At 38.3% G+C, this 72,089-nt stretch overlaps 3 protein-coding genes across 9 annotated transcripts; 1 reads left to right on the top strand and 2 right to left on the bottom strand.

Moving 5' to 3' along the window:
• Positions 1 to 15,098: 15,098 nt before the first annotated feature.
• LOC103409480 (uncharacterized) lies at positions 15,099 to 26,570 on the bottom strand. 3 transcript variants are annotated; one of them, XM_070823980.1, is made up of 8 exons: positions 26,091 to 26,495; positions 25,960 to 26,028; positions 17,981 to 18,069; positions 17,766 to 17,841; positions 16,826 to 16,875; positions 16,439 to 16,750; positions 15,855 to 15,893; positions 15,099 to 15,769 (listed from the first exon to the last, which is right to left on the bottom strand). In XM_070823980.1, the coding sequence occupies exons 3-8, from the start codon at positions 18,041 to 18,043 to the stop codon at positions 15,593 to 15,595; spliced, it is 717 nt and encodes a 238-aa protein (XP_070680081.1). In that variant the 5' UTR covers positions 18,044 to 18,069; positions 25,960 to 26,028; positions 26,091 to 26,495; the 3' UTR covers positions 15,099 to 15,592. The 3 variants fall into 3 exon arrangements, with proteins under 3 accessions (XP_070680081.1, XP_028954518.2, XP_070680082.1); XM_029098685.2 differs by lacking the exon at positions 25,960 to 26,028 and having other exon boundaries at positions 26,091 to 26,570; XM_070823981.1 differs by lacking the exon at positions 26,091 to 26,495 and having other exon boundaries at positions 17,981 to 18,302; positions 24,814 to 26,028.
• Positions 26,571 to 41,180: 14,610 nt separating this feature from the next.
• Positions 41,181 to 43,292, bottom strand: LOC103436977 (2-oxoglutarate-dependent dioxygenase 21, chloroplastic-like). Of its 3 annotated transcripts, XM_070823420.1 has the most exons (4): positions 43,213 to 43,292; positions 42,844 to 43,042; positions 42,540 to 42,757; positions 41,181 to 41,927 (listed from the first exon to the last, which is right to left on the bottom strand). In XM_070823420.1, exons 2-4 carry the CDS (start codon positions 42,991 to 42,993, stop codon positions 41,363 to 41,365), a joined length of 933 nt encoding a protein of 310 aa, XP_070679521.1. In that variant the 5' UTR covers positions 42,994 to 43,042; positions 43,213 to 43,292; the 3' UTR covers positions 41,181 to 41,362. The 3 variants fall into 3 exon arrangements, with proteins under 3 accessions (XP_070679521.1, XP_008373664.1, XP_008373663.1); XM_008375442.4 differs by lacking the exon at positions 43,213 to 43,292 and having other exon boundaries at positions 42,540 to 42,673; positions 42,844 to 43,093; XM_008375441.4 differs by lacking the exon at positions 43,213 to 43,292 and having other exon boundaries at positions 42,844 to 43,086.
• Positions 43,293 to 44,726: 1,434 nt separating this feature from the next.
• Positions 44,727 to 47,414, top strand: LOC103436975 (monooxygenase 2). Of its 3 annotated transcripts, XM_070823983.1 has the most exons (7): positions 44,780 to 45,107; positions 45,280 to 45,426; positions 45,540 to 45,738; positions 45,824 to 45,897; positions 45,998 to 46,160; positions 46,380 to 46,608; positions 46,701 to 47,414. In XM_070823983.1, the coding sequence occupies exons 4-7, from the start codon at positions 45,833 to 45,835 to the stop codon at positions 47,219 to 47,221; spliced, it is 978 nt and encodes a 325-aa protein (XP_070680084.1). In that variant the 5' UTR covers positions 44,780 to 45,107; positions 45,280 to 45,426; positions 45,540 to 45,738; positions 45,824 to 45,832; the 3' UTR covers positions 47,222 to 47,414. The 3 variants fall into 3 exon arrangements, with proteins under 3 accessions (XP_008373658.3, XP_070680083.1, XP_070680084.1); XM_008375436.4 differs by lacking the exon at positions 45,540 to 45,738 and having other exon boundaries at positions 44,727 to 45,107; positions 45,832 to 45,897; XM_070823982.1 differs by lacking the exon at positions 45,540 to 45,738 and having other exon boundaries at positions 44,750 to 45,107.
• The last annotated feature ends 24,675 nt before the right edge of the window (positions 47,415 to 72,089 follow it).

Genomic DNA, 72,089 nt, shown 5'->3' on the forward strand with positions numbered 1-72,089 from the left:
TGTTTTTGTAAAAGAAACAAATTCAACTCGAACAAAATTTTAGACTCGTCAAAGAAATAAGCTATCTCGGATTTAAGTATCATATTCTAGTAAGTAAACTTGTGGGCAACTCATTTTTTACTATGAGATAATCTGGACATGGATTCAAGCTTAGTTTTTTCTTCATACTTCAGTCATAAACTTTTGAACGTTAGAGACCAAGGAATTTAAGGATTTTTGGCTATGTGTCTATGTTCTCGAGGCGGCGATATTAAAGTTACAACCATAAAGACATCTTACTATTACTAAATTCTATGCTCAAGACATGACGGGTATAAATTTGCTTGCACTATTTTTTTCTCACTCACACTAAGAATTTGAAGACTTGAGGTGGTTACATCTGGAGTGGAATACTATTACCTAGCAGTGTTTACATAACTAAAACACAAAATTTGTACTTACATGATTGATTGACATCTTCTTGATTTCTATGAATGGGGAAGCATTATATTTATAGCATATAGAACCAATACAATCCTAATAGCACCCCCCCGCCCCCCCGGCGGCGCCCCCCGAGCGCGCGCGCACACATATATATTACGTAATGAGTCCATATAAGTCCACAAGGGATGCTTATACATCAATATTACCTTGATTAGCTAAGCCCAAAAACATCGGGAAATCACTTTAGCCCAGATTTCCTGTTTTCAGTAAACCTTAGACACTACTACAATATTAGTTTTAAGTGACGGATATTAGAAACTCCTGTCGGATAAATATATCCGACACATCATTTAATTACTGGCAGATATTAGAAAAATCATGTCGGTTATATCCGACATCAATTCCTGTCGGATATTACTGGCGGATAGAAAGAAAATACTGTTGGATATAACCGACAGTATTTTTGAATCTTTTTTTTTAAATATTTTTACATATTCTGACAGTTTTTAAGTTAATGATGGCGGTTATAACCGACAAAAATTGACTATTTTATTATTTTACTTTATGGCGGTTATTATTTTAGTATTTTAGTGGAAAAATGCTTTGTTATTGTTGTTGTCGTTGTAATATTTAACCCCAATTATTATTTATTTCATGAATAATAAAATTTGTTTCTTGAATTTTAGTTTAGTTTATAAAATGGTGGGAGTTCAAGTGCAAGACACCAAGTGACCCACTGAAGTTCTGAACAGTGAATGTCAACTGCCAAGCCACTCGGGCACTTGCGTACATAGGCTTGGTTTAGTGGAAAACGAGCAAAGTTTAGAACTCAAACTTTGAGTTTGAGCTCTTAGAATGTATTTTTTGTCATCATTGGTTCTAATTTAACATACAATTTAACTCAGAAATCGAAAATACACAACTGCACTCGCATTATGTGGTACAGAGATTGTATGAAAGGGGAGATTAGTTGGCCGTCCATAGATATATGAATTGTCACATTCATTTACCTCTATTTGGAGTTTGTTATTTTTCCCCTACAATTATCTTTTATCATCCATGCGTGATAAATATGATGTAGTATTTTCATCTGTTAGTGTAGTTTGGACACATGCACTCAATAATATGGTTTGTACCTTCATTTTTGAGTGTTTTTAGTCGAGATGGTGAGAGGTTGACAATACATGATTGGAAAAAAAAAATATTAAATAGTGTTATTGACACTTTAAAAAAGTTATTTGACACTCTTTTCAAGTGTGTTTGTATTTTTTCTCTTGTATTTCTATATGGTTAGAGTGCACAATAATTATTTTGAATTGTCAATAATGGCTCCTTAATGTTATTCCATTTTAATGTCTTAAATTTTAGAGATCTATCATCGGAGAAAATCTTATAGGTTTCCAAATTCTCTTGTATCTAGATATCATTCTTTATCAAATGTTTATGATTTAAACTTGTTTGGTAACAATTTTTTTTTAGCTTTCATTTTTCTTAAAATAGTGAAAACAATTACCAAATAAGTTTTTCAGTTTGCAAGTAGGTGAACTAATATGGTGTTGAATTTGCACCCATCCGTTATGAGTTCGAAACTTCATTCCTTAAATTATTGTAATAGTTTCAAACACTTTCCCTTCCTTTAATAATAATTTTAAAAAAGTTCTTCAATTTTCAAAAAATTGAAAGAAAACAAATGAAGGCTTCATTTCTTTCAAGAGACATGACTTTGAAGCTTCATTGGGCAGTAAGGGGAAAAAAGTTTTATCGATGTGACCTAGATTAATTATCTTTGACACCTTCCTATATAACTCAACCGGTGGCGAAGCCATAAATTGGGGGGGAGGGGGTGGGTATGAAAACTCGTCAACCACTTCCATAGTCTCGTCCATTTCTTTGCATTTGGAATACAATTCAATCAATGCATAACTAACAAACATATTCAATCCAACCTTGTCATGTTTCTTCACAACCCCATGTATTTTTTTCTCATATGTGAGTGCCTTAACCTCTCACATGCCTTCTGAGCGATAGGAATGGTGAAATTATCGAGTTTTTCATCATTGCCTCTTAACTCAAATATCATGTTATGGAAGAGATACAAGGTGTCTTCCCATCGATTCTCTTTACAATAACTCATGAGTGTGGCATTCAAGAGAGAGACAGTTAAGTGGGGGTGTTTCATTAAACACCTTGTAGCATGACTGAGTGACTCATATAAACATAAGTATGCCTATGGGGCTCTATTCACTCACTCAACTTTGCATTAAAATGTGCATTGAAAAAAGTTTCATAGAATGTGTATCGCATCAAAACGGAAGATTAAATAAACACTTAAAAGTTAATGTTATACTTCCATTAAGTATAAAATAAGATATCCACTAGTGTAAATATTTTAAATTGAAGATCAAATTCATTCATTGCATTCTTATAGGGTCGAGGAGCGTAGTTGTAAAAAATCATTAAAATCGAAGCTAAAATAACCGTTAAATTGTGATTTTTCATTTATAACCGTCGAAAACTTTTGTTCCGTTACGTAATATGTGAATGTTTGTTTTTTACAATTTTTTACGTATGCAATCTTGGAGTGTGTACAAATAAGTTTGACGGTTCGATCGTTGAAAACACTTCGTAGAATGCGTATCGCATGAAAACGGTAGATTAAACAAACACTTAAAGTTAATGTTATATTTCCATTAAGTATAAAATAAGATTTATCCATTAGTGTAAATATTTTAAATTGAAGATCGAATTCGTTCAATGCATTCTTATAGGGTCGAGGAGTGTAGCTATAAAAAATCATCAAAATCAGAGCTAAAGTAACCGTTAAATTGTGATTTTTCATTTATAACCGTTGAAAACTTTTGTTTTGTTACCTAATCTCCTAATGTTTGTTTTTTGTGATTTTTTACGTATGCGATCTCAGAGTGTGTACAAACAAGTTTGACGGTTGGATTGTTGAAAAACGCTTCGTAGAATACGTATCGCATCAAAACGGTAGATTAAACAAACACTTAGTGTAACATCCCACATCGCTTAGGGGAGCGATCCTTAAATGTATATTCCCATCCCTACTTAGCACGAGGCTTTTTGGGAGCTCACTGGCTTCGGGTTCCGTCGGAACTCCGAAGTTAAGCGAGAAAGGGGCTAGAGCACTCCCATGATGGGTGACCCATTGGGAAGTTGCTCGTGAGTTCCCAGAAACAAAACCGTGAGGGCATGGTCGGGGCCCAAAGCGGACAATATCGTGTTACGGTGGTGGAGCGGGCCTGGGAAGTGGTTCGCCCCGGGCCGGGATGTGACACTTAGAGTTAATGTTATACTTCCATTAAGTATAAGTGTAAATATTTTAAATTGAATATCAAATTTATTCATTAGACAATATTTATTTATGTTTTTCAAGTATTGATTAGACAATATTTAGTTTGTGTGATGACATTTTCATGGTACAATTCTTCTTTTGTTTCTTTATCGCATATTTTACATGGATTATTCTCTATTAAACCAAAAGTGTAAAAATTATATATATAGATAATAATTTAAATAATTTATTTATTTATTAATTTTTAAAAACATATTCTATTTAAATACATATTATTTATTTATTTTAAAAATTATTCTCTATTAATTCTTTTTTTGTTTCTTTATCGCATATTTTACATGTAAAAAGATATTATTTAAATACATATTCTATTTAAATACTATTTGGATCCAAATTTACACCATTGGCCTGTGAAATCAAGGCCGTTAAGTGAACATAGTTCCCGACTGTTGGATCAAGAAATAAAGGTCATTATTAAAAGATAATGATTTTTAAAGTTATGATTTTTATCATAATTATCTTTTAATAATGATTTATTATGAGATATATGTCTTGAAGTATAACAGCACGGCATCAGATAAATGAGGTCACTTGGAAACTACTGAGGGGATTGGATTCTGGTCAGATTATTATCCATTTAAATATGGTGATAATTAAAAGTGAATTTAATATTCATAGGGTCAAGTTGCATGCGACAATGGGGTAAGGAAATAGCTACTTTGGGTGATGATGATGCGACAAGACCTAGAAAAGCTAGTTTTTTTTTTTTTAATTTTTATTTTTTATAATGGTGTTATGATGACATAGGAAAGCCTAGCTAGCCTAGGTTTCTAGTCATGATAAAATAAGTCAGAATGGTTTTTTTTTATTTTAAAAAGTCAGCCATATGAAGATAGGCTTTAGCGCCTATGCCGTGGATCAGTCACTTTACGAGTTTGAGTTTCAGTCATTTTCTGCAACATTATCTGACTGTGGAGAGCAAATACTTCAGTTCTATAAATACAGAGGCGATGTGCAACGTGAAGAGGACCTCCAATTCAACACATAACTGCCCTGCGCAAACTCTCTCAACAACTTTGAGATTTTTTATTTTCTCTTTTCGCTGACACATCTTCCGTTGGCATCAACAGCACTGTGAAAGCAACCAGTGATATCTTCAGTCGGCATAGATAGCTCTGTCACCTTAGAATCAGCCGATCTCGCAGCATCTTCCGTTGGCATCAACAACACTGCGGCGAGGACGATTGGTTATCTATCCAAGTCTCGGTCGAAAAGGATTTCCGAGTCCTTATTGGTCGAGGTCATCTCATTAGCCTTTTCGGCAAAGTGAGGTGTTACAAGTTACTACATTTGGCACATTGAAAGCCAAATTTGATATTGAACTTTGCTAAGTTAGCAACCTTGTCTTCAGGCTCTAGAACCTGAAGGCCGAGATAAGTTCTTTCCTCGGCCGCAGTCGCGAGATTCAGAAGTCAGCAGCGCACCCAATGCAATATCAACAAATTTTACTCCTCGACCGAGCTCGGCCGACGAGTTGGCATGCCCCGCATACAACCGAATGACGTAGTTAACTTACTAATTACTCGGCCTGCGCGCCACGTAGGCTTGGTAGTTTTTAGGGTCAACATTTTGGCACGCCCAGTGGGACCTAGTGCTAAAACTACGAAGTTCACATGATCTATCTCGATTAGGCTTCAAGGGATGAGTGTCATCGCCTATTAAAGAAGCAAAAAAAACTTCTCGAGAGATTGGGAAGAATTTCTGAAAGGCAAGAGGCCGGGGGGCAAATTTCCACTCTGGCCACAACCAATATTCGGCATAAGAAAATTGCTAATTTGGCCGAAGAACAAAGGCCACCTATTTTTCGGGTCGAGACTAGAAGTGTGGTAGGCCTAGAAGAAAAAATTCAAGTTTCTGAGCCACAACTCAACTTAGAAAATGATTCGTCAGAAAAGTGCTCCAATGACGAACAAGGCCGAGACATAGGCCTAATCGAAAAAATCACGCCAATCGACATGATTATTGGTGATAAGGCCGATATGGAGAAGTCCCGTTCGGCTAAGTTGTTTGAATTAAAAGCCGAAATTATGCCTGGGGGGAATAATAATTGTTCAACACATTCGGTGGCCGAAAATGAAAAATATTTCACTGAGTCAAAATTATTTGGAGGAAATTCTTTATTCGGCCTAAGATCTCAGCTTGGAGTAAAGCATCGTTGGCCTCCTCCTCTTTATTAGTTCAGCCACTTTCGTTTTATTTTTAAGAATAAATTATTTTATTAAACCATTCGGTTGCTTAGCCAATGATTAAGAAAATGAAGGGGGCACGGGTGCACGGGTGATATAATCGGCAGATCAGACTTAATCTTGCCGAGGATGAGTATATATAAAAGAGCTGTTTTTCGAGATTTGATACTCGGTGCAGAAGAGAGACAAAGGATGAATCATGGTTTGCTTCTCGATGATCATGGTCTTTGATGCACTAACTCCGAGCTGTCAAGAATGGTCTGTTTCACCTCGGCCTAATTTTTTCATGGCCTCGGCAGTTGAGAGTTGCGGCAGCTTTTAGGTGGAGTCCTCCAGAGGGTGACATGAGGGCTCAAGAAGTACATGACAGAAGATAACAATGCCGAGTACAAGAAATTTGGCCGAGTGTGGTGTCAAAGTCAGACTACTTTTCAGGCTACTTTTATGTAGATATGTGCGGCATATGGCTTTGGTGTTGAAGTCACCTTACATTAGTACTTATATATATATATATGACACCCTTTCTTCTCGATACATATATATGTTTATTATATGTCAATTGCATGGCTGACAGATCACATCAAGCAATCAGGTTTATATATATAGGCAGGTCGAGCTCCATGAGCAGTTTTTATCGACCTCGACCCCAGTTCTTCTCAATCTCGGCCCCATTTACCCTCGACCCCAGTATTTTCGACCGATACTAGTGTTTTCTCGACCCCGGCAGTCCAGAGTTGGAGTAGTTTACGACACTGACAGAGGAAGATCATGACATTGGCAGAACATAGGTGACTTTAATGCCGAGGAACAAAATTTGTTTCGGCAATACGACGAGATGTTGTTGGCTATGAACTAGTTAATTTCCTTAACCATTCGGCTTACGAGCCGAAGCTCAAGGAAACTTGGGGGCAATGTTTGGACCCAAGTTTACACCATCAACCTGTGAAATCAAGGCCGTTGAGTGAACATAGCTCCTGACTGTTGGATCAAGAAATAAAGGTCATTATTAAAAGATAATGATTTTTAAAGTTATGATTTTTATTATAATTATCTTTTAATAATGATTTATTATGAGATATATATCTTGAAGTATAACAGCACGGCATCAGATAAATGAGATCACTTGGAAACTACTGAGGGGATTGGATTCTGGTCAGATTATTATCCATTTAAATATGGTGATAATTAAAAGTGAATTTAATATTCATAGGGTCAAGTTGCATGCGACAATGGGGTAAGGAAATAGCTACTTTGGGTGATGATGATGCGACAAGACCTAGAAAAGCTAGTTTTTTTTTTTTTTTATTTTTTTTTATGGTGGTGTTATGATGACATAGGAAAGCCTAGCTAGCCTAGGTTTCTAGTCATGATAAGATAAGTCAGAATGGTTTTTATTATTTTAAAAAGTCAGCCATATGAAGATAGGCTTTAGCGCTTATGCCATGGATCAGTCACTTTACGAGTTTGAGTTTCAGTCGTTTTCTGCAACATTATCTGATCGTGGAGAGCAAGTACTTCAGTTCTATAAATACAGAGGCGATGTGCAACGTAAGGAGGACCTCCAATTCAACACACAACTGCCCTGCGCAAACTCTCTCAACAACTTTGAGATTTTTTATTTTCTCTTTTCGCTGACACATCTTCCGTTGGCATCAACAGCACTGTGAAAGCAACCGGTGATATCTTCAGTCGGCATAGATAGCTTTGTCACCGTAGAATCAGCTGATCTCGCAGCATCTTCCGTTGGCATCAACAGCATTGCGGCAAGGACGATTGGTTATCTATCCAAGTCTCGATCGAAAAGGATTTCCGAATCCTTATTGGTCGAGGTCATCTCATTAGCCTTTTCGGCGAAGTGAGGTGTTACAAGTTACTACATTCGGCACATTGAAAGCCGAATTTGATATTGAACTTCACTAAGTTAGCAGCCTTGTCTTCAGGCTCTAGAACCCGAAGGCCGAGACAAGTTCCTTCCTCGGCCGAAGTCGCGAGATTCAGAAGTCAGCAGCGCACCCAATGCAATATCAACAAATTTTACTCCTCGGCCGAGCTCGGCCGATGAGTTGGCATGCCCCGCATGCAACCGAAGGACGTAGTTAACTTACTAATTACTCGGCCTGCGCGCCATATAGACTTGATAGTTTTTAGGGTCAACAAATACACATTATTTAAATACAAATTCTATTATTCTCTATTTATTCTCTATTAAATAAAATAAATAATTTAAATAGAATATGTATTTAAATAATATGTGTAAAAAGAATTAATAGAGAATAATCCATGTAATAAAATATGCGATAAAGAAACAAATAAATTATTTATGTAATTTTTAAAAACATATTCTATTTAAATACATATTATTTATTTATTTATTAAACCAAACAATTATTATTTTATTTTTTTTAAATCGTAACAAAATTTTGGGGGGAATTTAAAATTTTGAGGGAAATTTTAAAATTTTTAGAGGGAATTTTGCCTCCATTTTTTTTTCTGTCGATTATAATCGACTGTAATGAAATTTTTCTGTCGGTTTTTATTAAAAAAAAAAAAAAAATTTGTCGGTTTTAACCGACAGTAATTAAAATAACCTAAATTTTTAAAACTACTCCATCTTCCTTGAGCCGGTGCTTCTCCCTTCCCTCTATTCTCCTGTCCTCATTTCCTTCTACTTCTCCTCTTTTCTTTTCTATTCTGTTCGAACGCTTGCAACCAATTCCAACCAACAATTCCACACACATTGCATACAGACTCTCTCGCTCTCTCGTTGGTGTCTGTCTCACACTCACAGCATAGTAGTACTTGATTCTAGCTACCAAGCTTAGCTAGCTAACAGAAAGTTATTAGTCGTCTCGTTAAAGTGAATAGAGATTGTAGGCTATTGTGCTCATCTTGTTATGGTTAATTCGTCCTGGACTCAGTCCCATATCGAAAAGCTCTGGAACATTCCCACACGGACTAAGCGGGTCTACCCTCCTTGTGACACTTCTGGACTTCAGGTTTGTTATCAGTAATATCTTAACATATTACTTTGAAACGTGGTTTTCAACGATTTGACTAGTCTTTGTGTGAGATGAGCTGCAAATGTGCAATTGTCTTTAGGTGTGGTTGTTAACAAGTTGCTGTCTGTGTAGGCGCTTTCGTTGGAAAGGCCAGTTGAACCGGAAAAATTTATATCTGTTGCTCAGTTTCGACCAGAGAAGGTGGGAATATAAACCTTATGAGCACAAGGTACTAAGATTTTTGCGGCTCTTTTATGGGGCCCTTATTATTTGTGGATATTGCAAGTCCTTTCTAATTTCGTTGTTCCATTCTCAGGCACATGGTCTCCAACTTGAGGCCTTTGCAGTTGCCATAGGAAAATTAGATGCACACTTGCCCAAACCTAAGCTTCAGTTTGTGGGTAGCTGTCGGAATAAGGCAGATGAGGAAAGATTGCAACATATATTCTTTCAGTACGTACCTTCCTCGCAAGTCAACAATATTCTTTCAGCTCAATTGTTTACTTGCGGTACATACCTTCCTTTTGATCATTATAATTCTTAGTTACCATTCATTGGAATAGTTTTGGCCGTGTACGTATAGAGTAGCTAAAATTTGTATGTATAGAGTAGATAAATGGTTAATGATTAATGATTTCAATAAAGAACTGTTCATTGGACTTTGGTTTCGATGGAGGGTGATTGATTTTCATGGTTGATATGAGCTTTGCTTTTACTTCGTTGTAGAACTTTAATCCACACCTAACTTTGAACTAGGGTTGGATGAAGTGATGGAGGGAGGCAGACAATGGTGACATACGGTGGTGATGGGCGGAGGGGTCGGATGACCGGTCGTGGACTAAGAAAACGGTGCCCATTATTGCTCCCTTGCCTAAGACTTTAAGGGCCTTGACAGTCACCGGCGAGATCGAGCTCCGGCGAGGTTGGATGGTGAATGCGGGGATATGGAAAATGCAGAAAGTGATTTATATTTTTTTATATTTTTAATATCATTCCTGTTGGTTTTATCCGACAGAAAATGTTTTTATTTATTCATTATTAATTTCTTCCTGTCGGTTAAAACTGACAGGAAATGGTTTTATTTATTCATTATTAATTCATTTCTGTCGAATGGTTTAAGCATTTTGTGTCGGTTTTAGCCGACAGAAATACTTTATGTCGGTTATATCCGGCACAATTTATGTCGGTTATATCTGACACAATTTCTGTCGGTTTTAGAGTATTTTCTGTCGGAAAATTAATTTCCTAACAGAGGCAATTCTGTCGCTTATTATATCCACCACTGGATCCATTTTCTGTCGGATTTTGCTTAAAATTCGACAGTAATATATGTTTTTTGTCGGTTTTCAAAACGCCACTAATAACTGGTTTCCTAGTAAGCATCTTGAAATGTTGGTTAATATTCTTGATCTCGATAACGTTTGCAACTATTCACAAAGTGACTAGGACATCAGACATTTGGCAGCTGACTTCTCCCAATACCTCAGGAGATTTTTTCCCAATATTCTTTCACTTGACCTAACTAATCAATTTGCTCAAGAATTAGGATTGGGGAACACCCATTTTTTGTTATTCATTTTATAGAGCCCACTCTGTAACTTTTTCAATGATTCAAACCGTCTATCTTTTAAACATTTTCTAAAAATCATTTCTACTAAAAATCACTTATATATATATATAGAGAGAGAGAGAGAGAGAGAGAGAGAGAGAGAGTTCCCTTCCGCTGAGAGATTCCTTAATAATTGTATTTGAGGGACATTTTGTGTTGCTCATTCCATAACTTTTTTTTAACAATCCAAACGTTTATATTTTAGCGCATCATTTATAGAGTATTCTTACAAAAATTATACAAATCCAAAACCATTAAGACATCCAATTGGAGTAAAGAAAATAGACGAATATTGTAGCCAGAAATAATCCAAAAAATCCAGAAGACGATATGTGAACTGTTCTCAAGAATACAAGATTGCCCTAATTAAATGGTTAGGATCCTCAACTGTTCTCACCCGCAGCTTAGCATTCCTGAAGGTCTAAGCAGCTAACTACGACTGCTCAATTGCGTCGTGGAAAAGTCAAAGGTATTAAAAATAGGGTTAATTACTAAATCCTTTTTTTTTTTTTTTAAGTTCAACTTAACCAAGTAAGGATCCCTCTCACAATCAATTAGGGATACTTCCACCATTATTCAAGATATTTCCTCCTAATTAATATTGTAGGAATATTCTTTCCTCATTCATCCAACAGATGACACCTTGACCAATAAGATGCCTCCATGTATAGGGCAAAACCCACCCCATGCCTGGCGACCTCCTCCTACAAATGCCTCCATCTCCAAAAAAATTGGTGAGTTTTTTGCTATGCATACAACTCTTTTAAGAGAAACTAACTTCAAGACTGAAGATTGAGGATTTTGCTACCACAAATACGGTTTTTCAAAGAAGCTAATATGTTACCCTCTGTTCTTAAAAACCCCACCCAGGCGTTAGGCGGCTAGTCATCGCCTCGATAATCCCTAGGCGTTTGAAAATTAAGAAAGGGCGCCTAGCGCTAGACCTACTGAGGCGTCCGCCTAGACCGCCTAGGCATCCTCTAGCCCACCAAGACCCACCTAGTTTGCGACTCACTTAGACAAAAAATAGATAACTTTCATTTTGCATTTTATTTTTTTCAATAAATTGTAAGGGACTTGTTGAATACTTAAATGAACACACATTATGTGCTTGTTTCCCATGTTTTCATTATGTTCCAATAGCTCATAATATATATGTCATTCTATTTTGTAGTTTATGATGAAATTATATATATTTGAAGTATAAATAGACATTTATTTACCCGAAATATAATAGATTTAATTAAATCCGCTTAGGCACCCACCTAGGCGCTAGGCCCCCCAGCCCGCCGCCCGACTAGCGCCTAAAGTCTTTTAGAAGCTTGATGTTACCATTTAATCCAACGGTCAAATTGTTTTGGGTTTTGGGTGATTTTTGATAGAGATGATCTTTGAAAAAAGACCTAGATAATAGACTGTTGGCTCGTTGAAATACGACATGGGGTCGTTGGTCTCACAAAAAATCTCTCAAATAAACTTATTTGAAGGATCCCTCAACAAAAGGGAATTATATATAGAGATGACCAATTCACACGTTTCATATTTAGAATACTTTGATCACTATAATATGCAATCTTACGTTGAAACTTAACAGTCATGTTGTAACACCGATAAATTTGAAGAAGGATACTGTTACAGAGATAGATGCAAGGGGTGGGGGCATCTCTCTAAATCCTTCAGAGGTTGCAGCGGTGGAAGCAGTCTCAACAGGGAGAGAAGCCCGAGGAGTAGAGGCAACATCAGTCTTGGCTTTCTTCTTTGGTAGAGGGATAGGGATCCCCATGACCCCAGAAGCTAGGGGAGGCCTACGAAGATTTCTTCTGGTCCCAAATATGAATAACGATCACTGGTCATTCATGATGTTCACTAATAATATCTTATGTCTATATTGTAACAAGACGTTAGCATTATAACAATTAAAGTTGATCCATTACCATTGTTATTAGTAATACAATCTTAGTGTTCTTCTTCATTTGTAAGTGAGAGTTCTAAAATTTGACTCTCGTGGATAGTGAGTTCAAGTAAGCCCAATATGTGACATAGCCTATATACTCCACCCAATGTAAAATATCGTTGAAAAAAAATTCAAGATAATTCATTGAATTTACTCTATAGTCTAAATTAATTCTTTAATTGTATTAAAACAACATGCACTGGTACCTTTCTTTTATTTTAATTTTGTTGGGTAAAGGGTACCGTATAACTTTCGATTACGAAATATACATATAGGTGCAAACATAATTCCTCATTTATGTGAAAAATGTTCAGTTTAAAATTTTCAGTGAGGAAAAGTAGATTTTCTTATGGAGGAGGCCCCAACTTTTTTTTTTTGAACAAATGATATTATTTACATTAAGAGTGTGAGAGAATAGGCAAAGCCTTACAATGGGCTAATAATAATGTGGTTCAAATTCACCTTTAGCGAGAATCGAACGTAAGATCTCATACTTATAAGTGAAGAGAAATACTACTGGACCGTAATACTAAGTGGCATGAGGCCCCTATTGTTAAGATACAAGTCTCTTCTTCGCTAATCTGTAACACTAAACACTAAAGTTTATTGTTCATGATGAGAATCTTTGAAAGAAAATTTAGGGCATGTTTGGTATCCACTTTGGATACCATTTTATTTAAAAAAAGAAAAGAAAAAGGAATGTAGTTAAATTACTTATTACCGATTAAATTTCAAAACAAAAAAAAAAGAAAAAAAAAAAACAGAAAAAAAGGGAAAGATCTAAGGTGATAGCAAACAGGCCTAAATTTCTTGATCACTTTGGGAACCAACCTTGACTATCTTTTAGCTCGCTGAAAGTCAATTTTTTTTTAATATTTTTTTTTATCGAACGATAAATTTTGTTAGATTAGTTAGTGACGGAATTCGAACTCATGCAGTCATGCAAGCGATATTTCTAATCTATATTACTCTACGGGAAGAGAGAGAGTTTGAACTCGGAACACAGTGGATTAAAGAGAAAAATTCTAAACACTAAGACAATCCATCACTTATGATGAAGGTTACTTCTAGCTAAACAATGGTCTTTGTCACAGGATTTCATCTTTAACATAGAGAGAGAGAGAGTTGTTTAAATTTATTTATGGAATTTGTGACACATTCAACTTATACATATGTTGAGATGGAATACGTTTTTGAATGAAGAGCTACTAATTCTATCAACTTAATTAGCAGAAGAAGGTGCATAAACACATATTGTACTCCTCGACAAAGGGAACACAAAATCGGTTTCGACAGCCGTTCAATCCTCGACGGTCGTTCGATCGGTTTCAACGGTTGTTCGTTCGGTTTCGACGGTCGTTCACCATTTGATTGTTGTTGTTGTTCGCATATGTAATGGCATTTGCACGTTGGTGGATTAGACGACGTATTCCAAACCCAGTTGCCGGAAGGATAGAGAGATTCACAATTTGATTTGCAGTAAGGATTTTCACATTCACAACCGCCCAAATCATTAGTGCAATAGGATTCTCCCTTTACCAAGTCACCATTAAATGCTACAAAACCCATAAAAAAGGATTAATCATTTTGTCTTTTAAGTGGAAATGAGGAAATGAGAAAGACTAAAGAACCAAATTGCTCATTTGGTACACATGATTGAATTGAAATGGATAACCGACCAGTGATAAATTATAAAATTATAGTCAGCTAGAGGATTAAGCTTATCCATTCCAATCCTTCTTAAAATTAAAAGCCATTCACTTCCATTGTCATTAACGCTTGGAATTTGAGAGGTCTCCAATTCAATCTAATCATGTGTACCAAACAAGCTCAAAGTGTTTACATGTCGTCGATAATGTGAGGAGAATGAAACAAGTAGCTGGGGAGAGCATGGCCATCTTGAAAGAAAAATAAAGTCTCTTCCTTTGCTTGTATTTTTTGTTATATGTTTTTAAAGAACAAAAGGAGCAAAAATAGCATGGTGACAGATTACGAAATCAAATCAAACAGGATACCTACAACCTTAAAAATAGATTTATAATTTATTTAATTCAATAACCTTTATATTTGTTTGATTGCTTAGAATGGGATTAAACCACCCAAAATAGGTCTTTCTTGCTTAACCTAGAAAACCTTTTTTTTAATTTTTTTAATTTTTAATTTTTAAATACAATGATATATTTTACACTAAGAGGATATGAGAGTTTAGCTAAGCCATACAATGAGTAATCTAATTTGGTATCGAATTCGTCAACCACGAGATTCGAACCAAAGACCTCTGACTTACAAGTAAAGATGAATATTATCAAACCGTAGTATTGTTGACACCCGATATCTTCTTGATAGGCCATCAAATAGGAAACACCAGAGAACCTGGACCAATGGCCCACATCTCGGGACAGTACGCCTGCACACTTAAAGCCCATGGGCCTTGCTACCGCGTGGCCCATTTATGATGGGCATCTACGTCTAATAGTGAAAACAAGTAATGCTAGAGAGAACACATTATTGGACCGCGTAATGACCGCATTGTGTGATACATGAAGTCTACTTTATAATAATCAAAACAATTTATTGCAATGGTCAATTAATGTAGTTACTAAATTCATCCCTCTCGTATTAAACAGCATGAAAAAAAAGGGTACTTTCTTGCGGTGCAAAACATGACCATAACGCAGAAAGTATGCCACAATCCAAAGAAAACGAAAGCTGCAGCCAATTTAAAAGAAATGCAATCGTCTGTGCCTAACAAATGTGTTCAATGAACGTAAAGGACGATGTTAAGCACAAAGGTACCCAGAAACAAGGAGGCAAATTTTAACCGGTGCACCTCACCTCAACTGGTTTGTATATGTAATGCTTACCTCTGTAAGGTAACTTGGATTAGCTTGTAACCCAGTGAACCCAGATAATGCTCCTTGGTGTTTGTTCGGACGGGTAGCAAATCCATCAAGGTCCAAACTCTATGTTAAAAGGGGCGTTGGTTAATAATTTTCGTTGTTTTCATTGAACTTGAAAGCCATCTAACAGAACTTTATACTTCATCTATTTTCTCCTTTGTTTTCTTCGACACTCAAAACAATCTGTACATGGAGATCTGTTTTTACTTGAATAACTTGCTTGCAGCTTGCTAGGTGAGACTTTCAGGTCTTCCACCAGTATGTGGCGAAGTTTATCGTTCTCCTCCATCAGCTCTTCAATGATTTGCTGATGATTCAATATCTGATGCGTAGGCAATTTCAGTTTGCCAATTTTAATTTATATTAACAACAAAGCAATGCTAACAAACGGAAATATTAAACATTACCATTTGAAGGATTTTGTTCTCCGACCTCAGGCGTCCAGCCTACATAAGCAAAATCAAGAATTAGATAATCACTTAACATATTAGCATATTAGGGATCAGATCAGTATGAAAAGTAAGAAATCATGGACGCATACGTCAGTGGAGAGTTCATTTGAATTGTCCATCAAATGCATATACGCAATCGTATACTTTTTGAACTTCTTTTAGGCAGATAAGTAATTTCAATAGCACTTAAATCGTCATTAACTAAAAACTTCACAATAACCACATCTGCAAGAATTATTGTTGAACTAATCCCAACAACTGACTGTTATAACTGCAGGCACCCCCACCAAAGAAAATAAGAAGAGAAAGTGCCCCTGGCCCCATCTGTAAAGTTGCAAGAACTGTAAGGTTGCACGAAAGAAGTTACTTTAGATAATGTTCTTTCTTTTCTCCAAACTTTCTACTAACGGAGTCAAACCAAAGGGTATGCAGTAAAAGTCAAGAGAAACGTATCATTAATGCTCTCTGATGATTGGAAATTATAAAGAATCCTCTAAGCAAGCAAAATGACAAATAAACATGTTTTATTTGTTACATACCCCTTCATTTGGTTCACTGTCCTCCTCTCCTTTCAGAAGTGGACTCTGAAGAAAACTGCTGAGAACTTTTTCTGTTCGACTACCAAAAGGTGTATCAACTGGGGAACCAGTACCATTATTTCCATATCCAGGCAAACTTTGAGATGTATGGTCTGGTGGTTTTGTTGACAACGGCATGCTACTTCCCATTGAATTTTGGCTCTGGTCATTTACATTTCCAATGGCACTTTGCAAAGAACTTGGGAGGGTACCTTGACCAATGGCTAAATTGGGAGAAATTCCAAACTTCGTCATTATCTTTGTCATTCCTTGCTAAAGAATACAGAGTTATTTATATTAGTAGTCTGTAAACGGCAACAGCACCTGACCAGAGAAACTAATACTTACTACAAAATGAAACTGAATTTGTTGCAACACCCCTGGCTTCAGAGCAAGGCCTGCAATCAGCAGTCAATAATTCAGCTACTGAAAACAAATATTATTAAAATGTACAACTGACAGAGCACTGACATACAAGGTCAAAGGATTTGCTGCCAATTGAATTTTTAAAGAAGCCTATATGCATATTTAAGCCCAATGTCATTAAGCCACTACATTATACAAACACTTGCAATCATTAAAAATTTGAACAGAAGAATTTGTTCTTGTTAACACGTAAAATACTCGTATGAAAAGATCCCCTATGTAACCCCCTTCACTGGGACATGTAGTCATATTGGTATTTTTCGTACAGACGCCAATTTGCAGATGCAACTCAATGAAAAGATAAAGCCAAATTGTATAAACTATAAAGTTATTAACATTTAATCACTGACAACATCTCCAGTAGTAGTCTAGAAAAAGATCATTCCATGCCATAATGTTCTTTCACTCTGTTTCTTTTTCCAATTTCACCAAATGCCAATCCAATATCTAAATTCGAAATAAATAATAATGATTTTTAAATTAACAAACGCTCAATAGGTATGGTACACACAAAAAAGAATAAGTAGAGTTGAAGGGCTGCTGTGAAAGCCTTCAAACCAAAACATGCATGAAAGTGTACTACTAAACTAGAACATGAAGCCATCAATGTCAAATTTGTTTACATTGCAGCGAAATTTTCAAATACAAATTAGGTGACATATATCCTGCAAAATTTTCTGATAGAAATTCGGTGACACGAAGACCAGCGATCAGAATACATTACATGAACTCAAATTGCTTGACAACCATAGATTTCACCAGGAATTTGTAAACATTAGTCTCCATAATAGTGCATCAGAAATGGAAAAACATGAAACAGAACATATTACTGAATATCATTGAAACGCATGAAATGACATACCAACTCCAAAACCATGACCAATACCAACTCCACATCCAATGCCCGCTTCAATGTTCTTGGCTCCCACCTTCCTCAACTGGAAAATGAGAAACCGGGATAGAGATTGGGGAGGTTTGTAAGTATATGACTCATTTGATCATTTTCTTTTCATGGCAATGACGGGGATACTCAGAAAACAAAAAAATAAAAATAAAAGAGGAAGATATTTGACTTACAGCGTTGTTTACATGTCTGCTAGCACCAGATAATGCATCAGTGGCACCTCTTGTAGCACCCATGACTTGATTCAGTACTGGTATTGCACCTGGTACATAGTTTAAATCAATAGGCGTAAGCTAATATCTACAAGCATAACAACCATACAAGAGAAAGTTGATTGTACTATTGTCAATAGTGTCTCTACATCAAAAGATGCATAACTACTTGCGTGACTTAAACACTCATCTAATATCAAACAGTTAAGTGCTGAATTACATGGATTAAGACATGCTTGCAACCTACAAGAGTGGGTCGTCAAAAACACAAATAGATTTTCTTCTAATGAGGAAAGGGGATCGTATAACTTGTAAGGATTGCAAAGTTATACCGGGGGAGAGCTTGGCTAATCAACATCGCTTGTTGGTGATGGATGTACATATCAAAAGAGTGAGAAAAAAGAACAAAACTTGGAAGTGCCCAAAGACTAGATGGTGGAATCTAAAAGGAGAAAAACAAGTCATTTTCAAAGAGCAAGTAATCACCCAGTGTGTGTGGGATAGAGAGGGGGAAGCTAGCCAAATGTGGGATTCCATGGCTAGCTGTATCCGAAAAGTAGCAAAAGAGGTATTAGGAGAGTCCAAGGGCTTTGCTCCACACCAAAATGAATCTTGGTGGTGGAATGAGGAGGTACAAACAAAGGTAAAGGCTAAGAAGGAATGTTGTAAAGCCTTATACAAGGATAGGACCGATGAAAATGGTGAAAGGTATAGAAGAGCGAAGCAAGAGGCGAAGAAAGCTGTGAGAGAAGCTAAGTTAGCGGCTTATGACGATATGTATAAGCGACTAGATACCAAAGAAGGAGAGTTGGATATCTATAAACTAGCTAGAGCAAGGGAAAAGAAGACAAGGGACCTAAACCAAGTGAGGTGCATCAAGGATGAGGATGGAAAGGTTCTTGCTACAGAGAACGCGGTCAAAGACAGATGGAGAGGTTATTTTCATAATCTTTTCAATGAAGGACATGAAAGGAGTACTCTTTTAGGGGAGTTGAGTAACTCAGAAGAGAGTAGAAACTACTCCTTTTATCGTCGAATCAGGAAGGAAGAAGTGGTTGTAGCTTTGAAGAAGATGAAGCATAGAAAAGCAGTGGGCCCAGACGATATACCGATTGAAGTGTGGAAAGCCTTGGGAGAGACAGGTATAGCATGGCTCACTGACCTTTTCAATAGGATTTTGAAAACGAAGAAGATGCCAAACGAGTGGCGAAAGAGCACCTTGGTGCCTATTTACAAGAATAAGGGCGACGTACAAAATTGCATGAACTATAGGGGTATTAAGCTAATGAGTCATACAATGAAGCTCTGGGAGAGAGTCATTGAGCATAGATTGAGGCAAGAGACACGGGTTTCGGACAACCAATTCGGGTTCATGCCAGGGCGCTCAACCATGGAGGCAATCTATCTCTTACGAAGATTGATGGAAAGATATAGAGATGGGAAAAAGGATTTACACATGGTCTTTATAGATTTGGAAAAAGCGTATGATAGGGTCCCAAGAGACATTCTTTGGAGGATTTTAGAGAAGAAAGGAGTACGAGTAGCATATATCCAAGCTATAAGGGATATGTATGAAGGAGCAAAGACTGCCGTAAGAACTCATGAAGGACAAACCGAAAGCTTCCCCATAACTGTAGGATTACATCAAGGCTCATCCTTAAGTCCTTACCTTTTTGCGTTGGTAATGGATGAGTTAACAGGACATATTCAAGATGATATTCCTTGGTGTATGCTTTTCGCAGACGATATAGTGTTGATAGATGAAACTCAGGAAGGTGTAAATGCGAAGCTTAACCTTTGGAGAGAAGTGTTGGAATCTAAAGGTCTTCGCCTAAGCTGATCAAAGACAGAATATATGGAGTGCAAGTTCAGTGCAAATGGAGGCCAAAATGAGTTAGGGGTGAGGATCGGAGATCAGGAAATACCAAAGAGCGACCGTTTTCGCTACCTAGGATCTATCTTACAAAAGAACGGAGAATTAGATGGAGATCTCAACCATAGAATACAAGCTGGATGGATGAAGTGGAAGAGTGCATCCGGCGTGTTGTGTGATCGTCGTATGCCACTGAAGCTTAAGGGAAAATTTTATAGGACGGCAATAAGGCCGGCGATGTTGTATGGCACAGAATGTTGGGCGGTGAAGCACCAACACGTACACAAAATGGGTGTAGCGGAGATGAGGATGCTTCGTTGGATATGTGGGCACACGAGAAAGGATAAGATTAGGAATGAGGATATCCGAGGTAAAGTAAGAGTAGCCGAAATTGAAGGAAAACTGAGAGAAAATCGGTTATGGTGGTTTGGACATGTGCAAAGAAGGCCTACTGACGCTCCGATTAGAAGATGCGACTACGGGACAGAGGTTCAGGGCCGAAGGGGTAGAGGAAGACCTAGGAAAACTTTGGAAGAGACTCTAAGAAAAGACTTAGAGTACTTGGATCTAACGGAGGACATGACACAGGATCGAGCACAATGGCGTTCTAAGATTCATATAGCCGACCTGACTGACTTGGATTTTTCAAGTCTCCAATCGAGAAGTTTTCCCCACCCGGGAAATTAAGGGAACACTACCTCAACCTACATGCTCCACTCACAAAGCTTCAACATACAAGCTTCAACAAAAGAAAAATTCAAAGAACTTAGTGAAGAAGGCTTTGGTGTATTTAACACAATACGTTGAAATGAAACAAAGCTTATTTATTGATATCTCTAAGAAGTTACAAATATGTACATATACACGAGTCAAAATAAACAAACAAGAGGGAGCCTTCACAAAGGTTGCTTAGGAGAAGTCTCAGCAGTCGGCAGAGCCCTAGAAAGAGAAGGCACCGGAGGGGGATCATTCGGAGCCTCAGTACTGGACAGCACCCTAGAAGGAGGAGGCATCGGAGGTTGATCATTTGGAGCTTCATTACGCGGTACAGCCCCAGAAGACGAAGGCAATAAATGCCTTTGGAACAAACCCACAAACCTCTGATGATCATGTAAAATCTGACCATCAGATTCCTTCATCTGGTCAAGCTTCCTCTTCATGTTTGTAGCATAGTCATGAGCGAGCCGGTGCAACTGTTTATTCTCATGCTTGAGCCCTCTAATCTCCTGTTTGAGACTCATCACTTCAGCCGCCAATGATTCAACTTGGCGGGTTCGAGCAAATAGGCGTTGGGCCATATTAGACACAAAACCTGCACACTGAACACTGAGAGCCAGAGAATCCTTAACAGCCAACTCATCAGACCGTTTGGAAAGTAGTCTGTTATCTTTGGGAGTGAGAAGGTTCCTGGCCACCACCGCAGCGGTCATATCATTCTTCATCACGGAATCTCCAACGGTAAGAGGACCAGTAGGGGATACGAAGGATGGGCGCCATATGTTGTCTGGAGAAGGCGTGGCTGCCTCTTCAACAAGGTTCAAGTCAAAACGACGATCGGAGGGGCCAGACATTTTCAAAGGTGTTGAAGAGAAAAGAAGTCGGACAAATCAAGATCTTAGAAATGCAAGAAGGGAGCTTCTACTGGTGGAGATTCAAGTGTGCTTTGGAACTTAATACCAGCCTCTATAAAAATCCGCACTCGATGGAGCTTCAGAAATCGAAGAGGCACCTGCTCAGAAATCGAAAAGGCGTTTGCTTTCTCAAAAGCTGGGCTGCTCAGAGACCACGAGGGCCGATCTCAGGAATCGAAGAGGCGTTTGCTTTCTCAAAAGCTGGGCTGCTCAAAGACCACGAAGGTCGATCGCAGAAATTGAAAAGGCGCTTGCTTTCTCAAAAGCTGGGCTGCTCAGAGGCACCTGTTTTTTCAGCCTTGTCAGCACCTGTCACATGCACACTCAACTTTGCGGAAATTACGGGCATTCTGTCGAAGATTTCTAGTGAAGTAGAAAGCACGTGAATGTTACTGTTCAATCATTCACTTTCCACACGCAACATCAGCTCACGGGTACCACATATAACTTTGCCAAAAATCTCTGACAAAGTTTAGACACGTGAAGCTTGCAGCTCCCATTACATCGCTATGACCAAGAAGGGTAAAAGAATAGCAAAGAAACAGCACTAACAAAGTTTAGACACATAAATTTTGAAGGTCTAGCTACCATATTATTACCCACAAGGGTAAAGGAACAGGACCATTGCTGGATAATTGGAAAGTCCCTGTGGGTCAACCTCTGTGCTCCGTGGCAAGGTAGACTAGCAAACAGGCCTAACCTTTACTCACATTCGAGAAAACACTCCCAACAAGATTGCTTGCTTCAAGATCGAAGAGGCACCGTCCTCCGAATCTCGAGAGCCAGACTCCCAACACGATTACTTTCTCAAAAAGCGACGAGACACCGCTCTCTAAATCTCGAGAGCCAGACTCCCAGAAGGATTGCTTTCTCAAAAATCGAAGAGGCACCGTTCTCCGAATCTCGAGAGACAGATCCCCGACAGGATTGCTTGTTCGAAAACCGAAGAGGCACCGCTTTCTCAACTTCGAGAGCCCCTTAGATAAAGCTTGTCTGTAATCCTCACACCGCTTTCTCAACTTCGAGAGCCAGATCTCCTTGGATAAAGCTTGTCTGTAATCTTCACACGTAACATCAGCTTTCCAGATACCACAGACCACTTTTTCAAAGTGCTCTGACAGAGTTAAAACACGTGAAGCTGGCAGCTCCCACTACCGTGCTATGACCAAGCAGGGTAAAAGAATAGTATTACTCCTTGTTAAGGAGACTCCTATATATGTCGACCTCCATCCTCAACGGACAGGCAGACCTGCAAAAATGTTCAACCCTTCCTCATATCTGAGAGGGCACTCCCAACGAAGCCTCTCAAAATACTCAGCTTTCTTTCCCCCCGAGAATACCTCTGCAAACAAGCTACACTAGAGCAAGAATATCTCATATCATCAGGGTTAAAAGCAAGAGTATCCCATATCATGCTTTTTTCCTGTCTTTTCCTTTGGCCTTATTCTTACCTGCAAGACAAGGAGAAAGAGAGCAATCAGTCAGCACTTGGAATCAAGCTTCCAGTCCGGAACTGACTGCCTGGAACCCCATTGCTCTTGAGTACTCATCTTCAACATCTTATGCTTCTCGAGAAGATACCACATCTGCCTGAGGAACAAATAGGGCAAGTGAGAAGGATACAAGGAAGCATGTGGAGACAAGCGCAACAGAACACGTGCCGATACATCCACTACTTTGTCAACAGCAAAAGTATCCCATATCAGCAGGGTCGAACGTACTCTAGATTTGATGGACTTGTTTTGACCCTCAAATTCTTCAGTCGGCCTTATACTCTGGTGGAAATAAGAAAACCCTCCAACCCAGTTCAAGAATAAGCCTGTGGAAAGTTACTTCTTCAAAAGCAAAAGTATCTCATATCACCTTTTCTCCTTTTCTTCTCTTTATCCTTCATGCTACCTGCAAGATAAGGAGAAGGATAACAATCAGCCGGAACTCGAAATCAAAACTTCTGTTCTGGGACTGATTGCTTGGAGCTCTGATTGCTTACCTTGTCTGTCACCTCTTTCAGCAGATCCCCTAGCTCGGCGACTTGGGGGACTCCTACTACATGGTTTGTATCGCGCTTGACCAAGCCTGAAACTACAAGTAAGCGTCAAGTGAAATTGATACATTACCTTGTGCATCTCCACCAGTTAAAGATACCACCCCTGGAGGGAGGAAGAGTACTTCCAAAGAAGATGCCACATCTACCTATGAGACAGATAAGGCAAGTGAAGACGATACCACACTTCGGTACTTAAAAGTTTCGTGATTACGAGATCATTCTTCCACAATATTTCCTAATGTCATTTGTACTAAATCATTCACTTGTACTCACTAAAGGAGAGCTTGAACCTATATACTGTGTAAACCCTTCACAATTAATGACAACTCCTTTACTCCGTGGACGTAGCCAATCTGGGTGAACCACGTACATCTTGTGTTTGCTTCCTGTCTCTATCCATTTACATACTTATCCACACTAATGACCGGAGCAATCTAGCGAAGATCACAAACTTAATATTTAAGATGATATTCTTTGGTGTATGCTTTTCGTAAACAATATAGTGTTGATAGATGAAACGCAGGAAGGGGTAAACGCGAAGCTTAACCTTTGGAGAGAAGTGTTGGAATCTAAAGGTCCTCGCCTAAGCCGATCAAAGACAGAATATATGGAGTGCAAGTTCAGTGCAAACGGAGGCCAAAATGAGTTAGGGGTGAGGATCGGAGATCAGGAAATACTAAAGAGCGACCGTTTTCGCTACCTAGGATCTATCTTGCAAAAGAACGGAGAATTTGATAGAGATCTCACCCATAGAATACAAGCTGGATGGATGAAGTGGAAGAGTGCATCCGGCGTGTTGTGTGACCGTCGTAGGCCACTGAAGCTCAAGGGAAAATTTTATAGGACGGCAATAAGGCCGGCAATGCTGTATGGCATAGAATGTTGAGTGGTGAAGCATCAACACGTAGGTGTAGTGGAGATGAGGATGCTTCGTTGGATGTGTGGGCACACGAGAAAGGATAAGATTAGGAATGAGGATATTCGAGATAAAGTAGGAGTAGCCGAAATTAAAGGAAAGAGGAGAGAAAATCGGTTACGGTGGTTTGGACATGTGCAAAGAAGGCCTACTGACGCTCCGGTTCGAAGATGTGACCACGGGACAGAGGTTCAGGGCCGAAGGGGTAGAGGAAGACCTAGGAAAACTTTGGAAGAGACCCTAAGAAAAGACTTAGAGTACTTGGATCTAACGGAGGACATGACACAAAACCAAGCGCAATGGCGTTCTAGGATTCATATAACCGACCCCACTTAGTGGGAAAAGGCTTTATTGTTGTTGTTGTTGTTGTTGTATAGGTATCCACGGACAGATAATCCTCATAGAATAAACACTAAACAAAAACATCTGTGTGAACCAGTCACTAAATTTTCTAAGGATAAGTAAAAGCCAACGGTAGCAATATCAGCCTTCAATCATAAGTTGCAGAGATCAAAATTACTCTAGGGCCAGCAGTGAGTCTATATTTTTTTTTGTCTTTGTTTAATTCCCAATATAATTCGGAAGGGGATATGCCTACGTGAATTAAAAAAGGATTAAGGAAACGTACAAGTTTTCAGAAATTACATGCAATTCTAGTCTGCCTATCTGATTAATGTTGACTTTCTAAGACAACCCTGGTTAGCTAGTCCAGAACAACCTTAAAATATGCCAGCTGCCTTTTTAAGGGCAAAGGGAGTCTTGTTTTAAAAGAACTAGTATTAGACAACTCAACATAATTTTTTTCCAGCAGATCATGGATACGGACTCAGTATTCTTCTAAACATAATCACCTGTCTCGCTGTACCGGTTATGCAAGGCAACTTTACCAGTCCACCGTTACTTACGCAAGAATTTAAAATGTCTTATAACTAGTCACTACCAGGAATCAAAGTAGGCATTATCCCAAAAAGAAAAAGGAACCAAAGTAGGCAGGAATCAATCATACATATTATAAGCCGGTCCATGTAAAGGTTAGCAGTTCTGCAATAGTAATGTAGTATTATAATTAGTCACTACCGTATAACTACCATATGACCCCTAAGCACCATGCGAAACCAATTGCCTCACAGATTACCTAAACCGGCTTCTATATTTCACCACTCGAACTTGAAGCAATTGTAATGGATGACAACCAAAAACCGGCTTCTATATTTCACCATACGAAATGCTAATAGCTTAGTAGTTAAACAATGGTGGCATAACTCATTTCTTTGAATGCAACCAAGTTCAACATTGAATTTATATAGCAGACTCAAGTGATGTAATGGCCAGAGGGAGATTTAACCACAACTTCTCATTACACACTGATAAAGACAACTGTGCACAAATTCCGACATTTTCTCAGCAACCAAACAGACGCAATTTCTAAAAACAATCAACAATTGCAATGACAGAGAAATTGGGAAGTAATACAGGTTTCTTAGCAACTTGTGTCTGATAGGTTTCACCATTTCTGGGTTAAAAGAGCCGCCCCAAGTCCATCTTCCATAAAAAATTAGATTTTAGAGAGAGAAAGCTGTACGAGAGAGAGAGAGAGAGAGTACCTAGATTTATGGGGCGGCCAACACCGATACCAACACCGCAGCCTATGCCAAAGCCTGTAAATACTTGACCCACTTTCAAAGTAAACGGATTCTGGATTCGGATTCCCCCATTTGGCCTTCTCTCATTGGTCACCACCACGACGCCGCTCTTGCTACTGTTGCTGCCCCCCTCCATTCCTCAACAACCTTCTCTATCCCTTTCCAAAAGCCAAAGCGCTCTCTCTCCTCAAAAGCTAAAGCCTCGCGCTTCTCTCTCTCTTGTTTTATTTGTTCACATAATTCCCACCTTGCTTGCTCTGAAGTGCAAGTCGGAAATCATTAGGCACAAGGAGGCAAAGTGATGGGATCCGCTTCTTCTCTGCTTACCAGAAAATGTGTGTATACTTAGGCCTGCGATCGGCTCCCAGAAGAAACACGCCGCTTGGCAGTGGTTTTTCAGAGTCTTGACATGGTTAAATTACCAAAACTACCCTTAACTATATGTCCCCCTTTGTTTTTTCTTGTCGAATTATGTTTTCCTTAATCGGGCTCGATACTTTGATCAAAGATATTCGAATCATATTTTAAATTATTATTCTTCTCTCATTAAAGATTAGAGATCCTTTGTTGTCCACTCATATGCTTATATTAAGAAAGTTGAGGTTCCTTCTTGTAGTCCACTCATGTGCTTATTTTAACATAAGTTGAGGTTTCTTGTTGTACACTCATATGCCTATGTTAACAAAATTAAAGTTTTGGATCCGTGATGTTTAGGAGATTCACAATTTTCGTCTTTTATGTTTCAATTTAATCCTTCATGGTTGTTCTACACCTCCATTTGGCATTTGTCGTCCAAATTCGTTAAAAACTCTGTTAGTATATTGATGTGAATCTGTATAGGACCCAAAACTTCACTTATTTGTTACATGTTGATTAACAACTCATATCTTTTTTTATGGTCGAAAACAAAACTCATATCCATTACTGCTTAGGAATTTTCATCAAAAGTTAGGTCGAAGTTTCTTCTTCTTTTTTTTTTCGAAAAACAAAACTCTTTTCGAGTAACTCATGTCCAGTATTGGTTAGAAAATAGTTGAACAAGAAGGGAAGGGTTTTCCCTTGGTCAACAAGGAAAGGACTCAACCGGGAGCTCTATATAAACTTGTTCGTTCCCTAAATTCTCCATGGGCCTCACGAGCATACTGGGAATTTACTCAAACATAAGTTGGTAGGTGCGGGCATGCCACTACTAGATGCCGCCAGTAGACGGGTTTTGAATGATTGAGGTTGCGCCTGAGATTGACTTCAAACCAAGAAATTGTGCCATTGAGTGGGAGTGGCTCAAATTAAGGTTCTTTGTTTGCCTTAAAGATAAAGACTTTAGTTATATGGAGAGATGGAACAATATGTAATGGCAAGGTTGCTGGAAATGTAAATGACGGAGGAAAGTGAATGACTAATATTGTAGATTGCTTGTAGATTAAATGACTGGAAATGAGTTGTACATAAAGACTACAAATGAGATCGATACTACTGGTGAGCAGCAGAGCTATTAAACTAAACAAAAGATGGCTTTTGTGAGGGCTGATCCTGAAAAAGATTGAGGTTGGGGGCTGACTACAGCTTCGTATGCAAATTTGGCTTGAGCAGAGTTTGTGTATTTGTTTGTTTGATTGGTTGAGTGTCCTTGTCTCTAGGCCCTCTTCCTCCTTTTATAGGCGAATTAGCCTAACTGCTTGCAGCTTGGTTCCTGCCTGAAAGCAACTAAGGGGTAGTGACTCATCAATAATTTACGTACTATGCCATCCAGAAAGTGCTTTTGGGTTGAAAATAGGTTGATTTCCATCAAGTGTCACTTCTTTCAAGCTATTAGCCTTTGCATTTAATGGGTGAGTGCCTCATAAATCTTGAAATGAATATTTGGGCTTAGGTGATGGGCCTCGGGAAAAACCTCCTTCTTGGTTCTTGTTGGGCTTCTCTTCATGTCAGTCCAAAGTTCAAATATCAACCCAAACAGTGCCCCCTTCAATGAAGGGAAATTTATGAGATTTCATGTGGAATTTCTAGTGACTAGCATGCATATACAATTCAAGATTTATATACGAAAGCAACGGAAGCATGTTATCAAATAATATCAAAGCTCTAGTCATGCAAATCCCCTTCAAGATGCATAGGTTTATGTAAGATGCATAAAAAACAAATTCATATAAAAGAACAAAGTTTAGGAGTAGTTTTATGCCTCTTGATCTAGATCTTAGACCAAAGATGGACCACCTCCAAGACCTTTGCTCCTTGAACTCCTTGAGCCTAGCCTCCTTCCTTTCCTCCTCCACTTTGTTTAAAATGAGTGCTCATAGGTTCTCTTCAAGTTTCCAAAATTGAAAACCTCTAAAGATCCTCACCCACTAGTGTAGTGAGAAGGATGAAGGAATAACCAAAAGGGTGAGAAAATGATTAGCTAAATCACCCTTATGGTGGCCGGCCTTGTGTGAGTTTTGAGAGAAAGAGAGATGGTTTCTTCTTTTTGTGAAAAACAACACACAAAACCCTAATGAACTTTTTCACTATAAAGTTCCTTTTATAACACAAAGAAACCTAGCCAACAACTTGACTTCCTATCTCTCCTTTTCACTCTATATGGCCGGCCCCCTTAGTGTTGTTTGGGCTTTTGGGCTTTTATTTATTTCAAGTCATCCAATGCTTGAATAAAAGCCCAATGAGTTTAGGCCCAATGGGCCCAATTAAACCCGAACGTTTCTTTAAGCCCAAAACGATCTTATATCGCTTTTATGATTTCTTTAGACTTTCTAATTAATCACAACACTTAATTAATCCAATTAATTATTTCCATCATCCATTAGTTACTCACTACAAGAGTGTATTGGTGAACAGTCGTTTTAGGTTCTAATTAGCAAGGCAGTGAGGTGATTGGCACCAATCCCATTGATTATATTTAATCCAATCACTTAGTGAATTAAAACTTACTTTTAATTCACCTTCTTCTTTTATGACTACATTTAATCATCTAGAAGAACTCACAAGCCATGAGTGACATCTAACCATATATCATGGCTACCCAAGCTAATGTAGAAGTTGTTCGGAGAACCTATTCAGTTGGAATTACAATGCAATTCGATCATTCTCTAAAACAATACTCTCAATCACATCACTAGGGTATGGATATAATATGTCAAACCCCTAATGTGATTATTCCATGTTATACGATTCAATTGAGTCGTATAGGAACACTTTCCTTTATTACGCTCGATACTTCGGCCGAAGATTCCCGAATCATATCTTAGAGTATTCATCCTCTCATAACGAGGATTAGAGATTCCTTGTTGAACATTCACTTGCCTTCATGACTAAGTGGCTTAACCCCGACTATGCCGTGGACACCCACGGATGGAGTGACTTTGACATAATCAAAGATCAAGTACTTAACCACAAGACAACGATGATGCCTCAGGTCAAAGGACTACTTACACTATTCCAACCATTAGAGTTACTTGCTTGACATGTGAGTAGACCTCCATGTAAGTACTTTCGTTCGATTGTGTTCAGTGAACTCATTCCTTTAATGAGCACCTACATACTTGTCTTAGTGTCACTACACGAATGGGATGAGACTTTCTATCCTTCTAATTGAAGTAGACATAGTATGTACCGGTCTATGCATTGTCAGTATCCCTCCGACAATCTTATGACCATGAACCTTTTTGGACATGATGGTTATGTGAAGAAGGTCTCTGTAGTCTAACATCATTAGATTACTTCTTCCATCAATCCATTGTCCATGGATTCACTATTTATGACATATATCGTTTATAGAGATAGTCCTAATTAGTATCTTTGCCATTTGATGTATAAGAATCATCCATACATCCATTCATTGTCCTGAAAGGTTTCTTCCAAAGATTGACTTTCAGGGCATATCTCCAACATTCAATTGTTATTAAACCTGCAAACCGAGGCGTTAATAATGATTAAATAGTTGTCGCGCGCCTACACTCGGTATGAGCGCCATTTAATGCAACCGCCGCTAACTGAGTCTTTTCCACTAACCCACGATTTTTGCCCTTTAATCAATAGTTCATTATGTAATTTCCTTTAAACGGTTTAAAACTCCTGAATTTCCAAAATTCCCCAGATTTTTCCAGAATTCCTAAGGTCTTCAAAAATCTTTCCTACTTCTGGCTTCTTCTTTTCTACCCTTTTGAATTTTTTTTTTTATATTTCCCTCCAAATCTAATCAATGGCCCCAAAAACTATTCCAAACCGATCTTCATATGAATTTGGTTAGGGTATAGTCACCCTACGCCGTCTGCTTAATGCCCTTCATCATCTTCAGGCAGGTCTAGGTTCTGAACTCTTTTTTTAGGAGGAAGGGGTTCATTCATTGGGACCTGCATGGGTTTCTCAAGTTCCTTCTGCAATAGAAGCCAGTATGCCAAAGGCCAATTGGTTCACTCCGAACCCGTTTCTGGCTGAATCGGGCATTTCTTCGTCCAAGTGGTCAAATCATCGTCGTGGCTTCCCTTTAATGAACGATGAAGCTTGGGTTAAATGGATAAATGAGCTTGAGCCTATCTTAAAAAAGAAATGGATGAATAATGGTATCTATGAGCTGATAATGCTCTTAATGACCACCGTCGTCCCAAAGCCAGAATTATTGACCACTGCTATTCTTTTTTAGAACTCGGGCACCAACATATTTGACTTCAGGATGGGTCCCATGTTTCCTACTATCTTGGATATGGCACAAGTCTTTGGGCTAAGACCATCGGGCAGAATTGTGGACGTAACTCATGATTGGGCTCTCCCTCCTCGCCCGATTACTGAAAGTTCAAGTACAAGCTCAGGCACATCGACTTCCTTTCTTTAGTTAGAATACAACTCAGCAACTTTCAAGAGTTATGAGAAGTCTTTCAAGGGTTTTATCCCTATTGTGAAGAGCAACTTCGGTGTAGGTTCATATAATGCCAACATAGATCAGGAGCATATGTATTTTTTCCTGTACTGGCTCAACAAGCATGCCTTTCCCAATAAATCCAAGGGGGTGAAGGTTGAATGGATTCCTTTGGTAGAAGCCCTTCACAATTTTGATGATGTAGCCACATGTCTCTTCTTCATTTCTCATTTCTATCATCTCCTTTTTGAGATGACTTGGGGTGAACCATTTAAGACCAACCTTAATGGGCCTATCTGGATGATCCAATTATGGTTGCAATGGTACTTCCCAGAGTTTTGGGTAGTTAACTTGGAGTTCTCAGAGGGTGTAGCCCCTGCTTGAATTTTAGCCAAAGTTCCCCTCATAGATCATTCAACATTTGCTTGCTTTTATTTTTTCAGAGTCTGCAAGACTCGGGCAGACTTAGAATGGGGAGCATTTGTTTTTTTTGCAGATATCCTTGGTTTCTTGATCAAGCTTTCCAAGATGCTTTTGGAGAGGACACTGATCATTCATGCAGAGAGAAATTTATCAACTGTATTCAATCGCGGGATTTAGCCTGGGGAGTTCGCAGTGATTGTTATGAATGCGGGCTGGAAGTTTATCATCCCAACTTCTGTAGTAGACAACTAGGCTTTAGGCAAGCTATTCCAATCCCATTTTTTTATTCTATCCATTGTGGTACCTCATACCGCCTCTCATCTCCTCAAGAAGATATTTTTCGAGCTGCCCGTTGTAGCCTTGAGGTTATGAGCAAGGTTGCCCGAAAACCTTTGGCCCTTAATTTTGAGTGTACTTCGGCTTTTTCTTCTTGGTGGGAGGCGAAATAGATCAAGAAATATGAAGGAGATCTGTGGGAAGTTCATGACTGTCTCTTCAGCTAACTTTCTCTCAGATCTTTTCCCAGTTCGAGTGAACTTGAAAGTTGGAAAGAAAAGGTTTCACGAAAGAATCAGCTTCTTTTGATAGGTATTTTCTGTTATCTCAATTCATTCTTCATAAAAAAAACTTTATACATCAATGATTCTTTAACTCTTCATTCTTTTCATTCCCTGCAGCCTAAAGGACCACAGAAACGACAGATGTCGGGTCAAAAGAAGAATCCGCCGACACATTGATTCTTCAAGAAGCTGTAAACGAAGCTAAAATGTGAGAAATTGGAGGAGATAGGGATACTTCTGACCTTCTTGGAGACTTAAAGGTTGAGGGAGAGCTCAAAATAAGTACTCGAGCCCCTAAATGGTCACGAACAGTTGTGATAGATACTTCTTATTCTGATCCTGAACAACGACTAAAATCTAAGTGGGCAACCCTAACCAGGAGAAGTACAAGAGCCCAAACTTCCAAGTCTTTCAAAGCTACTTCTGCTTCAAAGACCTCTACCGTTGTCATGGATAAGAAAAAACAGAAAGCCCCCAGTAAGTATATTTTGCCTCAATCTTTCATTCATACCTTACGCTTGGGAACCAATGGTTTGGTCTTTCTTGTAATCAAGACCTTCGGTATCAAAAAGGCCCTATTTGGTTTTAAAGGACGCGCCATTAGATGTAAAAAGGCAGCAAAGGGCTAAAGATCACCAGGGTGCGGTCCTTGAAGAATTAGAGGTATATACTGCCCCTCTATTTTCTTAGAATTCTTTCCCTTCTTTCTTTTTCTGATAACTCTTTTACCTGATTATATGTATCAGGAAATTCAGGCAAAGAAAATCTCTTCGCCTAAAGCTTATTCTCCTTCATCCCGATTGAGGCAAGCCTCTTTTTTCCAAGCAAAACCCAACCCTTCAGAGGTGACTCCAATTTCTCAGTTTGATCATTCAACCTGGCAGATGATGCATTATGTGGAGGATGACAATGATTTGGTACGTATCCGTTCCTGACATCCTATGTTCAAAACTCTTTTTCTAAGCTTACTATCCTTCCATATTTTCAACCTGCCTTGGTACAAGAATTTCAGCACGCTCCAACTCCTACTTTTGGAGAGCTGATAGTTCCTAAGATTCCTGTAGCGTCCGAGGTGACTAATCATTCTCAGCCTCAAGTTCCTCCACATGTATATTTTTGCTTTGAATCTTCTTGCTTCTCTTTTCTTTACAGGTTATTGGCCTTCACTTCTTCTTCTACTCTTGCAGGCTTTTGTTTAGGTCTCGGGTACCATCTCTCCTTCACCAGTAGGTAGAGATAATCTTTCGCAACAATCACAAGAAATTACTCCCCCTCATCCTCTTGCTAAAGCTCCAGGCTTATCTCAGGTATATTGACCTTTCATATTTTACATTTTCCTGGCTTGAACACTTCTCTCTTATCATATTTGTCTTGGTTGCAACAGGATCCCGGAGAGGGTTCAGGCAAGTCCCCTCCGTGCTTGGTGCATAAGGGAGATCTTCCACATCATTCTTCGATTTTCGAGGTTACAGGGGCCTTTATCCCCAGTCCTGAGCAGCGAGCCAAGACTACTGCAGAAACTTCTCCTACTTCCGCTCTTGCTTTTGAGAACCTTCCGATTCTACCTTCTAAAGTTGTCCCTGCTGTTACAACTGAAAGTGTCAGAGACATGCCTCCAGCTTCATCAATAACATCCTTGCATGATCTAGTGAAGAAGTTCGGCCACATTAAAAACAAACTGCAATCTCCTCCAACATTTTCTAAGCCCCCTTCATTTTAGCGTGCTCGCAAGCTTTTCGAGGATTGGACAAAAAAGGGCTTCACAGTTTCTTTTCGTCTTAAGGTCATTTATGATGCAGAAAAATCCCTTTTTGAACTTCACCAAGCTGAGTTGCTGCCCCCAGCTCAGTATAAGTCTTTTTTGAGTTTCTTCGAGAATTTGTAGGCATTAAGGGATCAACATCTTAAGGCAGAGCGAGATCTAATAGAGTAAAATGCTTTCAAGAAAAATCATGTGAAGAATACAACCGTGCTCCGACAATTGGTAGAGGAAGGATCAGTAATGGAAGCAAGGATCACAGTGGTTGATTCTGAAATTCAGAGTTTGGAGGAGCAGCTGTCATTACTTAAAGTTGAAAAGATGACCCTCACCAACCAACTCTCCCAGAAAGTAGATGAGATGGAGAAAGCCTCTCAAGAAGTTTAGGACTCCGAGAATCAACCAGTGAATAGCAATATGTACTTAGAAGAGCCAGATAGAATTTTTGCTGTTATGCAAACTTACTTCTCTAGAATAGTTGCTTTAGCCGATGTTTCTCTTCATGCTTTTTATAACAGCCATCATGATGGCCTGTAGGTCTTCCTTCGTAACTTTTCTTTCTGATTTCTCAGAAGAAGTCGGGCTTTCCGTTAAGACGTCGTTAAGACGGGTCATTGCAAGTCTTCGAGGAGATTTGTCATGCTGAATCTTGGTGTGTAGTGGGGTGATTTCTGGTTTGCTCCCCACTTGAAGGTGTGTTCCTTCCTTTGCCTTATTGGCATACAAGATTTGATCCCACCGGGCGTGCCAAAATATGTTCGTTCCCTAAATTCACCATGGGCCTCGCAGACATACCGGGAATTTACTCAAACATGAGATTGGTGGGTGCGGGCGTGCCACTACTAGATGCTGCTAGTAGACGAGTTTTGAATGATTGAGGTTGGGCCTGAGATTTCCTTTTAACCAAGAGATTGTGCCATTGAGTGGGAGTGAATGACGGAGGAAAGTGAATGACTAATATTGCACATTGCTTGTAGATTAAATGATTGGAAATGAGTTGTACATAAAGACTACAAATGAGATCGATACTATTGGTGAGCAGCAGAGCCATTAAACTAGACAAAAGATGACTTTTGTAAGGGCTGATCCTGAAAATGATTGAGGTTGGGGGCTAACTACAGCTTCGTATGCAAATCTGGTTTGAGCAGAGTTTGTGTATTTGTTTGTTTGATTGGTTGAGTGTCCTTGTCTCTAGGCCATCTTCCTCCTTTTATAGGCGAATAGCCTAACTGCTTGCAACTTGGTTCCTGCCCGAAAACAACTAAGGGGTAGTGACTCATCAGTAATTTACGTACTCTGCCATCCAGAAAGTGCTTTTGGGTTGAAAGTAGGTTGATTTCCATCAAGTGTCACTTCTTTCAAGCTACTAGCCTTTGCATTTAATGGGTGAGTGCCTCATAAATCTTGAAATGAATATTTGGGTTTAGGTGATGGGCTTCGGGCAAAACCTCATCCTTGGTTCTTGTTGGGCTTCTCTTCCTGTCAATCTAAAGTTCAAATATCAACCCAAACAAAACATCAACGTTCTTCTATATCTCTGCCACTTTAGATTATTCATCTTGCATCTTTCGTTTAATTATTTATGATTTAAGGGTTTATTGATTTCATAATGTTGCTTTTATATTTTAGCATGAAACCTTCGTATCCTTCAGTTTAATAGTGTCAAGCCATGACAAAGTGCTTGACATCAAAACCATGATTCGGAAAGGCCAACTTGTACCCGAGCTTATATCCACTAACCACCTAACTTTATTTTCCAATGGCAAACTACTGGAAGATCACCGCAAACTTGAATTCTATGGAATCAGTTCAAACTCCACCATTCAATACACTGTCAATCCTGCTCACCACCATAAACAAGTACTTGCCAAGTGCAGAATCCCTATTGAACTGCTAACACACGACTGGGCCTCCATTGTCCTCACATACCAACTTCAATCTTCACCAAATTGACGAGGATCGCCGTGAGTAAGTAGTAATTTTTGTTTGTTTTTGTTTTTTGTTTTTGTTTTTGTTTTTTGTGTTTATTTTTGTTTTGTTTTTGCGCATGTTTGTTTTTTCTCATAACCATTTTATGGTTTTTAGTTTCAGTTTTGAGGTTGCGGACTCTTGGTTTAATTATGATCTATATAATTATTATGGAGAAGGCGGCAGTGGCGGTGTGACGAGCCATCTCTAATTTTCCATGTAATTTCCTTCCCGAGTGTCTGAAATAACGTTTAGGCAACTTAATACTCTTTATGCATGTTGTGTTCCTCTTTTCACCGACCTAAGATCTATTGGAGCTGTTTTAGGAGTGGATCACCAGGGAGCTCTACTAGCCAACTTTCAAGTTAGACCAGTTTTATTGGATCGTGTTCTCGAGGCTCAGATGAATGACTCAGAATCCCAGGAGTTAAAGTAAGCAGTGTTGAATGACAATAGGGGAGATCTCAGAATTCAAAGACGTGATGGTATGCTTATGCAAGACGATCGAATGTATGTATCGAATGTGGAAGAACTGAAGAAAAAAAAAATCTCGATGAGGCACATATCTTGGCTTATGCGATGCATCCTGGGAGCACTAACATGTATCATACTATCCGACCTTTCTACTACTAGCCAGGAATGAAAAGAGAAATTGAGGAGTACGTGAGTCATTGTCTGGTCTATCAGCAGGTCAAAGTGGAAAGAAAGAAACCATTCAGGTTGCTACAACCACTTCCAATACCCCAGTGGAAATGGGAAGATATCATGATGGATTTCGTGTACAAGCTACCTCATACGCGTAATGGCTATGACGGTACCTGGGTAATTGTTAATCGGCTTACTAAGTCAGTGCATTTCCTACCTGTTCGTGAAAACTACTCGCTAAGTCAGTTGGCCGAACTTTTCGTCTCTAAAATTGTCAAGTATCATGGTGTTCCAGTTAGTATTATTTCTGATTTGGACCGCAAATTTACTTCGAAATTTTGGGTAGCTTTTCAAGAAGCTCTAGGTTCGAAATTACTCTATAGCACCGCCTATCACCTTTAGACCGATGGACAATCTAAGAGAACTATTCAAACGTTGGAAGACATGCTAAGATCTTTAGTTCTGCAGTTCGGAGACGAATGGCACAAACGCTTACCTTTGTTAGAATTCACCTACAACAATAGCTTTCACTCCAACATTGGTATGTCACCATTTGAGGCGTTGTATGGGAAACCATGTCGTACACCATTGTGTTGATCTGAAGTCGGCGAAAGAGTTTTGGTGGGTCCTGAAATTGTAAATGAGACTACACATAATATTTAAGTGATAAAGGGTAACCTGAAAGCAACACAGGATCGACAAAAGAGTATAGCAGACAAACATTCGACAAACAGAGTATATAAGGTTAGAGATCGGGTATTCTTAAAGATGTCACCATGGAAAGACATTGTACGTTTCGGGAAGAAAGAAAAGCTAAATCCTCGTTACATCGGGCCATATCAGATCATGGAGCGAGTTGGTGAAGTTGCATACCGACTTGATCTACCTCCAGAGTTGTCAAGAGTGCATGTTGTCAAGTGTGCATAATGTGTTCCACGTGTCCATGTTACAGAGATACGTCTCTGATCCGTCACATGTGATTCCTCCTCAGCTGTTAGAGATTAACCCAGATTTGACTTATGATGAGGTTCCACTAACGATTCTTGACTGGAAAGAGAAAGTTCTTAGAAACAAAACAAAATCATTTGTATGGTGAAAGTCTTATAGAGAAACCACTCTGTTGAGGAAATTACCTAGGAGACAGAGGAACGTATGCGAGATCTTTATCCACGTTTGTTCTTTAACTATGATCTTTAGTAGTGTTGAAATTTCGGGGATGAAATTTTTTTAAGGGGGTAGGTTGTGACGACCCGTCCCTAATTTTCCATGTAATTTCCTTCCCGAGTGTCTCAAATGACATTTATGCCCTTATTGGCAAAGCGGACCCTAACGTGGACGTAGTTATTTGGCTTTTAATTTATTTTTCTATTATCGTAATTAAATAGTACTCATTGTTACGAATGCGTGAGCTCGAGTTAGACCCGAATCGGGTTTGTAACGAAAAAGTTACGCTTAATTAAAGTGCGTTAACAATGGGTAGAATTGTACACGTGTGTGTTAATTATTTAGTGTTAGAACTATTGTTTTTTATAAGGAGACAAATTTTGTGTACCTTGAATTATACAAAAAAATCTTATCACTTTTCTGTTTTAAAAGTTGGTCCCGTGACCATACCTTACCACCAATTATTTCACTTCCCACACTTTTTCACCCAATCAGAAATCTTTCTTCTTTTTTACCAATCAGAAATTGTCTTCTCTCTCTCTCTCCCTATTCTTCTTCTTTTCTTCACGCGAGTCTCCCTTCTCTATGCAACAACTAAGACCCATGATCAAATCTTACAAATCGAACCTCAGACCACCACCATCGTACTCCTCTCATCCTCACTAGTCTATCCGTACAAACAAATCCTAAAATGGTTGAGTTTTGAGCTTCCAACCCGGAGCTCCGACTCGGGGGTGGAATCTTCGACAATTTCTAGTTTGTATTACAAGGTTTTGAGAGATTTGGAAGCACCTACTCAACTCCCTGTGGCCACTAACCTAAGTTAGAAGTCAAGCTAACGTGTAGACGCACCATTTTGGGACGTTGGAGTTAGGGCCGAAAGTTTTGAGACAATTTTAGTCCATTTCCTCCACCTTTTGGACTTTTAAGAGGTACAAACTTGTTCTCCTCTTCCTAAGCTTCATTTTTATATAAAGTACATCGAAAATGGTTGAGAATTGAGAAAGTTATGAACTTTTAAAAAATTTCCAAAAATCTAGCGACTTTTTCTAGAATCCGGTGAACCAGACAATGGCGAACTACGGAGGATAACCAGAGAAGAAGGAGAATATTCCGTTAAACTTAACAGAATATTTGGACACCGTTAGACTTAACAGAATATTCTGTCAAATATGACAGAATATTCCCTAGGGTTTTTGCTAGCGCGTGGAGACATGTGGCCTGCAAGTAGGCGCGCGTGCTGCTGCGAGCTGACGGCATGTGAGAGCACGTTCGGCTTTGTGGCGGCGAGTGGTTGTCGTGTACGGGTCCGTGGTGTCGTGTAGAATGTTTTCGTATATTTAAACCCTTCGTTTGAGCAAACTATGAGGGATTTTCCTAGCCTTTTAGTGTACGTCCTAATTAATTAATTACTATAGTTGTTTCACATATAGGAGAGAATTACCTCGAGGAGGTACGTGGACAAGCAAGGCTAGGAGGCTACGATCCGACTACGTATTAGTGAGTGGGCATTTATTTTTATATATTATATATAAAGTTTGATAGTTTCCACTAATGCCTTTGGATTGATTTTATGCCTATCATGCCATGTTTTATTTAATTTCAAAAATGCCATTATATTGTTGAGATTTATATATTGTCATGCCATGTTCATATACATTATACTTGCTCATCATGCATGCTCGTACTAGTGTAGTACTTGCCTCGGGCTAGGGCCAGGCTTTGCGTGTGTGTTCACATCGCACCGCACACTCACCTTGGATCCATTGTAGGTGCCAGTCCTGTCCTAGGTTGCAATAGACAACTAGGACTCGTATGTGATGCGCCTAGTGCCAGTCTTCATGTGATTGTAGTGCTAGAGCATATATTATGATTACCATAAATAAATATAGGAGTTTATTTTCGGTTGTGTAGCAAGTACCTTAACTAGATTTGATTGCTCTATTTATGTCATACTGTAATCTATGATTTGAACACTTGTGTTTTATGGGTTCTTCCCACTACTGCGCACTCCCCTTATTAGCTTAAATAAATGTTAGATTGGGTTTAAAATTTTCCATATTTTATGCATCACTATCCTTTTTGGTTACGTCACTTTTGGATGTTGGCCAGCATGCCTCGACTCTGGTCGGGGTGTGTCAGGCGGAGCCAGAAATCTAGACTAAGAAGGGCCTTTAAGCCATACAAAATAAATTAAACAAAATAATTGCAAATTTATTGAATGGGAGAAAAAAAATAAAGGTTTTGTTTTTTGTGTTGGCATGGAAAATTTTAACCAAACAAGAGTAGTAGAGCTTAAATTTTTAATATTGAAATGATTATATCATAAGAACAAAACTTGTTTATGAGCTTTAATAAATAACATATTAACACATTAAATTCGAACAAATATTTTAAGTCAAGACTTAAAATTAGATCTTGCTCTAGACTGTTGTTCTCCAAGAAGCAACATCGCAGCTTCTTCCGGAGACCCCAATCGAGGACATCATGGTACCCGAGGATGTAGGTTTTCAGATCATGACTGATGTCCTAGATTAGAACTTTGGTCATCGTCATGGCAAGGTTGTTCGGTGTATGAGGAAAGCGAGGGTTCGTGTAACAGGTGCCTCTTTTTCCAAATCGAACACAGCAAAGGTCGATGCATTGAAAGAGGAAGGGATAACCCTAAGGGGTCATCTTGTGATCCAGGAAGAGCAGATGAGGACCCAAGGCGAGTAGATGAAAGCCCAGGGCAAGCAAATGAGGGCGCAGCTAAGGGCCCAGGGCGAGGAGATGAAGAACTGTGCCGGGACGGTGAGAGACATTGTACGAGCCATACAGATGTTCGACCTTCAAATCTTGCTACCAACACCTCATCTTGCTCCACCTTTGGCCTCAGAGCCACCTCGCCCTGCCGATACCCAGTAGCCTGATGTATTAAACCTAGTTCACTTGTAGTTTTTTCTTTTTTGTTCGGACATCTTGTATGTACATTTTCATATATTTTAAAATTAAACACTTTTGCTTGGTTAATTAATTATTTTTTAGAATTTAATTACAATATTTATCAAAAATTAAAAAAAATTTATTTTTGACCAAAACAAAAAAGGGGTTTGCGCGATGCATGCTTACGTTGTGCAAACTGGCTTTGCACGACGTAGGCATGCGTTGCGCAAAGTGCCTTTGCACGACGTAGGGCGTGCGTCACGCAAAGTAGCTTTGCGTGACGCATGTTATTTCTTCGTCACGCAAACCCTACTGTCACTGCCTTGGTGCGACGAAGGTTGCGTCGCGCAAACCCTTAGGCAACGAATTTTGACTTTGCACGACGAAGGTATCTACGTTGCGCAAAATGTTTTTTCTACTAGTGAAATGATCTCTTAGACGAATGAAATTTTTGTTTGGATGATTTTGAAATAAAAATTACGAAACTAAACGCTTCTAATTATAAAACTTTAGGGTAAAATGCGTTATTCGCAAGAGATGAGATATGTGCATTCTTCCTCCATAGGATATGAAAAACTTATCCATAATAAAAGAACGTTCAATAACAAAAATGACTCCACAAATACAACTGAAACCAAACATATAAAGACTTCTATAATTAAACAACCTAATATCAGCAAATAATAGCTACAATGATTAACTTATCAAACATGTACCGGGATAACTATTTTAGTTTGAAGATATGGTAGAAAATTGAATAAAGGATGAATGACACAAACCATCTTTATTAACATGAATACATATAGGTGCTCGATTGCTCATATTTAGTTGGTTATGAACATTCACCTTTATACTTAACATGGTTTTCCCTCCGCAGTATCGCATGTATCAACAAAGAAAATATCAATACATAGCTAAAGTGTCCGAACAAGTTATTTATTCAAATCTTCAAACTCTCTATGTAGGATTTTTCTTCTTTGGAGGAGAGAAGCTTGATATATTCATCTAAGCTACTTGCCTTGTATCTTTTGGGATGCTGCTCATCAATGAGGTCCATGGCAGGCTCCATTATCTCTTCCATGGGTAGGCTAAGAAAGCTACCTATAGAAACCCTATTCCTTTCAGGGTTTGGAACCACCCTGTGGAAAACACTCTTGTACAACCCGTTGCTGAGTATTTCGAGATGATTCCCTACTAGAACTTTAAGGGTACCGTCGGTTGCCGGAACAGACTTCCAAGCACTATTGTCTGTGAAATCCATAATCTCAACCCCCGACGTACTTTCAAGAATGATGGTGATGATACTGTGGTCTGTATGTGACGATATTCCGAGTATACTGCTAGATGAGGAGCACCTAGGATATCGGCTGCCTACTATCATTTGCATTCCTTGCCCCAGGCTGCTCCTCAAGTAAGTTGGACTGAGGCCTAAGCTCTCTACTATGGCTCCAAGTATATCGATGCTTAATCTCTTTACTTCCGCTGCATATCTTCCCAAACTTTCTCTAACAAAATAATATCAAGTTAATTCCTAACTGAAATATGAAAACAATAATTTAATTTTGGACATAAGCATAATACCAACTAAACAACGATATCATTGTGTTCAAACCACACATTAATAAATAGGAAAAACAAAATAATTACGAAGGGACTTGGTCCTTGATTATTTTAACTTCTTAGCACTATAATTTCACTTTGTTAAGTAGAATATATTGAGTTCAAATCTATGAATCGAGATCCTCTCCAGATATCGTAGTCTCGAGCCGACAGATTGAGTAATCCTCCGACCCTCATTTCAATTCTTATGCCCCAGTAGTCCATCCTACTGGCCAACCTCACAAAAATCAAGGGTCTGAATTACGCAATTTGTCGGTTTCAGACTGCGAGATCAGGAGAAGATCTGAATTCTAGATCTATGACGACTTTTGTGAAATAAAAAATTAAAAAGAATTATGAGGACCGATTACAAACAAATTGTGACTATGAAGGCAAAAATTGTAAATGAATTCGTGAAAATATAAAAAAAAGAAATAGTACAGAAGAATCCAAATTAACATTGCCCCCATTATTTGGTGACCACACTCATAAGAACTTTGAAGAAAGATTTTAATTACCTGAATTCTGTGGGATTATGAGGCCATAAATCAATCCAATTTTCAATAGGGTTGGCATAAAGTTTGATTGAGTCCCTCGAATTAGTCACAAATCTTACTGGCTTGCTTATATCATCAGACAAGAATAGCTTCTTCTGATCCATTGGCAAATCAAAGAAGTTTGACAACGAGCCAAGAGCATTTTCAGTGACTGTTTTGCTTATTCCATGATTGATAACCTAGAAGGTACAACGCTAAATATACTATCTGGGGTAACAATTTAAGGACAACCGGGAAATTAACATGCAATTTTTGTTTTGGTTACCTGAAAAAACCCCATTTCTTGGCAAGCATGGTGAATACTTTTGACCAATACCGACCTTGTATGAGAGTCCTGGTGCAGCTGGCTAACATCAATAGTGGTCACTTGCGAAGGATGCAAAATTGGCACCAAAATCTGCATCTTTTCCTCCATAAGTTGCAGTTTAGCTAGCTGATGAGAGAGATCTACAGAGTTTGGAAGACTGAAACAAGTAAAGAGTAAACCCAGCGAATATATTATGTACTTTTCTGCGGACGTTGACTACGACATAAACTACTGTTGACAGCACCAAGGGCACATCCAAATGTAAATACAATTCAAAGAATCATATGCATCTACTTGGATTACGATTAATTAATTTTCCTTTCTGACCTCTATATCCAAGGGTCGTGCTCTTCCAGTCTTGTACCGACATTTCGTAGCGTCTACATATGATTAACTACTTTATAAGGAAAGAGCATAACTTCATATATCCATGTTATACTTACCAGAATCAGAACCCTTTGCATTCGAAAATTGACAAAATATGTTGCATTGTATAATCCACCATGAATAGTTCCATACGGAACGACTGGGCTTTTTATGATAAAATATTACATATGTCATGTTGTGTAAGTTTTAAAGATGCAAGTTAGGGATAATATCAGTGACTATAGGTTGCAAAAGTAGTTATATTCACACAAATCATTATGTTGAGAAGCAAGGTAAGACAGTAAACTCAGTAATTCGGCCAAGGTAAGGCAGAAATTAACTTAATTTGGGATAGAATCGGACATAGTTACGATAAACAAGTAGAAAATTACTCAACCTATTAAGATATGTGAGAGAGATTTGCAAATCCCAACTTGGGAGAAGTCGTTTACAAATCTCACATACATGTTTTTCAGTGTTAATGAAGGACCTTTCATCAATCCCTTGGTACTTGATAACTTGATCTCAATCTCTTGGTACTTGAAAATTTCTTATCCATAATTTTTTTTTTTCTGTGGTGGGTTCAGACATTCACCTTAGTGGTGGCATTTCACCTTTCACCCTAATTCGTACGTTCCTTTTAGTGGTGGATTCCTCTCCACTAATCAATTTTTTTTCCAATTCTGAAAGGAATGTGATTCGTTGTCCTCATCAGTCATCTAAATTTTGAGATTCGTTGCAAGTAGACATTATATGTATTAATCGCTTCCTCAAACTTTATGTATTAATCTCTTTGATTTTGTGTGAGATACACGCACATCCAACAAACTCATTACAATAGATAGCGTTTTACGCAATCGAGGTAAGTATTCATGCTTTGCACTCTGGTGCGTGTTCGATTATCCCTGATTCTTCTTTCCCTAACTACTAACTGTTTAACTCACTAACGCTATCATTTATAAATAAAAAATAAAAAAAGCCCCTTACCACCAAAGTTCAATGATCAAGAACTTTTAATTCAAACTTTACTAGAAATCGAGGCTTTTCTGCTAAGAAATAGAAGCAAATGCAAAAAAAATATTTGAACTTTCATAACCTGTTCACCATCGATGAAGTCAACTGAAGTGTCCATATTCAATGAATGTTGATATGTGTCATCGATATTTGGTAGATTTTGTTGATATAGTCTATATTTACTGTTCATGAACAGTGAAAAACAGTGCCATCCGAGTTTGAGTTTTAGTATATGTATAATTTGGGACCACTGTGTCAATATACGTTGTTGTTGTTAATATTGGCGTTAATTCAGTTGCAATATTGTCATCACATCGTTTGCCACTCGTACCGTACGTCGACGTGTATGTGATTTTAGAGACAAGCCCAGCCCAGACGAGCTCCAAGCCTCCAACTCCAAGCCACGAGACCCGCAACTAAAAGGGCCTCTGAAATATCTTTCTTTCCCGGGTTTATCTGATCCAAATGTTAGAAATCCAATTTCATGGTAACCACTGCTTTTTCCATGGCTATTTGGCAGACCAACACCTCCTCCTCTCTCTCTCTCTCTCTCTCAAAACTCTGCAATGTTAATTGAATAATAAAACACAAGTGAAAACAAGCATGGCTACGTTATCTTCGTCCCTAGTGTTTCACAACCCACTTGTTTCACCATACCATTCGAAAATTGGATCACTTTCTGGCACCCAATCCAATTGGTTTCAATCTCCAATCAGAACCAGAACCAGAACAAAACCCAATTCTTGCTCAATCATCAAAGCTCAATCCGGTGCTCGCAGTGAAAACATTGTCATCGTCGGCGCCGGAATTGCTGGTCTTGCCACTGCACTCTCTCTTCACAGGTTACTTCAAAATCTCAGCATCATTAAATCTCACTTAACGTTTCTGTATTAAAATTTGGTGTCAAATCTTCGACCATGCAGTTTTAAAAGTGTGTCATACAATAGAAGATACACACATATACATATATGCATATGATAACTTTGTATTAATATTCTCCTTTTGGATGAATAGGCTTGGAGTTGGGTCGCTGGTGCTTGAACAAGCAGAGTCACTTCGAACTGGAGGAACATCACTCACCCTTTTCAAAAATGGGTGGCGAGTTTTGGATGCAATTGGAGTTGGAAACCATCTCAGGACTCAGTTTCTTGAAATTCAAGGGTAAGTTAATCAATCTTATGTTTCTTCATGCTGATTCTACAAATTGCTAGTATATATCTCCACATTTAATTCATCGTCTACGTTTCCTCATTCTTTCACACAACCACTCCCAGCTCTGTTTCCGGTTACACCAGAGGGAACCGAACTATGAACCTATCCGAACCCTAACGAAGGCTTTCGCGCCTTGCTGTTAAGTAAGGTGGAAGCTAGCTACTTGTTTGTTAAAGGTGAAACAATTGCCCCACCCGTTTTATGTTAAACAATCTGTAAGTCCTCAAAGAGGCTTGTTGTACTTCCTGACCTTGGAACGGGGTAGCCTCCCCTCACCCTAAACTTTTTGTTAAAAAAACATAAAAAAACCCTACCCAATTTCCTCTGATCTGGTTCATGGAATCAGCTGTGCAGGATGGTGGTAAAGACCGACAATGGAAGAGAGCTACGGTCTTTCAAGTTCAAAGAGGAAGATGAAAGGTAATGAAGTTAACTCATGTTATTCTTCCACGTTCTCTCTTTTCTTAGAGAACATGGCAAATCGATCTTTCATTCTTCTCACTTGAAATGGGTGGAACAGCCAAGAGGTGCGTGCTGTAGAGAGGAGAATACTGCTGGAGACTCTTGCCAATGAACTACCTCCGGGTGCGGTTCGTTTCTCTTCAAAGCTGGCAAAGATTGAAAAAACTGAAAATGGAGAAACTTTGTTGCAATTGTTGGATGGTACCCAGCTATATGCAAAGGTTACCCTCAGTCCACTCTGAATTTCCGTTAACACTGTCAGTTTGACAATGCTTTTACAACGACTAAAAGTTCTTTCAGATACGATAACCACTTTTGACAATGTTTCATACGTGTTTTCCGGGATATAAATCGCTTTTCGTTTAGCAGATTGATGAAGGGTGAAACTGAGATCACCAAATGTTTCTAATTTTTCAATATGTTCTGATGAACTCCAACAGATAGTAATTGGATGTGATGGAATTCGATCTCCTATAGCTACGTGGATGGGGTTCCCTGAGCCTAAATATGTAGGGCATTGTGCTTTTCGTGGTCTTGCAAGTTACCCCGACGGGCAGCCTTTTGAACCGAAGTTGAATCAAATCTATGGAAAGGGACAGCGTGCCGGTTTTCTTCCTATTTCTCCTACCAAAGTCTACTGGTTCGTCTGCTACAACAGAGCATCTCTAGGTAATTTCTAATCTGGCCAACAATGCAGATCGATGATTGGAATCTACAAATGTTCCCATGGTTGATTTTTCGACGTGGTACATTTATTGCAGGTCCGAAGATTACTGACGGGCCATTTTTAAAGAAGCAAGTTACCGAACTAGTTAATGACTGGCCTTCGGACCTATTGAACATCATAGATTATACCCCGGATGACACAATCATTGGAACACCACTCGTAGACCGGTGGCTGTGGCCCGGTATCAGCCCTCCGGCTTCAGCAGGAAGAGTTGTGCTGGTAGGAGATGCATGGCATCCAATGACTCCGAATCTTGGGCAAGGTGCTTGTTGTGCTCTGGAAGATGCAGTAATTCTGGCAAGAAAGCTTGCGGGTGCCATCGAGTCAGGACCAGCGTCCGTAGAAGATGCTCTCAGCTCGTATGGAAGCGAGAGATGGCCACGCATCTTTCCGCTGACTGTACGTGCAAATCTTGTAGGGTCACTCCTACAGTGGGAGGACCCTGTTGTGTGTTTTTTTCGGAACAATGTCATCTTTCCCAAGCTTGTTAGGTTAGGACCATTGTTGGAGCACACAAATTTCGACTGTGAGCCTCTACAAACTTCAGTTGTGTAACATTGGCGGCAATGTCATCATCCCCGGAACTAATTAGGTTAAAAACATTGTTGGAGCCGCAGAAAATGGCGGAATATTGAAGTTCAAAATCCATTAAAAGACAAGGGATGAGAAATATGCTTTGAAATGATCTTAAAATACTAATTGTACAAGACACTATATTGTTTATGAACGCGGTCTATGTTAAAGCGAACGATGTCTATGTTATCTTACATTCATATAAATTTCTAAGAGCTCCTCGAGTAAAAGGGCGGACCCCAATCGCCATCCATAAATCGTTTCTTCAGATTGAACTCCAACTCTATGTTTGATGGAAAGCTGCCGCTCCCCAAGATCGGTATCTCCCATCAATCATGATAACTTTCATTCTGGACAAGAAAAATAGAAAGCGAGTCACTTAAATATCCACACATCTGTTCAACTACAAACTTCACTCAGCAATACAAATACAAACGACCGCGAAACAAAGCGAAAGGACAACAAAAAACATGCCAAACACAAACGGACTAAAATGTTACCCTAGACGATCCTTGAACTAACATTCCAAAATACCAGTTCAAGCCAAGGCGTCGCAGTAGATAACAAACACAAAACATGCCATCACTCTTAAAGTTTTATAATCCTTAAACTTGGAAGTAAGAAAGAATCAAATGTTAATCCATGTCGCCTCAACCAGCTAACTTTTCTTTTATATTTCATAAAACAGATACTGCCACAGTATTTAAAAGCCCAACTGCGGACCAGGTGTAGCTAAGTTGGCTAACGCAGTGTGAGTCTGACTCTTTCTGCATCCAAGTTCGAATGCTCTTTCCACAATTTAGATTAATTTAGTGTAAACAAAAGCACAGTATATTGCCGAGAAGATGAAATTAAACGAAACGATCATACAGGAAACAAAACATAATTCCAAACATAACCCGGAAAGGAAATCAACAATATATGGGGACAAATGGGCAAAACGGGAAGGTTGTGTATATTGTACCTGGATTGGAAAAGAACCAGAGGATGAAGGCGCAGAGGACGAGCAGGACAGGTATCAAGTGGATGGCGTTCTCTGCGGACCTGATGCGGCGTCGCTCTCTCTTTGCCACATGAGAGAGGGGATCGTATGTGGGGAGATGCAGATGCTCGTGCTGGTCGCCATCTGAGCCCTCGTCTGTGGTTGGTTTGAAGGTTGAAGATTCGGGTGAGGAGGAGTAGGTCAGAAGCAAGTCCTCCTCCGAGGAAACTTTGGAAGCACTTGTGGATCTCTGCATCTTTCGAGTTGTCTGAATCTTTCCTTGTGGTTGGAATGTTAGGATGGGGGTCAACAAAGAGACGGTAAAGCTACTCAATTTGACCCATAAAATTGTTGAAAGTTGTCCCACCGTAAACAAAGTTTGCTATGTGGTTATATGGTTTTAGGTTACTTCTTATATTACCAATTGATTTTATGGTAGAATTTCAATTTCATTATGGTATCAGAGTAAGTTATCCTCGTGTGAAGCCAAACGGCCACACACATCTCCACGTCATCCAGTTGTTGTCCACGTATATGCTTGAAAATCCACTACACGTGCGGAAGCGTACTAAGAGTTGTCCCACATCGATGAGAGACAATGTTTGTGATGTGATATAAAATAGCACATAAACTTAAACTCTCTTTTTGATAGTTGTAGTATGTGTAAGTAGGAATCGTTCTAAGCCGGAAATTAAGAGGGATGCTAATCTACACAAATTAAACTCTAAATCACTAAACTAGACTCAAAAACAGAAAACTAAACTTAAACTACTCAAAATAAGCTAAACTGACTCAAAACACACAAACTAAGTTAAATTGACTCAAAACAGGAACTAAATGGTGATTTTGACGAATTCTAAACTTAACTTGACTCAAAATACTCACGGAGGGTTGTTTGAACGAAATTTAAAACTAAAACTAAGTAACTTGCAAAAAACAAACTAATTGATATGAAATTAGGGTGAATGAAAGGGGTGAAAAGCTAGTTAGATGGTCATTCTCCACACATGACACATGTGCATACAAATCGATTTCCAATTATTCTTCCTATAAACCATGAATGACAATGCCCCAAGTTAACTGTGAACTGCACAAATTAACCATCAGATTTTCCTAAATTCATTGAATTGGACTCAACAACACAACCAAATTATTCTTATCAAGTTCCCTATATGAACAGCATAATAGAGATATATATCAAAGATCATTAAGTTCTATGAAAATAATAAGCATTGACAAGACATCCGTAACTATGAATTGCATGATACTCCTGCCAGGAATTTACTTAACACGATCGTGACTAGCAACCTCTACTACTTGTGAATATAAGTTCATAACTATTAGGTGAAACTCCCTTATATTCTAGCATCAAATCCCTGCATGCAAACTAAGTATGCATCCTCAATCAACACACAAGAATAGGTTATCTATCAAACAGATAAGTAAATTGCATTCACAATTTATGAAACAATAACGGGATGTAATCAATTCATATCACACATATGTTCATGGCTTTGAATTTTCCTCTAACTAAAACGAATTTAGTTCCACATGTTTGCAATTAAACAAAGACAATTAAAATTAAACATTGAAAACAAAAAATAGAATACACCTAGAAAACGCTCAAACAATCTAAAGGTCTTGAATGGCAGGCACAACTCCAAGCTTCTTCTCTCCTTCCTTTCTTGCAAAGCTACGGCACAATTGTGTATTTTTCTGATTTTTTGCTCTTATGTGTGTGGTGGTTCTGAATGATGCGGCAAAGGTGTATATATAGGGCTAGGGCACGTCACCAAGGTTGTAAAGGAAAATGATTAGTTGTTAGCATTGTCTTAGGACTCCTAGAAATCAGATAAGAAGTTATTTAATATGAAAAGGAGTCCCCCTTGCAACTGGAAATAAGGTAGGATAAGATTAGGATATGATAAGATAAGATACGATTAGTTTGAGATAAAATAGGACTGGATAATGTTCCTTCCTTTTAGTTGATTCCTTATCTTCTATGTCTTGAATTAATTTCTTCAACTCTTTAGCACATTCCTAGCCTCTTTTGATATTCAAAAACGTCCATCCATTATGCTCCATTCATATGTTGTCCATTCCAAGCCCAAAACTGCTCTAAAATGCTCCAAATTGTCTTTTCTTGCCACTTTTGCCATTTGGAGCTACAAATACACGAAAATGGGTTAAATCACTATAATAAATAGAAACTAACTTGGGTTAGGTTCGAGTTTAATCGATTTCGTGTTAGCTTGAGTTCAGCCCAAGAGCTCAACCCACGGGTTCAATCCACAAAAACTTGTGAAGTTACCATAGACTTGTGAGTAAGTTCCACCCACGGGTAAACTTAGACATGCGAGTTTTCAAATCCAAGACTTAGTTACAAATGAAGAAAAATATTACTAAATAATAGTGCTAAATGACTTCGATGACACAAAGGTATGAACTTTATAATAAATTACACTCTTTGATTGCACATTTAAGTCTCGGTGATCAAAATACAAAATTTTTCCACCAAAAAGCAAATCGAAGAAGGCGTGCTAATTCCTTAATGGGATTATTTGATAATCAAGGGGTTTGGCAAGAGGATTGTGGAATTTTTCAGGTCGACAGGCCGATGGCCCACTCCAACAACACCGATACTGTCCCCACTTAACCACCTGCACAATCCTCAGGTGTGAGGTTTTATCACAAAAGGCCTCAGTATTAGTTAGAGAGGGGTATTTCTATTTAAACTGCTATTCTCTTCTCTCTCTGTCCGATGTGGGACAAATAAGGGTTCCAACACTCCCCTGCACGTGAGACCTCATTTTATGGGTCACAAGTGGAAATCCACATCGGCAACCACATGGAGCTAGTGGGGGCTCACCCATCGTGCGGGGCCAAATAAGGACCCACCCAATCATGTGGCATCTTTGGCCTACGTGGACATTGCACGAGGCCAAAGGGGACCCACCCAATCACATGGCAGTACGGGCCTGTCCCTTGGCTCTGATACCAGGTGAAATTTTTCAGGTTGATGGGCCGAGGACCCAATCCAATAACATCGATATTGTCCCCACTTAACCACCTGCACAATCCTCAGGTGTGGGGTTTTATCACAAAAGGCCTTGATGTTAGTTAGAGTGGGTTAATTCTATTTAAATTGCTTTGCTTTCCTTCCCCTAGTCGATGTGGGACAAATAGGGGGTTCCAACACTCCCCCGTACGTGAGACCCTATTTATGGGTCACACGTGAAAATCCACATCGGCAACCACGTGGAGCCAGTGGGGGCTCACCTTTCAGGTCGACGGGCTGAGGGCCCACTTCAACAACACCGATACTGTCCCCACTTAACCACCTGCACAATCCTTAGGTGTGGGGTTTTATCACAAAGACCTCGGTGTTAGTTAGAGAGAAGTATTTCTATTTAAATTGCTATTCTCTTCTCCATATGTCCGATGTGGGACAAATGAGGGTTCCAACAAGGATAAAGCAGGCATGGAGGAGATAGTGGTGAGCTATTTTATGAAATTGTTTGACTCTGAAGGGTTTAACAAATGCCGATGAAATTTTACAGTACATCCAACCGAAGGCAACCAAAAGTATGAATGCGGATCTTATGAAGCCGTTTGAGGATGAGCAAATTAAATGTGGGCTCTTTCATATGCATCCAACAAAAGCTCCCGGTTCGAATGGAATGTCTCCAGACTTCTACCAAAAATATTGGCATATTTTTGGTCAGGATGTATGTAGCGGAGTCTGAACACTTCTCTCGACAGGAAGAAAGTTGAAGTAGATCATTTAGACCCACGTTACCCTTGTCCCGAAGAACAAAGACCCAACGGAGATGGCACAGTTGCGTCCAATCAGTTTGTGCAATGTAATTTACAAAATTTGCTCAAAAGTTCTAACCAATAGACTCAAACGGGTGCTTCCAGAGATCATTTTGTCAAATCAGAGTGCTTTTATGCCTGGAAGATTGATTTCGGATAATAGTTTGGTAGCTTCGGAAATTGCCCACTATATTATAAGAAAACGTATTGAGTGAAATTTTCTTTAGAAAATAATGGAGAAATTGGGCTTCGCGGAAAGGTGGATTAATTTGGTGATGGTATATATGCCTAAATGTTTCATATTCCTTTAAATTAAATGGTAAGTTGGTGGGATATGTTTTTCCAAAACGGGATATTAGGTAAAGAAATCCATTTCTCTATTTCTATATGTTTTATGTGCGGAGGGGCTTTCGACCCTAGTTGATGTTTGGGAAAATCAGAACTGAATTAGGGGATGAAAGTATGCAAAGATGCCCCGCCGTGAACCATTTATTGTTTGCGGATGATAGTTTCATTTTTGCTCGGAGTCCAATACAAGAATGCTTATAGGTAAAGCAATTACTGAAAATCTATGAAGATGTCTCAGGGCAAGCTATTAATTATTCGAAGAGTTGTGTAGCGTTCGGCAGTAACTTAACCAAGTATGATGGCCAGTTATTGGTAGATTGTGTGAATATGCCTCTGGTTCCTTTCCATGATCTTTATCTTGGCATGCCGGTGTTTGTGGAAGATCGAAGAAGAATAAATTCGTTTACATCAAAGACAGACTCTCGAAGAAACTAAGAGCTGGTTTGGTATTTCTGTGCTTTGAAAACAAAACTGCTTCTACTATGCTGTGAGAATAAGTAGCTGTGAAATAAAGCAGCAGAGTGTTTGGTAAACTTTTTTGTAAAAGTGCTTTTGAAAAAAAAAAGAGCAGTATTATAGTGTTTGATAAACTTTTATGTAAAACAGATGTGAAAAAAAACTGATTTTTCAAAGCTGGGTTTTGTAGCTTTGTGTTTTTGACTTTTTTTTACCCAAAACTGTGATAAAAAAGTTGAAGCTGAATGTTTACCAAACATAAAAAAGCTCCCAGCTTTTTTTGATAACCATTTTTTTCAAAATCACCTCAGTACCAAACCAGGGCTAAATGGGTGGAAAGAAAGACTCCTGAGTATTACCGGAAAAGAGATCTTATAAAAAGTGTTGCCCAAACCGTTCCTACGTACAAAATGCAAACCTTTCTATTATTAAAAACATTATGTGATGAGTTAAATCAAATGGTAGCACAATTTTGGTGGGGTAAAGAACAAGGAATGTGATGGATACATTGGTTTCGCTAGAAAAATTTGTGTAAGCTGAAAGAAGAGGGTGGTCTTGGCTTCAATCTTGCTTTGCTTGCAAAACAAGGGTGGTGGTTAATACACCAACGATCTTTTTGGCGTCCCTAATTTTCAAGGCTAATCATTACTAGAAATTTGGCTAAAAGCCACCCTTTTTATTGGTGTCTATTGTCAAGTGTGGACACTCACATTGGTGGCAAACCTCAATGGCCACCAAGCAACCACTAAACTAGAGAACATGTCCTACGTAGAGGACTCTATTGTAACAATGGCTACCAATATTGCATTGGTGTGTATGTGAACAGTACAACATTTTTATATTTTATAATTATTTTTAAAATTCAAAATATCTCATTGTCCCTCTTATTAGTGGCTAGATTTGAGACTTTGGTGCCTTTCATACTCATACACACACCAATCCTGTGTCTATATTAGGATCAATGGCTTTTAAGATATAGACACCAAACTTGGTGTGAATCTACAGCATTCCAAATGGCCAGTAGGTTCGAATTGTATTACATGCATTTTAGTAATAGCTCTGTACTATATGAAAACTCAGCTTCTTAGTATAAAATTCACATGAAATTTAAATTTGCAAAAGGATTCACATTTCCAACCAACCACACTTTATATCCAATAGATTTATCAATAACAAGGTTTGTGTTACATAAGAAAACATATTACATTCAACGATGTTGTCCAACACAACCAAGTACCCAAGGGTGATGACGTTACATTTTATAACACCTATATACCTATGCACATCCACCAATAGGAAACTGATAACTAACAAAATCCACCCAATTGGTTCTATGCCTTCCCTATGGCATTTCTAGTATATACATCAAGTAAAATTCACAAAAATGATCATAGTTAACTTTTCACTTACTGAATTTCAGATATTCACAACAAATCCTACATAACTTGCAAGTTACAACTAAGCCTTCTTCAAAATTCCATCATCCCACTGCAGGTTGCAAGCGTCAGACCTAAGTTCGCCATGCAATGAAGCTCTTTTAACCACATTCCCTTCTTGAAAGTCCCGCAATTTTTTCTGAATTGAAAAATAAATCTTTTATAGAACATGGTAAAAATAAAACACGATGAACTAAGAACAATATATTGAAAACAAACCAAGAGCTTACATCTTTGTGGAACATCTGAAGCAAGCATTACAACATATGTGGAAGACTCGTCTCTTTTAGCGTCCACCTTCATTCAACCTGCAAATGTACAAAAAGAGTTCACAACACCAAACTACAACTGAGACCGAATTATACAAATAGCTTTGTATTTAGTAGGTCTTAATTCTGCGAAGTCGAAATTCCTTACCAATGAGGTGCACCACGGCTTCTCTTCTTGATAGGTCCATCACATGCTGAAACTCAAACAAGAAATCAACATTATAAATTCAAGAAAAAACAATGTAATGATTTCAACGTATAATCATCCTTTCAGGCAGGCAATCATTAGATACATATAGATGTGTTGAAAAGCCATTGCTGCCAATTGATACAGTTTTTATAGCATGCACACAAAAATTGTTCAGCCAAAACAATCTCTAATTAAAGCATCACAGTTTACTAAATTGAAGATAAATCAATACCTGAGAAGAGAGGCTAATCATGAGGTCAGGAACCTGTGAAAACAAAGGAAAATAACAATAATGAATTTGAATTTACTACAATTTTCTCTACGACCATGTTTCATATACTCAAAAATTCAATTCTCATCGTTCTCATCGTTAGATGTTTAACCCATTAAAAATTAAGTAAAAAATTAAATTAAGAAACAATTGAAGAGATATGATTTCAACACCCTTAGCAAGAATAAGGCCAAATCCATTTCAAAAGAGCAGGGAAACTGCTAACAAGTTAAAAAGAAAAAAATATTTCACATACAAAACATTTACGCGTGTTTCTTCCTAACATGAAGACGACAGCGACTCAAGATTATATGACTACATTACATCTCCTTTGGTTAATCCATCATGTGATGATGAAGTACTGAATCATCAAAAAATCCTCGATTCTAGAGCAGTGGATGCTCCTATGGCTGAATTCAAAATAATGCTCCGTTACTTTTTTTTTTCAAGGTAAATAATGTCCAACCACTCTACAGATGAGGCATCTAATCGGCTTAAATGTTTTGTAAAAGAGAGGTCAGCGGGGATAATCTTAGAGCACAAGCATTTCGAATCTAATCAACTCAGTGTGAAGCAACATCTAATAAAAGTGTGAAAGAACTCTACCAAACAATAGAACATGGCAAAACCCATCATTGAATAAATAAAGGCCTCTGAAATCTAAGCTTTCAACAACTAGTGGTAACCTTTCTCTATGCTCTTGACGTCATCAGCTTCAGCAGATGCCAATGAATACAAGAGTAAGGTCAAATCCTTTCCAAGAGATATGATATCGAAACATATTTTCAATGATGTTCAAGGACCAAAACTATCAAACTTTAAAAACTAAAAACTAAAGCAGTGTAAAATCGAGTTTGAAAATGCAAAAATACCCAACAATCCCGCCATAACCACTGGCTCGATCGACTTCATCACCATCTCCGACCTCATCACACTCATCGACGCCACTGCTAATCCGCTTTTGGCCATCAAGTACGCCGCTCCCATACCTGAAAAACACAAAAAACCCGAACAAAATCATACGTTTCTTAGATATGAAATTGAAGAAATTTGGCTACAAATTTGTAGAAACTAACTTGGGGATTGGAAAAAGGATAGGAAGAGGATTATGGAGGTATAATTTGACGGTTTGTTGCCTGTAAGAAAAAGGGAGAGAAAGGATGCGGGAAGTAGAGAAAGTGAATGGGGAAGGAGGAGAGAGAGTGGAGGGGAGAGAGGGGAGAGACATTTGTGAAAGGGGAAAGAAAAGATAACCATATTAGTTTCGTGCACCTTTAAAACCACAAGAAATTCTTATAATATGGACTCCACTCCATGACTTTTCTCACTCATTTCGGTGGGTATCCAAAAAAAAAAATAACTGGCACCACTTCGGTGCCTACAAAATAAAAAATAAAATAAAGTTATTTAACATACACCAATTTGTTGTCTCAATTTTGAAGGCCACCAATATCATCGGCATCCCGCTCTAAAGGTGATAGAAGCATATTTATGTGACTTAGTTAGCTTGTTCTTTTGCATTTATGTTGTTATTTCTTAGTTGATTTAGTATTTCAAGCCATTTTCGTGTGGTTGTAGGTACAAAGGGTTAAAGAGGCAAAGAAGTGCATTTTGGTGCCTTTTGGAGCAGTTTTGGGCATGGAATGGATATCACATGCATGGAGCAAAGTGGTTGGACGAAATTAAAGATCTAAAGAAGCTAGGAATGTGCCAAGGAAAGGAAGAAAATAAATTGAGGACCAAGGAAGACAAGGAAACCATTAAGAATGAGGAAAGACTAGTCAAACTTGCCTTATCTTGTCGTTACCTTTCCTAATCCTAAATTACCAAAGATTTAGTCACACGAAGGGTTCCTAAATACTTTGGGACATTTCATTACATATTCTACAAGTCCTAAACCTACCCTAAAAGTCCAAGCCATACCATCCTTCACCATTTCTATTCCTTGCCGTGCAAGGGAGCCATTCCTTTCCTATTTTCTGCCATAAATCACTCCATTTTATCACCCATGCCCTGCACATTCATCTATGTTCCCTTTTTGCACTCATTTGCTGCACCATTCCACTTCCTTTCCTTTGTCTACCATGTGCACAATATCCTTTCACCTTCTTGCACTCATTGATTCACCACTTACTCACCTTTCCACCCATGCCATGCATAATCACCCTTGTCCCCTTCATGCACCAGATTTCTTGCACTCATTTCATGCACCATTACACTCATTATCCCTTCTTGCCATGCACCACCCTTGTCTCCTTCATTATTTCTGATTTCATGCACCAAAACATTGAATCATTGCACTCAATTGCTGCACATTCCTTGTCCCCTTCACCCATCAGATTTCATACAACTTTTACCTCCACTACATGCACTCATTGATGCACCATCCACCACCTTTGGAATCTCATGCCGTGCATCATGACTCAACCTGCACCTTTGACTCATTTCAGCACCATTCCACCTCCATTTCCTTTCTCTGCCATGTGCACAATCATTCATGTTCCCCACTTGCATTCATAGTTGCAACACCACTCCATTTTACCCTCCATGCTTTGCATCATTACTTCACTTTCACCTTTTGAATCATTTTAACACCACTCCATGCACTTATTGCTGCAACACCACTCCATTTTACCCCCCATGCTTTGCATCATTACTTCATTTTCACCCTTGAATCATTGCACACACCACCATTTTCCCCTCCTTGCCGTGCACTTCCTCTATAAAAGGAAGTGTGTGTGGCAGCCATATAGTTTAGTTTTGCTGGATCATTCATCCCCATTTCAATACAACCTTCATCCAAACACATCCATTCATCTTTACATCCATTCCTCCATACAAACAGACCTTCAAACACTCACCAACACCTTGTGCCATAGCAAAGGAAGGGAAGGAAAGTGCTTGGACGTGCTTGTTGTCCAACTGGGATCATTGGAGCATTTAGGTGTTTTCTTTCTTTTGTTTCCAATGTTTAAATTCATTTTCTTTCGTTTTGTTGTGAATATGAGTGGCTAAACCCCTCTTAGCTAGGGGTGATTTCAAAGCCATGATTATGTGTGTAATATGATTTGATAAATTCCAGTTATGAACTCTTGAATCGTGAATGCAATGGGCTTAACTATTTGATTTATAACTTATTTGTATTTGTTGATTAAGGGTCGACACTTAATTGGCACGCATAAATCCGATGCTAGAATATAAGAAAGTTTCATATAATCGTTACAAACTTATATTCATAAGTAGTAGAGGTTGCTTATAAACGATCGCGTTAAGTTTAATTCTAGCATGAGTGACATGATGTCGTAGTTGCAAGTGCTTTGTCAATGCTTATGATTTTCATTAAACGTAATGATCTTTGATTGTATCTCTATTATGATGTCATGTAGGGAACTTTTGAAGAATGTTTTGGGTTGTCGAATGATGTCATCCAATCCAATAAAACAAGGAAAATCTGAGGGTTAACTAGTGATGTCACAGTTAATTTGAGGCATTGTCGTTCATAATTCAATGAAGTAGTAACTGGAAATCGAGTTATTTGCATACATGTCATGTGTGGAGAAAAAACCTCTAGCTATCCCATCCATCATCTTATTTCTCACATTCATTTTACAATCTGTCTAGTTTTTTCATACTTGTTTGTTTGTTACAACTTCATCCAAATCAAAACCCCCCTTTTAGTTTCTTGTTTCAAAATGTTTCAAATCTGTTTTAGTTTATGTTTTTAAGTTTTTTGATTCAAGTAAAAGTCATTCCTAGTGTCTAGTTTAAGCCTTGTGAGTCTTGTTAAGTGTTTTTAAGTTTAGTTTTATGTTTTTGAGTCAGTTTAGAGGTTATTAGCAAGACCTCCTAATCCCGGTCCAGAACGATCCCTACTTATACTTATACTACAATTGTCAAAAGAGAGTTAAATTTGTGTGTTAAGTTAATTTTCGCATCAAAATGCACCACAAAATAGTAAGAGTGAGTGCTTTATATATATGGCCACCAATTGCAAATAGTGTGCAACAAGCGGTGTCCTATAAGCATAATTCTAGTAGTGAATTATTATCTGCAAACGGATTTCCTTTTGGCTTCGATGAAGAAGAACTCGTCATATTGTTGGAGAAGCAGAGCAGAAGCTCGTAAAATAATTAGAGCGGGAGCTAGTTGGAGAGTGGGGGATGGTGCGACCATTAAAGTGTGGGGTTATAGTTGGTTACCAAGGAAAAATTTCTTCGAAGTGCTGAATCCTATCCCGTGGGAATGAATCAATTGGATACGGTGAATAAATTGATTTCAGTGAAGGGGGGAGTTAGGTGGAATTTGATCTTATACACGACTTATTTTGGAAGAAGAAGCTCTTTCGATTCAAAGCATACCCCTTAGTATGTTGCAACCACCGGTTCGCTTGATTTGGAATGCTTAACCAAATGGGAAATTCACAACGAAAAGTGCCTATCACTTAGCAAGATTCGTGGGTGAGGTAAGTGGACAAGAAAGTGGCGGCTCCTCAATTTCCATAGAGGTTAAATTCTTATGGAAAGCTTTGTGGAGGGCTCGGCTGCCGGAGAAAGTGAAGATTTGTGTTTGGCGGATTTGCTAGATAAGTACCAACTCAGGATAATTTAAGAAAGAAGAAAATCACCATGGATGAAATGTGCATGTTTTGTGATGGAGAAACGGAAACCTTAGTACACTTATTGAGAAACTGTCTGCGAGGGGCATCGATTTGGTTGTCAAGCCCATTAGGGATCCGTAGTCTGACGATCACACAGGAGCGTATAATGGATTGGATGGCAAGACTTGCAGGTGAGTTGTCAAGAGATAGTTTCGATCTTCTCCTCGAATATGTAGAAAGAATGGAACTCATTTTTGTGGCAAGGAAAGGTGCTTGAACCAACGGAATTAAATGTCAGGGCAATTAGTTGACTAAAGGAATTCCAACAGTGGCATGGAAAAAAGGAAAAACGAAGCACCAAAGTTTCACAAAAATGGAAGAAGCCGGACGATGGGTGGTTTACATGTTATTTTGATGCGGCATGGGATAAGAAAAGGGGCGTCGGTGGGGTTGGGGTGGTGATCGAGGACAATAGGGGTGCATTTGTGGCAGCCTTGTCGACTAGGCATGATGCCATATCTTCCCCACTAACACCTACAAGCCATTATTTTTAAGGGTAATGCGCTGCTTGTCATAGAAGCCCTCAAACATGATGGTCAGGATGATTTTTTGCCATTTAGAAATATATTACATGACACCAGAACAATGATTAAATCGTTGCCCCAGTGGAGGATTAAATTCAGTGAATGTGAAACGAATAAGTCGTGCATAGGCTAGCACGGATGAGTTTGAATTGCATATATCCTATTCTTGAAAAACCTCGTGATGTAATTTTGGACCTTCTCTTTGAGAATAGTAACTCTTAATTTATTTGGTACGGGACACTCTTTTTCCCTTAGACTGGGTTGAAATCCCTGCAAGGTTTTTATCGAGGTCCTTTGTATGCACCATATCCTCATCAATTTGGACGTATTTATCCAATTAATGAATATCGTACCGATTTCTTAAAAATAGTGCTAAATCACAACCAATACTACTCATTTGTATAACATCACCACGTTATTTATTTCTTTCACATTATTTATTTCTTTTTGGTTGAGGTTGAGGTCAACATGAACACGGAACACACACGCATTCCTTGTATGGATGCTTTCCCCAAATGCTTTTAGGCTTTAAGCATAATTATTACTTGGTAACTAAGATTTGTGGTTTGCCATTTCTATATGAAATCTCAATAGCACGTTCATAGCGCGTGAAATTCAATTTTGTTTGCAACACGAAATGACTCAAACACCTTGTTTCTTGTGTTTACTTATTTCATGGACATTTCATAACTTTCTAAAATTAGAAAGGAAAACATTATGTATTAAAATATAGTAGAAAGTTATGAAATCATAAACACAAGTGTGCACATTGGAGAGGATTGGATACATACAAATAAAATTGCATTGTGCTAACGAGTATATAAATTTCATAAAGCATATGTTTTTTTTTTCTTTTCAACTGAGATTCTCACAAAAATCGCCTATGAGGATAAATAAATGAACACAATGCAACATTACAGAGCAAGCTCCCTTACGACTCCTGCAATACCGAAGCATCACTAATCTAGCCACAAGGGCACTAAAACAAAGGTAAGCAGAGTTAAGTTATGCCTAACCTTGATTTACATTCCTCGATGGACATGGCAGCTCATCCTTTGGCAAAACCAAAACCAAAGAGGGAGATGAGAAATTTGGTGTGAATTGTAGTATATTGGATAATTTACAGAATAGTACAAATCTCCTTATAAGGAGGACTTAGTAATGAGAATACAATGTCAAATATCCTAGAAATCTGCTATTAACCAAATATGGTCCCTAAACTATAGCTATGCAATCTTTGATAGAGATAATCACAATATCAATTACAATGAATAGCATCAAACCAAATAAGAAAGTATCTCGACACACCCCCCCCCAAGTTGGAGAATGGATATCGTACACTCCCAACTTGTCAAGTAGTTTGTGCAAAGTAACCTTTCCCACGGGATTTGTAAACAAGTCTACCAATTGTGAACTTGTCGACGTATAAGCAGTGGAAACCAATCCAATATTAAGATGTTGCCGTACAAGATGACAATCCAATTCTATGTGCTTTGTCCGTTCGTGAAAAACAAGATTATTGGCGATGTGTAATGTTGATTGGTTGTCACAATATAATTTAGCTGATCCTGGATGCTCAACACCTAAATCGTTAAGGGCATATTGAAGCCATTTGAGTTCACAACAAGTATCTGCCATGGCCCAATATTTTGCTTCGGCAGATGAACACACCACAGTGTTCTACTTCTTTGCTTTCCATGAAATTAATGAGTTTCCAAGGAATGTACAATACCCTGTTGCTGAGTGTCTAGTGGTGGGACAAAACAAACCTTGTCCTAGGGATGATTTGATATATCATAGAACACGCAAAGCTGCTTCCAGGTGTGGCTGGTGTGGTTGTTGTATGAATCGGCTTAGTATGTGCATAGCGAATATGATGTCAAGTCGTGTGACCGTAGGATATATGAGTTGACCCACTAGCCGAAGGTATCTAGCGGGGTCTCGTAGAAGTTTTCCTTCATCTGGTATGAGTCTCAATGTTTGCTCCATGGGAAAAGGTGAAGGTCAAGCTCCTAATAATCCAACATCACCAATTACCTCAAGAGCATTCTTTTGTTGAGAAACAAATATGCCTTTCTTTGACCTAGCAACTTCGATTCCCAAGAAGAGTTTCAGAGGTCCCAAGTCCTTAATACGAAAGTGACGGTTGAGAAAATCTTTTAGTGCTTGGATAGCTTACAATTCATCCCCTGTAATAACAATATCATCAACATATATCAAAATGGCAGTGAAAGATTTGTTTCAGGACCTTGTGAATAAGGAGTAATCCGCCAAATATTGTACAAAACCAACTTCGCTGAGAGCAATGGTCAATTTTGCAAATCAATTGTGAGATGCCTGCTTCAAACCATATAGTGACTTTTGAAGCCAACATACCATGTTCGCCCCCTGTCGGCTGAATCCGGGATTAAGTGTCATATAAACCTCCTCATCCAAGTCACCGTGAAGAAAGGCATTTTGAACGTTAAGTTGGTGTAGGGACCAATTACAGGTAGCTACAATAGCCAGTAAACATCTGAAAGTAATGAGTTTGGCAATGGGAGATAAGGTCTCCGTATAATCGAGTCCTTCCTTCTGAGTGTAGCCTTTAGCCACAAGACGAGCCTTATACTGTTCAACCGTCCCATCGGAATTGTATTTCACTTTGTACACCCATTTACATCCAATGGGCTTCTTTCTTACAGATAAAGAGGTAAGTTTCCAAGTTTTATTTTGCTCATGGGCCTGAATTTCTTTAGCCATGGCTGCACACCAAAGAAGGTCAGTGGAAGCCTAAGCATAGGTAATAGGCTCAATAATTTTAGAAATGGTGGCAACAAATGACTGGTGAGAAAAAGATAAATTATGATAAGAAATACAATGAGAAATAAGATATCTAGTACCCTTACCTGGTGTAGAGGAAGAAGGCGATTCTCCTAAAGTAGAAAACACGGCGACATTGTAGTGGTAGTCTTGAAGAAGGACAGAAGGTTTTGGAATGCAACTGGATCTTCTGAGTGGAAGAAAAGAAGGGAGTGAGGTAATGGAGGGTGGCTTAGGAAGGGAGATAGTAGTGTCATTGTTAGGATCAAAATTTGGAGTAATGGTGGTTAGGTTTGGGTTTTCAGTAGTGACGTGCATAGGAGATTAATTTGGGGGTTCTGATGATGATGGCAAAAGAATATGTGGATGATCAGACGACAGGTCATCTAGTGGGGATGGAAATGGGCTATTTGGTGGTGAAGAAATTTGTTGTTGGTTAAGGCCCACAGTGGGTTTGTGTGGGCTTATAGGTGAAGCGGTGGAATGTGGGTCAGTGAAGTCTAGGCTAATAGATGGTGGAATTGGTGAGCTGATGGATTTTGGGTGAATGAGCCTAATTGGTGAAGGTTAAGAAGGAAAGGTGTCGTAGTGGAATTTGGAGAGGTGAACAAAAAAAGGTTTTCATGAAATACCACATCTCTATTAGTAAAAAAAATTTGAGCTTCAATATCATATAGATAGTATGCTTTTTGCCCGAAAAGGTACCCAACAAAAACAGATTTACGAGCTCGTTGATCAAATTTGGTGTTGGGTTGAAGATTGGTGGCATAACATAACCAAAAATGCGGAGATGGGTATATGTGGGTGGTTGATTAAAAAGCAGTTCATATGGGGTTTTCCCATCAAGAACCGAATTTGGCAAGTGGTTAATTAAGTAGGCTGCGGTGAGGACACACTCCCCCCAAAATTTAAGGGAAGATTTGCATGGAAATGAAAGGCGCGGTCCATTTCAAGAAATGACGGTGTTTTCTTTCAACAACCCCATTTTGTTGGGGTGTATAAGTGCAAGTGTGTTGGTAAAGAACCCCATGGTTTGCAAAGCAATGTTACATGGAATCGAATTCCCCCCATTATCTACAAGGATGGCTTTGATTTGCTTGTTAAATTGCGTGGAGACAAAAGAAAAGAAAATTTTTAGTAGATGTTGTGTCTCCGATTTCAATCTCATCAAGTAGACCCATGTAGTGTGTGAGTAATCATCAACAATTGTGAGAAAATATTTAGCACCAGAATGAGATGTAATTTTATGCGGACCCCATATGTCACAATGAATTAAATCGAAAAGTGCAATGCTCGTTATTGAACTAGAAGGAAAAGGCAATATAGTTTGTTTTACCAATGGACAAAAGTCACAAACATGCGTAGAAAGATGAATATGGGAAAATTGCTTAGATAATAAACAGAGTTTGGCATCGGATGGGTGTCCTAATCAAAGGTGCCAAAGGTTGTGTTTGATGGCAACATAGAAGGTTAAGGTAGAATGGAACTAGGAAGCAAGGTGGGTTAGATCGAAATCGTAAAGGTTTCTATGCCTTCTACCCAATCCAATCATCTTCTTCATGTGTAAGTCTTGTATATAACAAAATGATGGAAAAAACAAACACAACAATTTAGTGCTTCGGTAAGATGAGGAACAGATAAAAGATTCACATTGAATGAAGGGACACATAAAACATCTTTAAGGCGTAAAATTTCTATATAGTGAATAGTGCCTAGTGACGTGATTTGTGCTTTTTCCCCCATGGGTAACCCTACTGGTGGAAGAGAAATATGTGAATTGGTGCTTAAATGATGTGGGGAGTGGGTGATGTGATCCGTAGCATGACTATCTATAATCCAGGCATCTGATAATTTGGTGTGTGAGCTAAAGGGAGAATTCAGACCTACAAAGTTTGCTTGGAGCATTGAAGCTTCCTCCTTACCGACATTGTCCATGCTTTTTTTACATTGTTCAAGAGTAAGATGTGGCACTATGGACTATAGGTGATGAGTTTGATCGACTGAGCCTTAGACATTGTTGCTGGATGACTGTTGACGAAGACCATTTTTACGGCTTTGGAATGAGCAGTTGGCACCCTCAAATTGCGGTGGCTCTTTAGCCATGCCATTTATGCCCTGGTGGGAAACCATTAGGCCAAAAACAAGTTTCAACAATGTGATTATTACCATTGCAATAAGTATTGTAATACTCTGAAAATTTGAATATATGAATTAGATATTCATAATTATGAATATGTGGAGAAAATAAAAAATAAATCGATTTATGGATGTGAAAAATTGAATTTAGAACTTTTAAAGTTTTGTTTCCAGAAATTATTATAAATTACGTAGTAAAATTTATCGTTAAGTGGAAAAGACGAAAGTTCCCCTAGTTGACTTCACGAAATAATACAAGGACGTATTTATCCTCATATATTTTATCATATTTTTTTATATAATTGGATATAGGACGATACCACAAGCGTGTAGGCGAAAATTGTTTGTGAAATAGTCATTTTGCCATTTATTGTGGAAGGCTCCAGAAAATCTAGAAAAAAAGGAGTGCCATGTGGGTGGCTAAGATGAAATGGGAAGAAGAGAAATGAGATAGGGGAGGGATTGGGGCTGCCCAATAAGAAAACAAAGAAAGGAGGGGAAATGAGGGAGAAGAAAGAGAGAACCGAATCTCTATGACCTGTCGACCTGACCCAGCCAGATTTTCCGATTTCGACCAACGTTAACAATGGGACTGGTACCAAAATGATCCTTACCTCAAACCCAATTGTTCCCTTTCCCATTTTCACCTGAAAAATTGATGAAATTGGGTGGATTTCAAGAGAAACCGTACGAGTGGGATGCGATGGGTTTGGCTTCGATTCACCAAAATTTGAAGTTAACTCCATCGATCACCACCACCAATAGCCTCCCCTCAACCTCAGGAACAAAGCCCATGCATTGATTAGGGTATCGGAACTGTTTTGGAATCAAATCAAGAACACCCAAAATCAAGGATTTCTGGCGGTTTAAGGGTGGTATGAGGTGTTTCCCGATCGAATTGGACTTCAGTTGAGGCATGAAAGTTGTTCCCTCTCATTGAGATCTACTTATCTATAAAATTTGGTAATTTTTAGTGTTGGTCAGAATTTGAGGTTTTCGTTCACCAGAAACCGCTACCTGTGATGGTGCATGTGGTGACGCGTGGACAATGAGCTGATGTTGCTTTTTTATGAAAATTTTGATATTCCAATTACATGTTTAGTATCCATTTGATGTGTTTCGATTATTAACATGAATGTTGGATATTTTGGTTAATAGAATATTTTCAGAAATGAATTTAAAAGAAATTGTGAACTACGAATGACTTGATCCCTTCGAATGGTACTTAGGCAGTCTAACGAGAGGTTAGATGCAACCATAAAATAAACAAGGTTAAATAATCGAGAATTGTATTTGGTTAAGTAGTTGATTTAAGGAAAGAAATTTGAATAATAAGATGAAATTAAATCTTATGTCTTTGGTAAGTAAATTTTGGTTGTAGATTTTGTGAGCAATTAAGGGATTTTAAATAAAGAATGGTGTTTAATGGTAGTAATATAAATAAGAGTTTATTTTGGCCCATCACTGAAATTATTTCCCGAAAAAGTAAATTTTCAGGGCAGGGCGTTACAAATGGTATCAGAGCGAATGATCATGCTCTACAATATGCAATATTCGCGAGTTCTTGTTGGTGTGAATTATGATATGCATTGTGGTTGCATTATTTCATAAATTTTTGTGAATAAAGTGGCATTCATATGATGTATATATATGATTTGCATTGTTACTGTAGTGCAATTTCCATGGTGATTATGAAATTCTGTTAGTGGGAATTATGATTTGCATTGATGTTGCGTTATTCTCTAAGTTCTTTGAATAATGAGGAAGTTATGTGAAATGCCTATATTGTGAATCCCTATGAAGTGAATTGGGCTTATTTGAATGTGAAGGAATTTATTTGAATATTGATTCAAGTCTCAAATTAATCTTGAATGGAGTTGATATTATGCATTATGAAAATTTTGGAAGTTAAGTTGATAGTGAAATTGTGACGAGTAGATGAAAAGGTCGTACTATACCTATGCCATTGGGAAAATGTTGAATTGGGCGAAAAAGGCCCGTCGATGTCGATTTGGGTGTGATCGCCCGTGGAATGGGAGGATGTGTTATATGGGCAAAAGGAGCCCGAGGATGTGTGATTGGGCAAAGTGGCCCATGAACGATGAATTGGGCGAAATGACCCTTGAAATGTGAAGAAATGGATGAGTGGGCACAAAGACCCAATGTATTCAGGGAGAAGCTCCATGTGTGGGCTATGAGAATGAATTATTAAAGTGATAAAAATGTGTGATGTGTATTGGCTAGGTATATTATAATCTTTTCCAGCCTACTAGTCACTGATTGAGATAAAAAGAAAATGGTTGTGAAATCATTGTTTTGACAATGATAAGTATGACTAGAAATTTTAAAATCTTTTGATAAATGATAATTGCGGTTGAGAATTTTAGTATTTATTAAAGTCATGATGATTTATCGAATGGGAATGAAATTAAAAATTGTGGTTATGGTTTGTCCATTATACTTGGCATGGTGAAATAACCATGAAGTTTTTTTTTTTTCATTTATTATTGGTGGACATGAATAAAATTATGGAACAAGATTTTGAATTCATTTAATATAAATGTTTTCCTAGTTGAGTTTTACGTTTGATGAAAAGAATTAATGGGAAAAGTTTATAATTACAAATTTGATTGGTTTGGTTGCCATAGTTATGAGTTGTCATTGCTGGACTTGATATTGTGAACAAAACTGATGACGAGCACGTATTCTCGTGGCTATGTGATTAATAAGGTTTAATTTCGATGGCCAATAGAGTCGTTATACATATAAATTTTCTTCTTTGGTTGATGAAATGTGAATAGTGCTCTGGAAGTGTGAGTCGCTAATTTATTTGATTTGTGGCTGCACTTAGAAGTAATTTACAAGAGAAACAATTAAAAGAAAGAATTAAAAGGCTTTTAGAATTTACCATGGGTAATTTAGTTTATTTGCGGATATGAAGGAAATCATAGATGAGGTTTTGATTTCGTTCAATGAAATGGTATTGCGCATTTGGTTCTAAATTTCTTTCCATTACCCAGTAAGTGTGATTGGAAATTCCAATGATTTTGGTTGGAATTTTATATATTTAATTTGCCAATTCTAATGATTATGGCTTGAAATTCTGATATTTATTTGGCCAACAATGGTTACGGCTGGAATTTATGATATTGTTTTGCCAATGATGAGTATGGCAAAAAATTTATGACATTGGTATCGCCAGTGATCGTGGCTAGAAATCTTGAGGAAGAATCATGGTAACGGCTGCGTATAGTCAATGATGGTAAATGGTTTACCAATGATTGTGATTATTATGTTAGTATTTATCTAACCAATGGTAAATGTGGTTTGATAATCTAGAATTTATTTTAGGCCATGAGGACTGTGGTTTGATGTGGATATTTATTTTGCCAATGGTTATGACTAGAATTTCTGATATTTATTCTGCCAATGAATGGGGGTTGGGAATCTGAGAATTGAAGGAAATTTTGTGAAAAACATGTTCATTTGAGCAACATCTATGGCATGCAATTAACAATTAAAGGCGGAATCATGCTTATATGCACTCAAAAACAAAACATTACCCATGAAATTCAAAGCCTAGTAGAAGGGTGAACCAAGACTCAACTCAAACAAAGTGAGTTAAGAAACTTTATACCTTTGTTGATTCCTCTTTGCATAAGCAAAGGCTAATCACCCAAGGAGAGGGCCTTCATTCTTGCTTCTTAGCTCCATGGATTTCTTGGATGAGAATGGTTGAAAGGATTCTCCAAGTTCCCAAAGTTGAGAACCTCTAAGTCTCCACACCAAGGTAGGACTTGAAGAAGAGATGAGTGACCTAGAGGAAGTAAGATTGCTAGCTAAAATCCTCTGGGGTGGCCGGCCTCTTAGAGAGAAAAATGGAGCTTGTGTTCTCATCTTTTCTTTAAAAGAAACCCTAAGGATGAAATGGCTATAAAGTTTCCTTTATACCACCTCACAATGGAGTGGTAAACTTGCAATTAAGCAAAGTTCACTACCCCTCTCTATATGGCCGGTTTTCCCAAGCCTTTGGGCTATTTTGGGCTTCTTGAATTTTGTTTGTTAAGTTGTCATACAACTTAAGCTAATAGGCTTGACGATTCGAAGCCCAATTTGGGCTTTAAGGCCCAAAACTAACTCAAGGTTTAAAACGAACTTATTCGTTTGGTTAATTAACATATTAATTAATTCTTGTCATAAACAATTAAACCATTTAATTTTCCTTACTCATCTCTATTGTTTATTCAATCTCTACCTTACACGGTGTACGATCCATTAGGTTCCTTTTAGTGAGGTAGTGGGCGATTAGAACTCTTTCAAATTGATTGTGAATTGAAACTTACTTTCAATTCTCTCTTTAGTGATTATACACGTTTAGGGCTCCACAAACCATGAGTGACACCTAGCAGTATGTCACGGTTACCCAAGCTAATCAGAAGAGGTGGAGAACCTATTCAGTTTAGGATTACAATGTAATACGGTCTTTCTCTAATACAATACTCTTGACCACATTGTTTGGTTTGATAGTTTATTCATGTCTACTATCCAATGTGATTCTCTTACTTATATGATTACCTTGAATGTGATTTGGAACGACTTCCTAAATCTTATTTATACTCTGGCCAGAGATTCTTAATCATATCATGGAGTATTCTCCCTCAAACAGCTTGAAGGTTAGAGATCCCTTGTTGTGCATTCACTTGCCTCCATAGCTAAGTGGCTTAACCCCAACTATGTCATGGACACCCTCTGACGGAGTGACTTTGACATAGTCAAAGATCAGAGACCTAACCACAAGAGACCTAACCACAAGACAACTATGATGCCTCAGGTCAAATGACTACTTTGCATTATCCCAACCATGAGTTCTCATGTGACATGAGTATGAGAACTCCTCGTTGATCGTGTTCAGTTGACTCATTCTCTATTAAGCACCTACATGCTTGTCTTGGTGTCAATCACACCAATAACTCGAGACCAGTCACTCTCCCTGAGAGAAGACACAGCACGTACTGATTTTAATGAACTGTCAATGCCCAATTGGCAATCCTATGATCAGGAATGTTTAGGATATGTATACGAAAGAGAATGGTCTCATGAATCTAACTTCTTTAAATTACATATTCCTTGGACTTATCGTTTAAGCATATAACATTTATATGAGACGGCTTAAAACAATAATCTTTGCCCTTGATATTAAACTATATTAGTTTAACATGTGAAATGTCCGTAAAGTATCATCATATGATTGATTTTAGGGCACATTTCCAACAATCTCCCACTTGCACTAGAGCCAATCAGCTTGGTGATCAATGATGATACCTCTTCTGTAGTCATTTCAAAAATGGCTAAGTAGTAGGCCTAGACAATGGATATCTATATGTTATCTATAGAAGCAACCTTGAGAATAACGACGTCACCATTATACATGATTCTTAATCATGTGGTTTAGTCTCTCATTTGAGTTCGGATCATGATGAGACCTTGATTCCCTGGCTTGAGCTATCGCCCCATTAGTGTCGTAGTGTCGGTACACTAAAGACACTTTCTGGTTAGAACCGAATAGAGAGTTCATGAATGAACTTTCTCATCCAAACAACATTGTTGTAAGCTTCTATATGGCAATATATTTTGCATTCACAATGGAACACAGTAAAGTCATTACTTTTAATGTTTCCATCCAAATATCTCTTTAGTCATAATAAAGAGATATCTGATTATCTCTTCATTCATAATGAAGAAACATCCAATGATGGATTAGATTCATAATCTAATACATTTACACTTCCATTACGTTACTCTAATTCTTCCTCATACTTGAGGAATCCATCCTTTATTATTTCTCAAATACTTAAGGATTCACTTGACAGTTGCCATGGTTCTGATCCTGGGCTTGCATTGATATCGTCTTGTACCGATCTTGGTACAACTCATATCAACGTTTTTCATACAATATGAAATACATAAATCGCCTTTTTGCGTATACATAAAGGATTCTATTTACGCATTATTTCTTTGGGAGTCAAAGGGTACATTCCCTTTGAGAAGAGCTACCTCCTAGTCTTACTAGAGTTGTTTTTCTAATTGAAGTTTATCATCATATGAGAAACTTCCTAGCATCTTTTGTCTATCATTAGGGCTTGATATAATCCAATTATATCCTAAAATCTATCATTATAGATTTCCATCCCATGTTTATAGACTATGTCTCCCATATACATTATATCGTTATAGAATGTTTAAAGTCATAACTTTAACGAAGAAGTATTCTTTTCATTTCCAAAATTAATATATCATATATGTACATATATATATATATATATATATATATATTCAAATTTAGGAACATGATTAACTCCCACTAATCTTTTGTAAACCTAGTAAACAAAAGATTCATTTACATCTTTATGAGAAATCAAACAATTTGATCTTTCTCTCATAAGACGCTTATAGCTCCCACTAGCTTGTTAAGATTCATGATGGATGGTTCTACAACTTACATGTCTTGTGATTCATAGTTTTAGACATATATTATCAAGACTATCTTAATAATGGTTTCGGAAACCCATATTATGTCCAAACATTGAATCACCATTTAGTTGTAGCTAGCAATCTTTGAATTAATTGAAACCAAGACTATGTCAAAGATGGTTTCTTCCAAGTCAACCATTCTCTTTGATTGTAGTCACCTTAAGCTACCAATTAGCTATGAAGGTTTCATTATTTCGGGTCAAATGGTACTTTACCATTTCCTTGAGTATATGTCGTATATACACTCAATGTAGTCATAAGGATTTTCATTCTTGTTTCTTTCGAATTAAGAGGTGTAACTCTATGACATAGTCATAAAGTTCAAACCATTCAACTGAGACAGTTTATAAATCCTTCTCGACTACCTTGGAGCTTGTGGTGTAGGAACTAGGTTGTTATATTTGTTGATTATCATCTTGTCTCTCAAAGAAC

This window comes from Malus domestica, chromosome 06 (genome assembly GCF_042453785.1).
Source record: "Malus domestica chromosome 06, GDT2T_hap1".
In the NCBI taxonomy this organism is placed as follows: domain Eukaryota; kingdom Viridiplantae; phylum Streptophyta; class Magnoliopsida; order Rosales; family Rosaceae; genus Malus; species Malus domestica.

What these genes read in the sequence shown, in the direction of transcription:
- LOC103409480 (XM_029098685.2), bottom strand. Translation starts at nt 26,265, where the DNA reads ATGGAGGGGGGCAGCAACAGTAGCAAGAGCGGCGTCGTGGTGGTGACC. An exon ending in TGGCCGCCCCATAAATCTAG is followed by an intron (nt 18,070 to 26,090) that starts GTACTCTCTCTC and finishes ACTATGTACCAG; the next exon opens with GTGCAATACCAGTACTGAAT. An exon ending in AAATTCAGTTTCATTTTGTA is followed by an intron (nt 16,751 to 16,825) that starts GTAAGTATTAGT and finishes TGTATTCTTTAG; the next exon opens with CAAGGAATGACAAAGATAAT.
- LOC103436977 (XM_070823420.1), bottom strand. Translation starts at nt 42,993, where the DNA reads ATGGAGGAAAAGATGCAGATTTTGGTGCCAATTTTGCATCCTTCGCAA. An exon ending in AAGAAATGGGGTTTTTTCAG is followed by an intron (nt 42,758 to 42,843) that starts GTAACCAAAACA and finishes TGTACCTTCTAG; the next exon opens with GTTATCAATCATGGAATAAG. An exon ending in CATAATCCCACAGAATTCAG is followed by an intron (nt 41,928 to 42,539) that starts GTAATTAAAATC and finishes TTATTTTGTTAG; the next exon opens with AGAAAGTTTGGGAAGATATG.
- LOC103436975 (XM_008375436.4), top strand. Translation starts at nt 44,869, where the DNA reads ATGGCTACGTTATCTTCGTCCCTAGTGTTTCACAACCCACTTGTTTCA. An exon ending in ACTGCACTCTCTCTTCACAG is followed by an intron (nt 45,108 to 45,279) that starts GTTACTTCAAAA and finishes TTGGATGAATAG; the next exon opens with GCTTGGAGTTGGGTCGCTGG. An exon ending in CTACAACAGAGCATCTCTAG is followed by an intron (nt 46,609 to 46,700) that starts GTAATTTCTAAT and finishes CATTTATTGCAG; the next exon opens with GTCCGAAGATTACTGACGGG.